We start from the raw sequence: 60,948 nt of genomic DNA on the forward strand, positions 1-60,948 counted from the left end.
AAGACTTCTAATTACTATTGTGGTCTAAGAGTAAAATCACTTCAATAACTTTAATAAAATAAAATAAGACCTCCGAGAAAATAAAGAATCGGAGACCAGTTGACTTGGTCAAATCATAACCCTGGAAAAATTGGGAAAACAACGGGGTCAGATATACTGAGATGAGTTCATACAACTATTTACATTTATTAAGTGAAAACCTTTAAAAACCTTAAAACATTTGTAAAGCAATTTATCATTATGGATAAGCATTGAAACCCTAAACCACAAATATCTAAATCCAGTTGTCGTGCCGGTGAGACGTATCTCCATAACCGATCCCCGACTGTCACTCAAATAAACATGTGAGTTGTTGACAAAAATGCTAACGCAATAATGCCAACTCGTAGTAATCCGGAAGTCGGATGTCGATCCCACGAAGACAAGGGGTTTAAAGTGAATGAAATTGACTTTGATTTTCAATTCGGAAAGCAAAGAGTAGTTGGATTGTTGATTAATAACAGCGGAACTAAAATTAAACAAACACTGATTAGACTAAGAAGCAATTAAGAATTAAACGATTAATTGATTAACGGATTAAAAACGATACTTAAAAGCGCCTAAGGGTTGCTAATCATGCCATCGAGATTCCTAGGTAATAGGTCGGGTATATGGGTGTTGGTTCGGGTCGAGCCGTTCTAAAGTATCTAAATCCGCTCTCTCGAGCCGGAAATTGACGAATCGACAATTGATTAATGAGTCGAAATCCAAATCACTCTCGCACAAGTGGATGTCGACTACAACAATCAATCCGATTAATCCGCAACTCAAACAACCGCTAAATCCCCAAATCACTCTCGCGCATTTAGGTCTTAAGCTTATGTTTAACAAGGTCTATTCAATTAGCTTAACTCTCGTCCTCACTAATCAAACACAAATCATCAAATAAGGAGCTAACTTATTCCAAGCATTAAGATCATTAAACATAACAAAACCCTAACCCATACAACCCTAACCAATCATCTAACAATCATACACAGCAATCATAAACAACCCCTAGACTAGGAGTTTAGCTACTCATGATTAAAGTAAAAACAACATCTAAGCAATAGTAAATCATCATAACAAAAGTGAGAAAGCTTACCTCAAATAACAATGAAGAACAATAAAGCATGAACAAGATAATGAAGATTCAATAACTAAGCTTGTATTAAAGATGAATTCAAAACCCAAAATCTGGAAATAAAAGCTTCAAAATCCTTAACAATGGAGGAATCTCCAAGAACAAGTCACACCAACTAAGGGAATAATTGCTAGAGTAATAAATGTTGCTACAAAAGAGGCTTACCCTAAAATGTGACATAAGGTGTCCTAATATAGTAAAGCCCAAAAAGGAAATAAAAGACATCCTATTACAAGCTTGTTTGTCCAAAAGTGGAAGTGGGCCAAGAGAGCACAAGACCCAAAACAGATTTGAAATGCTGAATTCTGGCCCTTCTCGATCGAGAAGCTTCATTAAAGTCAGCTTCTCGATCGAGAAGCTTGATGTCCAAAATCCCTGCCGAATTTCGCTCTTCTTCTCGATCGAGAAGCAAGGTGAAATTGTGCTTCTCGATCGAGACCATGCAGGAGAAGGGCTTCTTTGATCTTTTCTTCGCCCTTTGCTTCAATCTCTCTCTCGATTTCCACATATCATCGATTCTTTGCTCTTTTGGACTCAAAACCCTTCACATACGCTTCGTTCATCCTGAAACAGTAAAACACGTAATAAGCGATATAATCACTCGAAACATGCAACAAAAGTATACAAAGCGATGCGAAAGAGACTCGTAATATAGGAGTATTTTACTCCTATCATGAGTCCCAGGAGACGTATCTTCCACCGGCGCCCTCACTAAGGCGAGACGTATCTCAAACCTACCTCAATACCATATGATCATATACCGATGCGCACGCAGTCTCGATGATGCCCATCGAGTAGCCCGTTCCAATTCAGATCCATAATGTCGAAAACAGTTCGAAAGCTGTATATACAATATATATATATGCAAAAATACAATTTACTTAATAAAGCGGTAAATAGCGATATAAACTCACTGCTTGCTAATCCACGTGATAACCTGGCAAGCAATCTAATCCCGGTTCGTCTCCGAAGCACGAACGGTCGATGAGTCTAAACAAGGTATAAATAATAATTAAAAACATAACCTAACTCTAGGGAGTACTAGACACCATGTAGGGCTAGCACACGTAATAGCAAGCTAACGTATAACCGAACACATAAGGTTCATACGCATCCAAACCATAACCCAAGTTATAGAATACAAACCGTATAAGTTTCCATTTCAAAACACAATTTGAATAATTCAGAAAACAGTTTGAAATAACCCAAGTTATAAATCCATACCAGTGAGTCAGCCGAGTTATCAAAACTTCCAAGCTTCTTCCCACTTGTTGGGCGACCATAGTCAAACCCAACCCAAAGTTAAATCAAAATAAAACTCAAGTTTACATTCTGAATAACTTGAATGAAAAGTATAGTCTTTTAAAAGAGATAACACAATCCATCGTTTAGACCACAATTGGCAAATCACACCATACCAACACAAGTATGTTAAACTTCTTTTAAATGAACCAAAAAGGATTAAATCATCCATTTAAACATTAAACTCAGATTTGAAACGATAATCAAATCATGGCAATAACTTGTCCACAAGCATAATCAACACGAATGAGTATAACACAAACAAAGCGATGCCAACATGTCAAGAACGATACAAAACGGCCCCAACACAATAGTGGGTAGCAACTAGATCATTGAAAAGTAATCAACACAATAACAAGGTGAAATCATGCATTATAAGCCATGCAATCAATCTATGATTTACCAAGCATGTCAAAAATATACCATTGATTCAAACACATAAGATCAGCCCCAAAACATGAATTTCCAGCCCTCTATAACAATGCTAAAACGACAATTTAACAACCCATTAACATACGAAATCAACTAGCACTTAAACCCAACAATTGACATGAGTTCTAATGATTAAATCAAGTCTATCTAATGCTAAACACCCTATTACAGAATTGACATGAAAATTCAGAGATCGAATCAGCCATAACATGGGCAAATCACTTTAGAACACAATCTAGCAACCCAACACATGAAGCCCTACTCATAAATCAAGGGATAGCAACACATACCGTTAAGAAGCAAGATCAGCGAAAGAACCGAATGAAAATAATGAATCAACACCCACAACACGCTGGAAAAAGGGTTCGAATAAGTTAACAATCGATATACGCGATAAGGAATTGATTTAACAAAGAACGGAGTGTTAAAATCGCTTACCGAATCCAAGAACGTGAGAGATAGCAAGGGAATTCGTATTTCACAGAGTCTTTTAAGTGTCTAGGGTTTATAAAATAAGTGGGGGCTGATATGGGTCGAATAAGGGGTCTATTTAAAGGCTGAGACACAAAATTGCAGGTGAGGCGCGATGGGAGGCGCGATGCGAGGCGCGTTCGTCCCATCGCGCCTTCACCAGACGCAGAAAACATATGGGGCGCGTTGCGAGGCGCGATGGCCCATCGCACCCTCCAACGCGCCTCAATATTTGATCCAACGGTCAACTTTGTCTTGGGCACAACATATCCAAAAATGAGCCCGATCCAACGGTTAAATTGGGAGATATGCATGTTTTCTCACAACATGTCAGATTAAGAAGGTACACGAATACATCATCGATTATAAACCGAAAACAAATCAAATCGCCATCAAAAACTCACACGACACATGCGACACATACAAGATACAACTCAAACCCCAAACAAAGTGTCACACTTGCTAAGTCCACCATTAACAATCCAAAATTAAGTCGGAAACACAACAAAACCATGACGAAAAAACAGGGGATATTACATATAATAACCATAATTAAATAATTAACTTAATTTTATTAGTAATATCTTTAAAAATAATAAGATAGAAATTTAAATAATAATATATTGACCAAATATAATATTTTAATTTTGTAGTTCAATCAAACTAGAAGATAGTCATTCCTACTAATTTGGAGACAATTTAATTATTTTTTACATATTAAAAATTAGGCTTAATCACCAAAAAATGCCAAACCTATACGTTTTGTGTCAGATTTAGCCAAACCTTTAAAAATCACCAGATTTAGCCAAAATTAATATGTTCTGTTTCTTTTTTAGCCATTTTGAATCGAACCGGTTTTTCTGACACCGTGTCGTCCACGTCACCGCCAACTAAGCAATTAGCTGGCATGTCAGCTGAAATATTTAAATAAGGTTTGGCTATAACTGACATACAAAAAATAGGTTTGGTATTTTTTGGGTGAATAACCCTAATTTTAAATTCAAGCCAATTTTTAAATTTAATAATTAGTAAATTAATTATATTATTTATAAAATTTATATATATTTAAAAATAATTAATATTTCCTATTTAATACTAATTAAAATTAATTTTATTAAATTTAATAAATTTATATTATAATATATTTTAATGAATATGTAATTAAAAAATGAATTAATGTATTATTTAGAAATTAATGTTGAATTAAATTTGGTGAAAAGGTTTAATGTTCATGATGATTTTGAACTTGATTTATTATTTTTAATGTTGTTGAAATCTTATTATGACTGGATTTAGGTAATAAATAAAATAGTTATGTGTAAATTAAAGTAAGTTTTTGGCTATACCGAGTAAAATGACATATGTGTTTATGCTTATAAACATCATAATATATATTGATTACACCACAATGAGCTTCACTTTTTAAAGAAAAAAAATGAAAAAATAATTGCACTCGTCCTTTAAATAAGCAGTCTATTTAGTTATTATTTTTATGTTTATGTGTGTATAGTTGAATTATGAACATTGTTGTATGTTTATTGTGTATATTACTCTTAGATTGTTCGTCGGAAGACGAACAATTGGGTCTCAAACGGCGGCGGTGTCAAAGAACCGACGAATGTAATTTAAAAAAAATAAATTTTAAGATGAACATGACATTTTTTGTTTTTTAATAGAATTTAAATTAATTATATATCCATCAAATATGTAAAAAAAATTATTAGAATTATTTAAATTTAGTAAAAAAAATAAATTAATTTTAGTTAGCGTTAAATAAAAATATTATTTTTAAATATATATGAATTTTATTATAATATAATTAATCATTTAATTATTTAATTTTAAAATTAGTTTTATTCACCAAAAAATACCAAAACTATGCATTTTGTGTCAGTTATAGCCAAACCTTATTTAAATATTTCAGCTGACATGTCAGTCAATTGCTTAGTTGGCGGTGACGTGGACGACACGGTGTCAGAAAAACCGATTCGATTCAAAAATGGCTAAAAAAAAACAGAACATATAAAATTTGGCTAAATTTGGTGATTTTTAAAGGTTTGGCTATAATTGACACAAAACGTATAGGTTTGGCATTTTTTAGTGATTAAGCCTAAAAATTAAATTGGCGACAATTTAGCTACCTATTCTAATTTAGGACTTTAATTACAATAGTGATTAATTAAATAACTAATTAGTTAATGACTATAAAACCTTTATAAAGTAGTAAACTGAAAAAGATTATTCAGTAAATTTGCCTGCCCCCCTCCTCATCCGTACTTTTATATATAACTAGTTTCGCATAACGTGCTATGCACGTGGCTCGTAACGTAACTCCTCAATGAATAATAGTAAATTTATTATAATTATATCAATTTTTTTTATTTATAATTAATATTAATTTAGTTAAAAAAAATTGTAAAAGTAAATATAATATATTCGGTTATTAATTTTTTTTCATACTGAATTTATTCTTCTTTTGGTTTTATAATAAACATAATTAAATAATTAACTTAATTTTATTAAGGGTTAATCACCAAAAAATGCCAAACCTATACGTTTTGTGTCAATTATAGCCAAACCTTTAAAAATCACCAAATTTAGCCAAACCTTATATGTTCTGTTTATTTTTTAGCCATTTTTGAATCGAACCGGTTTTTCTGACACCGTGTCGTCCACGTCACCGCCAACTAAGCAATTGGCTGACATGTCAGCTGAAATATTTAAATAAGATTTGGCTATAACTGACACAAAAAAAAATAGGTTTTGTATTTTTTGGGTGAATAAAACTAATTTTAAATTCAAACCAATTTTTAAATTTAATAATTAGTAAATTAATTATATCATTTATGAAATTTATATAAATATATTTAAAATAATTAATATTTCCTATTTAATACTAATTTTAATTAATTATAATTTTTTATTAAACCTAATTAAATCTAATAAATTTATATTATAATATATTTTAATGAATATATAATTAAAAAATGAATTAATGTATTATTTAGGAATTAATGTTGAATTAAATTTGGTGAAAAGATTTAATGTTCATGATAATTTTGAACTTGATTTATTATTTTTAATGTTGTTGAAATCTTGATATGACTGGATTTAGGTAATAAATAAAATAGTTATGTGTAAATCAAGGTAAGTTTTTGGCTATGCCGAGTAAAATAACATATGCGTTTATACTTATAAACATCATGATATATATTGATTACACCACAATGAGCTTCCCCTTTTAAAAAAAAAAAAAAGAGAAAATAATTACACTCGTTCTTTAAATAAGCAGTCCATTCAGTGATTATTTTTATATTTATGTGTGTATAGTTGAATTATGAACATTGTCGTATGTTTGTTGTGTATATTACTCTCAGATTGTTCGTTGGAAGACGAACAATTGGGTCTCAAATGGCGGCGGTGTCAAAGAACCGACGACTGGAATTAAAAAAAATAAATTTTAAGATGAATATAATATTTTTTTAATAGAATTTAAATTAATTATATATCCATCAAATATGTAAAAAAACATTTATTCGAATTATTTAAATTTAGTAAAAAAATAAATTAATTTTAATTAGCGTTAAATAAAAATATTATTTTTTAAATATATATGAATTTTATTGTAATATAATTAATCATTTAATTTTAAAATTAGTTTTATTCACCAAAAAATACCAAACCTATGCATTTTGTGTCAGTTATAGCCAAACCTTATTTAAATATTTCAGTTGTTATGCCAGCCAATTGCTTAGTTGGCGGTGACGTGGACGACACGGTGTCATAAAAACCGGTTCGATTAAAAAATGACTAAAAAAGAAACATAACATATAAGGTTTGGCTAAATCTGGTGATTTTTAAAGGTTTGGCTATAATTGACACAAGACGTATAGGTTTGGTATTTTTTTGTGATTAACCTTTTTATTAATAATATCTTTAAAAATAATAAGATAGAAATTTAAATAATGATATATTGATCAAATATAATATTTTAATTTTGTAGTTAAATCAAACTTAAAGATAGACATTCCTACTAATTTGGAGACAATTTAGTTATTTTTTACATACTAAAAACTAAATTGGAGATAATTTAGTTACCTATTCTAATTAGAACTTTAATTATAATAGCGATTAATCAAATAACTAATTAGTTAATGACTATAAAACTTTTATTTAGTAGTAAACTGAAAAGGATTATTCAGTAAATTTGCCTGTCCCCCCCCCCATCCGTACTTTTATATATAGTATAGATAGATATAGATAATTGCGAAAAGGGAGAGCATTTATGGAAGAATCGAATTCACAACCTAATAATTTATCATTTGGTGCTTATATCATTTTAAATTATAGCTCATTGGCAGTGATATACGTTATGCATCAGTATTGGAAAATAGTTGATATAATATTTTTAAAAAATCCACCAATGAAAAGCTGAGTCGAACCTCTTACTATCCAGAATGTACAGCGAGGAGAATAGCCACTGCGATACACCCTCATATATATAACAGTTTAATCATTGCCTTTAGATAGAGACCAACGGAGGGAGGGGTAGGCTGAGAATGGCGTTGACCCTCACTAAGTTTTGAAAATTAGCTAACTTAATATGTAAAGTTCTTTTTATTGCAATCTGGTCTTCTCAATTTTTTTAAAAATTATTTTCTATATATAATACACATTGCAATTTGGCCCTCCCGTGTAAAAATTATAGTTCCGTTACTGACAGGGTCAGATCTAGAAAAAACGTATGATACACAATTATCCATCTTTTAATTTTAAGTCCCTTTAAAAGATATTAATATAAATAAAAGAATTTGATTTTGCCATCTTAAAATATAAAATTTACCACCTTAAAAATTACTATTTTATCAATTTTATTTATTTATAAACTTTCAATACAATTTTATCTATATTATAAAAAAAATTGAACCCGTCACTACTTGTAGAAGCTTTCCTTTTTAATATAGTTTTAGTTTTTTACCTTTCAAATTCTAAATTATCTTATTTCAATTCTAACGTATCGACCGACCTTATTTTCTTGTTTTTCTTCGAAAATAAATTTAAAATGATAACAATTGGCTTAGTCTAGAACACGTGTGCGTCGATCTTATGCATGGGACACACAACTACCTCAGCCAACTGTCAATCCAGTGTAACCATTTCTTCGAACTCACACATCAATCTATTGCTGTCAACCTCCTATTGGTTATTCATGAAACAGCCACTGTTTGGATCCCCACTTAATTATTGCTACTTTTCACTTCTAACACTCTACCAGTGCAAATATACTTACATATTAGGTCATCTCCAATATAGTATATTTTATTTTTTTACTCTATATAAAGTCACTCTATTATAACGTATCTTAAAATAGAGTACTGTTAAAAAATAAAATAAAATAATTCTATTTTATTTTGGTTTTCTATTTTATTATAAATTTCATTATTAAACATTTGTTAGTTTTTGTTACAATATATTTCAAATTAAGAATGTTCGATTTAATCGGGAATTTAAATATGTAATATTAAATAATCTTTTATATTAATTAATTAAACTCTTTATAAATAAAGTATATTCAGTGTAGTTTTAGTGTAAAAATCACACTATTTTGAAGGTTATTGTTAGAGATGCCCTAATCTTCGAGGAAAGCTTCTTTATGATTATTTTACCTAAAATTGTTTGCACAATTGATAAATTTTTTTTATCTTAAAGAAAAACTTTATAATTTAAAATACTACTAACTTTTTATTGTGCATATAAATCTCTTATTTTTTTTGATAATTAAATATAAATCTCTTATTAAAAGAAGCTTTAAAATAAATCAATTGAATTTTCTTTTTCAGAAATAAATTTAATAGTAATTTCCCAAAATACATGTTTTGACGTTTTATTTACAATTTTACATTGCAAGTTTTGACTTTTTTTTGACTTTTTTCATTTATGAAAAATACCTTTTTTTTAATTTCATAAATACCTTATTCGGTTTTCAATTTCGGTTTTCGGTTTTTTCAGTTCGGTCGACCAAACCGACCGAACCGACCGGCAATTTTTTTATATAGTGTAAGACTAGTGTATATATAGTGTTAATTTTTTTATAGATTTTTTTTTTCTGGAATTTTTTATTTTATTTTTTATAGAGTGACAGTAGTGTATATATAGTGTTTTATGGTGTTTATATAGTGTAAAATTAGTGTATATATAGTGTATAAGTAGTGTATTTATGGCATTTTATAGTGTTTTTTGTGGTTTAACCATGAAACACTGCAAATACACCATAAACACTGCATAAACACTGTAAATGCACCATAAATATACTAAAAAACGGCAGAAATACAATTTAAATACACAAAAAATACAATAAAACGTAAAGATATTATAAAATTATTACAAATGCACCATAAATCAATATTTTCTTTACAAAATCAGTAGCAATAAACAAATTTATGAATAAAAGAAGACAAAATAAATAATTATATGAATAATAGAACAACTTTATAAACAAAAAATTCTAAATCTACAATAATTTATTTATAAAATATTTAAATCATTAAAAAAAACCTAAAAAATTACACAAAGTTAAAAACGAGTCGAGAAATCCATAGCGCGAACGAAAGAGACGGACGGACTAGCGCGGACGGAAAAACGACCGGAAACGACGAGAAATCCATCGGAAGTAGACGAACGGAAGCGCGGCCGGAAAGACCAACGGAAAAGACGAACGGAAAAGTAATCGGATGAGATAAACTGAAAATTAAATGAAAAAAAAGAAGAAAAGAAGAAGAAAAGGAAGAGAGAAGAAGAGAGAGAAGAGAGAGAAAAAAAAGGTGGCTATGTAAAAGTTTAACCTTTTTTTTTAAATTCATCGGATCTCATTAAATTGAATATGAAACAGTTACATTTGTAAGAAATTCGGGATAATTTGAAAATTAAACCCGATGATCTGACATGGAACAGACAACATGCTGCCTGATTTGCAGACCTTACTTACGAAAATAAAAATAAATTATTAATTGTTTCGGAAATTAAATGCAGTTTTCAATCACTCTTCGTTCAAACTTCTCCAAACACCCGCAAACTCACAGCATCCGATTCAATCAACACTTGACATAACTCCTTCTAGAAAAGAGACAACAACTCCTTCTAAAAAGGAGACAACAAACTTTTCACAGAGAAAAGACAACAAACCTTTCATAAAGAAAGAACAAAGTAAAATATTAATAAAGAAGACAAACAATAAAAAATAAAATAAACTAGTATAGCTTATAGACGAATCCATTTTGTTACGGAAAAATCTTCAATCTATCGTCGCTTCTTGATAATTGAATTACGCTTCGTGATAAATTTTAATCCATCAGAAAAATAAAAAAAATTGGCTATTTATTATATTTTATGAAATTAAAATAACATAAACAAAAGAGGTGGCTACTGTCAATAGAAAAATTAAGCCATTGACGGCTGCCGAAGAAAAAATAAAAAAAAAACTCTAGGCGGCTAGAGTTTGTTAGAGAGAAAAGAGAAGAGAAGGTGGCTAGGTTTTTTTTTTGTAAAAATTTAACCTAAAATGAGATAAAGTTTCTTTATATAGTGGATATTTTTGGTAAATAAATTAGTTTATTAGATAATGTAAGATAAGAGGAAAAGATAGGCTAAAATGGTGTAAATATTTTATCCAAAACAGATATTTGGAAAATAATCCCATAAATTTACTTTAATTATTAACGGAGATTGATAAAAATTAATTATTAATATTATGTATATTTAAAACAGACGATCATAACCTGAAAGAGTTGGATTCTCATGGTAAAAGAAGGAGAAAATTACCCAGGTTACTAGCTTAGGCCATCTTATTTTGAATTTTACTGGAGCAAAAGTCCATTTTAAATTATACTATTACCAATTTTCTAATTTGAATTTAATGATTTTGCTTTGCACAAAGATACTTTTTAAATTAGCAAAATACAACTACCTAAAATGGTAACCTCCCATGATTCTCTCATTATTGGTAAACTCTCATAATTGATTTGCATGTTTCCATTTCTCTTAGATTTTTCATAGATTTTTGCCATATTTCTCTCCATTACCCCATTAACCAAATCTTTCCATTTCATTTTAATTGTTTCTTTCTTTTTCCTTTTCCTCTAACAATTTTTCCTTTTCCTACGACGGTCCGCATCTTCTTCTCATTTGGCGATCTCTTCTCTTCCCTCTTGCGAAATCTTTTCCTTCGGCTCTCCTCTCTCCACCGGCGATCTCTTCATCTCCGCTCCGGCAGCCACCCACTCATCGCCAACCGTTCGTGCCATCCCCAAGTATAACAGCAAATCCATATTCTTTATCTTTCTCAACGGCAGCGACGACGGCTCCGATAGTTTTAAAGAAGAGAGATGATTCGTTGTTAACAACAACAAGATGGAATCAAAAGTGCTATTTTTTCTTTAACAAGATGGAGTTTTTGTATTTCTTTTGTTCGATTTTTTTGTATTCTCTATTCATTTGAATCTGATACAATCGTTGTAACTTATGTCCGCGAAGCAATATCAATTTTTGTATTTTATGGCTTGATTTTCTAGTTGGTTAACCAATGGTGTATTAATAATATCCTACTAGTTAACTGCAAGTTAACTTCATGTTAACTTTTATTTTTCAACCAAATGTTAAGTTATTAAAAACAAATTGATGTTTTTTAATGAGTAATAGTATACTTTTAGTTAACTGAAAGTAAACACAATGTCAAAATAAAGAAACTTTTGAAGTAGTAAATTTATAGATAACATGAGAATGAATTATATAATAATATCTTAATAGTTAACTTCATGTTAACTTTACTTTTCAACCAAATGTTGAGTTATTAAAAATAAATTAATATTTTTTAATGAGTAGTAGTATACTATTAGTTAACTGAAAATAAACTTAATGTCCACATAAAGATCTTCCTTCCAAACTCCGTCATAATAAATCAGAACCTTCAATGTTGCCATTCCTGCATTTATAAAATAAAAAATTTGTTAATTTTCATATTAGTTAACCATTTGTTAACTATTAGTAAAATTTTATTATTTTAAAAAAATTCAAATCGGTTTTTTTTGAAAAAATAATTACAGTTGATTTAAATAAATTGTTATTGGTTTGAAGAATCATGTATTTGAATAATCATATATTTGCCGCTATAAATGGGAATTGCTTTTAAATAAATTATTATTGTAATTAATGATTCTTGAATATTCTTGAAAATCTTTTATATATATGTAAGTTTGAGATTTTGTAGGATTTTTTAATTTTATAACAGTTGGTTTCCTTAATAATAGTTGACCGTATTTCTTTAATTAAATAAGTTATTTGTGCAATTTGAAAGTTGGTAATTGTATTTTTCAATTTTCTTTTTTGCTCTAGTAAAATTTAGATTATTTTGATACATGTAGGGTATTTGTTAAAAAAACCCAAGAAGAAGACTTGACCACTAGACCAACTCTACAATCCATTGAATTTCATATATAAACTTCTTTTACAAGACATGAACACCGTTTGAATTGAATTTTTTTAAATTTATAAATTTAATAAATGTACAGAATTTATATCACTAGAATATAAAATCTGTGATTACTTTGGACTTCTATAAGTTATTTATAATAATTACACCAATTTTTTTGCCATTATATGCCAATTTAGTTCTAAAATTCTTCAAGCCGGCCAATATATTCGTTATTGGGCTGAATTTCTCTAAAAATTACCATTACGCTCTTTAGAATCTAATTTTTTATTTATTTATATTGCAACCTTTTAAAACTATCAACTTTGATATAATTTTTATAATTACATTTCAATTATACTTCAACGAGACATATTTATAAAAAAATTGGTTCTTTTTTATTACGGCCCAACTTTTTTTAATGGAAATATATTTAACAAAATTAGGCTACAGTTGAAAAAAATTAAATTGTTTGGTCATAGATTTTTTTTATTTTTGAAAAAATAAATAATTGACTAGAATTGAATTGTATTTATCAAAATCAGACTAAAATTGATATTTTTAAAAGGCTAATATATTAATGATTTATAGTTAAAATCGTATAAACACTAAATAAAATCATGCTTCAACTCCTACCTCAAACACGAACAATTTTATATATTGCTCTCCCGTTTCACGTGGAGTCTCTCCTCTCTACCCTAGTTATTAGGGTTAGGGTTTTTGCATCTTCTTCGTGAAGCTATCTCGGATTCATTCCGCTCTTTACTGATTACTGTTATCTTCGGGGCCCTTTTTGCTTCTATGGCAACAGAGGGTGATTTGTCTGAGTTATGCGCGAACATGAGACTTACAGAAGACGAATGCGCCGCTGTCAATCTAGAGGATGTGGTGGATGATTTAATTGAGACAAAAGCTGATATGAGTCTGGTTGGAAAGTTACTTACGAAAAAACCCTACAACCTCATTCATATGAGGAACGCCCTTACTAGTGCATGGAGGATGGCTAAAGGGTTTGAGATGAAGGATATCGGAGACAATCTCTTTGTCTGCGAATTCCATACAAAGATTGACCGAGCCAGGGTTCTTCGCGAATCCCCGTGGCACTTCGATAAGCAACTGATAATATTTGAACCAATGGTAGGAATATGCAGCCTAATAACATGGGGATGCAGATGAGCCCTATATGGCTACGTATTTATGATCTACCGTTAAATTGCAGAGGAAAGGCAGCACTGAGTAAGATTTGTGGTAAGGTGGGCAAGATTATTGAATGGAATAGTGATTCTGACGGTCTATGGAATAGGTTCTGCAGAGTTCGTGTCATGATTGATGTTACAAAACCTCTTATTAGGGGTACGAAGGTTATAAACCCTATGGGTGAACACTGCTGGATTTATTTTAAATACGAACGGATACAAAATTCTTGCTACTGGTGCGGCTTTCTCGACCATACTGTGGCTGAATGTGAGGTTAAGCCTGAGGAGGTGGAGGTTTCAGAATGGCCTTACGGCCCGGTGCTAAGAGCTACACCTAGGAAACGAATTCTGATGGGACAAAAACAGGCCCCAAATAAACCAGACATGAACAAAAATAGGAGGGAGGAGGGAGATGAGTATCCGTCTGAGTCGCTTAATACCCCTAACGTGAGGCGTGTATTGGATTTAGATACGAATAATGTGCTCGGAAACGAGGGTGTCCAGATTTCTGTCCAGGAAGAGTTTAATCCAGCAGCAGACTTTACTCAGGCAGGTAATAGAGGGAGTAGCAGCCATCTAACTGGGGAGAACGAGGGATTTGTGGATGTTAATGTGTCGCAAGTGCAGAATACTACTGAGATTTTAAACATTACTAGTAATTCAGGCAAGCAAATTATCCCAGCTAAGAAGAGTACTTGGACTCGCAGCAAATTGGACAGAAGCCATGTGAATGTAGACGGAGAGAGTTCTAAGTCAGGAGGTGTCATGAAGAGATCCCTTACCGAAGCCCAAATCTTTAGTGAGTCTAATAACCTTTTCTCGAAGAAATCTAGAGATGGGTTATTAGATAAATTTGACAACATTGAGATATTGGCGGAGACTGTTAAGCAGTCTCGCCGGAAGCAATGAAACTCCTCAGTTGGAACCTCCAAGGTGCGGGGAATCCTTGGACGGTACGTGCGCTTAAATTTGTTGTTAATACATATTCCCCGGATGTTTTCTTTTTAATGGAAAATAAGCTTGTTGATAGTGAGCTAGTTAACATTAAGAGGAGTTTCCAATCTTTTAATTCTTTTACTGTTGATTGTTTGGGTCGCAAAGGAGGCTTAATTCTATTTTGGAATAAGTCAATTGATGTTACTGTTTTTGATTTTTCAAATAATCACATTGCTTTCTTTGCTACTGATGTGACTATTAATTTGAAGTGGTTCGGTTTGGGAGTGTATGGCTGGCCAGAATCCAGTAATAAAAGGTTAACTTGCAAGCTGATGTGCTCAGTTTCGTTGACTATCGATGGTCCGCTGCTTATGTTTGGTGATTTCAACATGTCCCTCTATAATTCAGAAAAGCATGGAGGCCGTCCTAGAGACCACAGGGAGATGGAAGGGTTCAGGAACGCAGCTAGAGAATGTGAGGTAGCTGATTTGGGGTGTGAAGGTTCGCAATTCACGTGGTCTAACATGAGAAGGGGTGATCAAAACATTCAAGCTCGTCTCGACAGATTCTTTGCAAACGATAGATGGCAGGAGAGTTATCTGGGATGGAGAGTGATTCATCTGCCTAGACAAAGATCTGACCATAATCCTATTTTGTTGAGCACGTTACATGAGGTTGTTCCTAAGGCTCCAAAGCCTTATCGGTTTGAGAAAATGTGGATGACCCATACCCAATGCGAAGAGGCGGTGGATTTAGCATGGAGTAGTACTGATGGAGGTCAGAACGGATTGATGGGGAAGTTAGACGGTTGTGGCGTTAGCCTCAAATCTTGGGCATACCACCAAATTGGTAGTATGCGCAGGAGGATCAAGGATGGTATGGCTGAGCTTAAAAGACTCCAGGATGGTCAAAATACAGAGGAAAATGACGCTGCTATTGTATCGATCAATATGGAGTTAGATGATTTATTGCTGAAGGAGGAGACGATGTGGAAACAGCGTTCTAGAGCGGATTGGCTCAAAGAAGGGGATAGAAACACTAAATATTTCCACAATAGAGCGTCTAGCCGCAAGAAAAACAATTCTATCCATAGAATTAGAGATGAGTTGGGTCATTGGAGGTATGGGGAGGCAGTTACTGTTGTCGTATCAGAGTATTTCCGAAAGCTGTTCACGTCATCTAATCCATCTAATCAAGAAGATGTGATCGGCTGGGTTGATTCCCATTTATCTCAGGAGCAAATCACCGAGTTTCTGAAGCCTTATCGTGAGGATGAAGTTATTACTGCTCTTAAGCAAATGGGATCGTTGAAGGCGCCGGGTCCTGACGGCACGCCTGTCATTTTTTACACGGATTACTGGCATATTGTTGGCAAAGAAGTTACAAGGGCTGTTCTTAACTACTTACAGTCTGGAGTTATGCCTGCAAAAATGAACCACACGTTCATTACACTGATTCCCAAAAAAGCTTCTCCTGAAGCTATGTCTGATCTCCGCCCTATTAGCCTGTGCAACGTAGTGTATAAGCTTATTGCTAAGGTGTTAGCTAATCGGCTTAAGAGAGTTCTTCCCAGCCTGATCCACGAGTCGCAGAGTGCGTTTGTTCAAGGAAGGCTTATTACGGACAATGCTCTTATAGCTTTTGAGCTATTTCATTCAATGGCTAAAAGGTCCCAAGGCAAAAATGGATCAATAGCCATAAAAATGGATATGAGCAAGGCTTATGACAGGGTTGAATGGAGTTTTATTGAAAAAGTTATGGTTCAAATGCATTTTCCGGATCAGTTCATCAAGCTTATTCTCGGTTGCATATCCTCTGTCACCTTTTCCTTTCTTTTAAATGGGACCCCTTTTGGTTTTCTTCAGCCGCAGCGTGGTCTCCGTCAAGGTGATCCTTTATCTCCATATCTGTTTCTCTTTTGTATGGAAGGATTGTCAGCTCTTATTCGTCGTGGAGCTCGAAATGGTCAGATCTCAGGCAGTCGTATTTGTAGAGGGGCACCGTAGATAAATCATTTATTTTTTGCGGATGATAGTGTTTTGTTTGCGCAGGCGTCGATTCGAGAGTGTCATACTCTTACAAGTATAATTAGCTCATTCGAAATGGCATCGGGCCAGCTAGTTAACTTTGAGAAGTCCGAGCTCATGTTTAGTGCAAGAGTTCCGCAGGCAAATAGGGATGCTATTCAGAACGTAATCAGCATGCAAGTTGTCGCCCACTTCAAGAAATACCTGGGTATGCCTACTATGATTGGGAGATCGAAGAAACCGTTATTTGCTTTTCTCAGAGATCGGCTACATAGAAGAGTTGCAGGGTGGAATGAACGTTTCCTATCCAAGGCAGGGAGGGAAGTTCTAATTAAGTCAGTTGCTCAATCCATTCCAACCTATATCATGAGCTGTTTTGCGCTTCCAGTCTCTTTTTGTGCTGAAATGCAAAGTATCATATCAAAGTTCTGGTGGAGCGGAACGGAAGATAAGAGGAAAATTGCTTGGGTTAGTTGGAAAAAGATTTGCAAATCAAAGAGGGAAGGTGGATTAGGCTTTCGTAATCTGCGTGCTTTCAACTTGGCCATGTTGGCTAAACAGGCTTGGAGGCTCATTAACTCTCCAAATTCCCTCTGCGCTCGCGTGTTTAAGGCAAAATACCATGCTGATGTTGATTTCCTTCTAGCTAAACCCAGGAGAGGTACAAGTTTTGTGTGGCAAAGTATTATGGCAGGTAAGCAAGTGATAGATGCTGGTATTGCTTGGAGGATTGGCGATGGTCAATCAGCGGATGTCAGAAAGGACAATTGGATTGTTACCGCGGGTTGTATGAAGCCGATGGGTGTTCTGAATATTCCTCCTGACTGCAAAGTCAGTTACTTCATTGCAGCTCCTGATCCTGCGTGGGATAGAGATAAAATTGCTGCAGTTTTATCCCCAATGGAAGCAACTGATATTTTAAAGATCCCTCTGAGTAGAAGATTACCTCCTGATAAGTTGTTTTGGCCCCTCAACAAGAACGGATTCTACTCCGTCAAGTCAGGATATTACAAAGCGTGTGAAATTCTTAGTAAAGATGAGGCGAGTTCGTCAAATGGGGTGAATCAATCTGGTCTATGGAAGAAACTTTGGAGCTGCTCGATTCAACCGAAAATTAGACATTTTGTTTGGCGTATCTGTCACGGTACGCTTCCTTGTAATGTTAATTTGTCGGCGAGAGGTGTTCCGGTGATGAATTGTTGTCCTAGGTGTGGAGCTGAGCCAGAAACGGAACTCCATGCCCTCAAAGATTGCGAAGAAGTAAGGGGCCTATGGTTGATGTCTCCCCAAGGGCTGAGAGTTGGTGATTATCGTGTCTCTTCAATGGTGGAGTGGTTAAACATCATGTTTTCTACTCTCAAGGATGACGAGATACAAGACTTCATTACTAGTATGTGGGTGATCTGGAACGATAGGAATAATATTGTCTTCAACAATCGTAGAGTCCCGGTGCCTTATCTCTTTCGCTGTGTTGCTGAGTTCAGAGGGGGGAGAGAGTCCCATCATGATCGAACCCCTAGACCTCCTGAAGTTCAGTCTTGGTTACCTCCTCCTTGCAACGCTTTGAAGATTAATTCCGACGCTGCTGTGTCTGTTCACAAGAATTTATCGGTGGCTGCTGCAGTTTGCCGTAATGATCAAGGTGCAGTGTTAAATTGTGGAGTTAATATCCTGCATGGTGTGGTGGACGCAGAACAGGCCGAAGCTCAAGCTATTCTCCTCGGTTTGCAGTTAGCTGCACAGCTACCTGAGCAAAGGTGGATAGTCGAATCTGATGCTCTCACAGTCGTCCACCGTTTTCAGCAACCGGAGTCAGCCATTGATAGTATTCAACTTATCGTGGAGGATTGCATGGAAATTGTAGGAGATAGGACCATTGTTTTCCAGCATATTCGTAGAAATGGCAATGGTGTTGCCCATGCCCTTGCAAAATGGGGTATTTTCTATGGTAGATCTCGTAATTTTGACGGTGAATTACCCTTCCCGGTCAATGAGCTTGTAACTATTATTCCCTAGTTAATAAAGCTCTCTTTTTCTCTCAAAAAAAAAAACTCCTACCTCAAACACTTCTCTTTTTAATGATAAAAAAAAGCTGAGATATAAATAAAAAATGTCAAAAATATGGAATACTTTTAAGTGATAAAGCCTAAAAAAATAATTTTAAAGAGCACAAGTTGATACGATTTTCTATGGAATTATACACAAAGTCGCATAAAAAGAAAAATAAAAGCGTTGATGTTGATAATGGATTGGAAACTAGCTAGTTTGTGATAGATGAACATAAATGTATAATTGTGGAATAATAATGAGAGGGTCCCAAATGACATGGAATTGGAGGGCTCGGGCTCGGGCATGAATTCGTAATTTTATAAATGGATAATACAAAAAGATGGACCTAGTTCATTGCATACGGAGGTGGATTTTAGTCTAGATGGTCGTCGGAAATTCTTTAAAAAAATCAATTTTTTTAATTTTTCTTTTTAAAAAAAGATAGAATTTATAATTAGAATTATGTAACAATTAAATCCAAATTATTGAAGAAATAAAAATAAACTAAAAAATAAAATCCAACTGACAAAAATTATAATCTGCCACTGATTGCATATAATTTGAGCGTACGGTGTTTTACTATAGAAAAAGGATAGTATCAAAATATGGGTCCTGCTCTGGATTTGCAAATATCCAATATGACAATGAAATTTATATATACTACTCACTGTTTCGTCGCTGTCCACACGACTGCCGTTGTCCCGTTAATAAATGAATATTTAAAGCAGTTTATAATATTTAATTATTTTAAATAATAATTGACTATTTCTTATTAACATATAAAGTTTAAATATTACACATTAATTTGACAGAACATTTTTTTTGTTGGTCATCCAGTTTTCAGAATTTCGCCTTTACTAATCCGAATTCGACCCGCGTCGCCACTTGTCATGTTGGGTGAGTCTGTCAGCGGGAATTTTCTGCATTCACAATACTCGAAACCGAGACCTTCTTTAAGCGATATCAAATCGCTTATTACTTGAACCAATCCCGTTGGTAGCATACATCTAGTTTTTTTTTTTTTATATATATATATATATATATATATATATATATATATATATATATATATATATATATATTCATTTTTTTCCTCGATCATTATGATGATTAGATTTGCTGCTAATAAAAACCATTTTTTTTACTTTTTAAATATCTATTCTAATAAGTCTATCTAATTTTTTAAAATTAATTTAATTATATCTACATAACATGTCAAATTATAATAAAATATGAAATTACAATAAATTACAATATATTCCTTCTTTTTTTCGGAATATATATATATATATATATATTAAACCCAAATTAGTTTTAAAGGAACATGGATGATCAATTGATGGAATGTTGGTGAATGAATGTGAAAAAAAGGAGAGGAAAATAAAAAGATTCTACTAATCAATATGTATAGTTGAAAAATGAAAAATCATCATCGTTATGTCCTTGATATTAAGAAAAATGATAATACTTGATTATCTTTAATCCCATCCTTTTCAAAAAAGATGACAACCAATTGACAAGAAAGATCAACTATCAAATTTAGGGATTAATGGGATTAGACATTGTGATTAGTTCTCATTAAATTCATTAATAATTTGCCTTCGAGCTAATTTACCATTGGATAACAATACCTTCTATCACACATGACCTACAAATTTCTCTAGGAAGCATGCAACGTTCTTTCTAGAGTTAAAAAATGGTGTAAATGAACTCAACCCAACCAGAGTTATGCTGATCTCGAATTCGAGTATATCATTTAAGTTCGATTTTCAGCATGAGCTCAAATTTAAGCGTGAAATCGAATTATTTTAGATTTTAAATTTTGAATTCGAGTTCGAATAATATTCAAACTATTCAAATTTGAATCCATCTCAATTTTAATAAAAAATATTAGAGAAAATAATCTTATCTACTCACAATTATAGTTTTTTTACTAAACATATCATGATTTTTAAAATTTACCAATTTAATTCATTATTTATTCGATTTTTGCCAAACATATTCAAGGCTCATTTGGATTTTGCCAAATATATTCAAATATACTCAAAACTTGGATATATTTGGCAATGATCGAATAATCAAATTGATAAAATTTAAAAATCATAATAATTTGATACAAAAGATATACTTGTGAGTATATCATAAGTTCATTTTGTCTATATATTATGATATAAAATTTAATATTCAGTCAATGAATTTTTTAAGGTATAAGAACTTAGGCTAAACTCATTTTGAGGTCCCTAAACTATATAATTTTAGTTCATCAGATCCCTCAACTTCTATTTGACTTCCTCAGATCCCTAATTTTTTTTTTGGTTCATCAGGTCCCTCAACTTCTATTTGGCTTCTTCAGATCCTAAAATTTTATTTTTTTTGTTTCATTAGGTCCTTTAATGGAGATTCATTAAAGGACTTAATGAAGTATAAAAAAAACAAAAGTTTAAGGACCTCAAAAATCAAAAAACAAAATTTTAGGGATTTGAGGAAGCCAACTAAAAGTTGAGGGACCTGACGAACCAAAAAAATGGAAGTTTAGAGACTTGAGGAAGCCAAATAAAAATTGAGGGACCTAATAAACAAAAAACGTATAGTTCAGAGACCTTAAAATAGGTTTAGCCAAAAACTTATTATTATAAAAAAGTTATTATTTTATAGGTATATGAGTATTTTCAAATGACAATTTAAAAGTGTCAAATAATTTAATAAATTATTCCTTAGTGAAATATAATACTATATTTTCCAAATTAAAAAGTAAATTACTAATAAATAAATAAATCAGTTAATTAATATTATTTAATATTTACGAGAAAAATAAAATAAAGGCTATAAATTAAAGAAAATGTTAAAATAAAAATAAAAAAATGATCTTTGTTTTTAAGATATTATGTATAATTTTTATTTTAAAAATATTAGTAGAGAGACGATAAGAATTTTGTTTAAACTTGCAAGTCTCATGAATACTTTTAATTAATACTTGAATTCCGTTTGACATGAAAATCAAGTTCTAAGATGAAAATCAAATAATCAAACTCCAATTCTATTCAAATTTTTAAAATTGATTTTAAATATTTTAAATTGATCTTCTGTAATTTTTAAATTGAATTCGACCCAAAATTTTAAAATTGATTTCGAACCTTTAAGTCGATCTTCCTTAATTTTTAAATAGTCCAATTCTTTTATGCCTCTAAAATAACTTATAATTATGCCCTTTTCCACTAATCAAATTAGGGTCTATTCAAAAAAAAAAATACTTAATAGTCCCATTAAGACTAAAGTTATCAAACACACCCACATAGATATATCATTTGTGTATTTTTCTTAAGCATTCATTTAGATCATTTATTTAGCTTAAATCATACCCCCAAAACAAAATATCTAATGTCTTTTTCATTATGTAATAGTGCTCTCTTTTTCTCAATCAACATCCATCATAATAACACTAACCATTATTGTGACAATCCTTTAAATAGTTTCTTGATGTAATGTAATTATAGATAAATTTAGCTAAATTGAGGGTTCTCTGAGGTAATTTGAGAGCGAAAAATATTTACAAATCAAAAAAATCAAAAAAATTAATATAAATATTTTTTTCTCAATTTTTTTTAAAAAGATAGATATGATCAATTGGTGGTCTGATAGATATTTTTATTTTATGAGAATTTATGTAAATTTGTAGCTCAAATAATTTATTGAATAAAAAAACCTAATGAAGTTATCAAGTTAAATTGTTTGGTTTTGTAGCTCAAATAATTTATTGAATAAAAATATCTAATGAAGTTATCAAGTTAAATTGTTTGGTTTTGTCCCCTTAATGAAGAATATAATCACTATATATATAGTGGGGAATAATCAAACTTTGATCTAAGATTACATCATTGACTTTGATTAAGGCGTTAATTGATAATTAGTACACTTAATCATCCCTAATCAGACATTCTCTCGAGCTTGCGATATCCATGATTCGGTGGGTAATGAGTTAAGTCCAATCAATTAATCTCAATAGTGTACAGTAATAGTTAGCAGATTAGCGCTAATCAGCGAATTATTCTCTTTTCATGACAATATCTTATTACTGCAATATGCTTAGCAACATATATTATGATTAATGATTTTATTATTTTAACCAACCAAATTATTTTCTTTTATTACACCGTCAATACTTTCTCTAGCTAGAAACATAATACAAAAATGCTAGGGCTCAGTATAATTGAGAAATTATTGATATAGATATTGATCAGATGATAGACATAAAGTTTTATTTAATAAAATATAACTTTACTTATATGTTATTCTTTTATTATGTTATACATTTGAAACAAATATTAATAAAAAAATTAGTTAAAGAGGATAAAAGTGAAAGAATTAAGTTAAAAATAATTTATAGATATAAATTATTAATTAAAATAGACTATTCAAAAATATATATTTGTATCAGATTAAAACAGATGAACCAAATATTACATAATGTGATAACTATTTAGGATAAAAAAAATATAATCAAATCTGTACTGTATCTATTTCAAAATCAATAGAAGAGACTATGTCATGACGGAATAGTGTTTATTTCACGGTCCACATCAGCATTTTTTAATGGAAAATTGTTTGGTGTTAAAATAATTTTTATAACAAATTAAAAAGAGTAGAATAAAGAATTTGTACAAATTCGGATTTAAAATAATTAGAAACAATGACTTTAAACCAGAAAGATAAAAAATAATTAAATAATTAATTTATACAAAGTTTAAACTTATGAACATATAAATTAATTTTAAATTAAATTCTATAAATAATAATTTTATGATAAAATAAATAAGTAAATTGTTTATACAAACTACAAACTCATGAGAATGGTCAATTAAAAATATATTTTAGAATACAAAAGTAAAAAATTTAGAACACAATAAATATTTTTACAAACTGGAAAGTCCTAATAATATAAAATATTTTTTGAATTAAATATTTTAAAACAAAAAATTAAATATTTAGATAAATTTAAAAATTATGCAAGTACTCAATTAATTATAACTTTTAAAATTAAATTTCAAAAAATTAAATATATCAATTATACAAACTATAGTTTCATGAGAGTGCTCCATTAATAATAAATTTTATAAAATAATAACTTTATCACATAAGAAATTAAAAAGACATATAAAATTTAGAATTAACAAAATTTATAATTATTGAAATTTAAATAAATTTAAAGTTTAGTTTAAATTATATTGTAATAATAATAATTTTTATAATTGTACAAATTTAATAATGTTTGGAATTTTTATTTTATAAAAATAAATTGTAAGTTCATGAGTATCCTCTATTAATAGATATTTTTTCAATAAAAATGTTAAAACTAAAAATATGATGGTTAGTTTATAAATTAACCGAAGTCTTTAATTTTTATTGTATATGCGACACGTATGAAGAATGGATTAGGATCCTCTTATTTAAACATATTTTATTATATTCAATCAATTTACACCATTCGTTAAAAAACGAATGGTGTACATTAACTTAATAAATTTTACACTTTTTTTTACCATTGATGAAATGGAGCTTGTCCTTTGTCAAAAAAAATGGAGCTTGTAAAGATACAACGGTTCATATGCATTATAAAACACCACATTTAATAGATACAATATTTATAATTGACTTTAGAAACTACTAATTTCAAGCTTTAGTTAATACAAAATACATGTTCATGTAGATAACATAAAAGGTTTAAATTGTTTATCAAACACTTATCTTTATTTTATATATATTAGGAAGTGTGTATAAATCAAAAAACTTATTAAAAAAATAAATAAAAAATTTAAAAAATTTATATAAATTGAATATTAATTAAAAAATAAATATTTTATATATATTAGAAAGTTTATATAATTTAGAATTTTTATGAATGTTCCTAAAATAATATCATTGATCTTCTCTATTATATAAATATAGATTCATTATATAGTTTTTCTAAGTTGACAATTTTTGATTTAAAAAATGTTTATTATATACAAGCTTGAAGTAATCGTAGTAAGCGTTTTAAAATTTCAATTTCACAATAAAATTATCCAACTCGAGTGAAAAACAATCCAAACATAAAAAATTTAAATATGTCATTTCATAATTGTAGTTTATTCACAGACACCTAATGTGCTCCATTCTTTAAAAAAACAAATAGAGATATGATATTACATGTCAGTCACAAATATTGACATAGAAAATCCTTGCTGTTCTGATATATTGAACTTGGATATTTCCAAGGCTTAAATGCGGTTTTGTTGAGAACAATGTAATGACATTTATAATTTTTACAAAGCCCATCAACGTTGTGAATGTTTGGGATCATATTTGGGTTTTTTTATAACAAATATTCATAAAATAGCAAAATATTCTAAGGACCCTAGTAGCAATTAAATGCTTCTAAGAATCAATCTACTATTTATCAGATTTGAGCTGCTAGAAGCAAGAAAGTGTTTTCTAATGAAGATCAAGTTGCTGAGATTATTCTTCATAAGATAAAATTAATGCTAATACACAAGACTAATCACGATTCTGCTAGTTTCTTTTTCTTTTTGTTTACATATTGCTTATGGCTTTCATTGAGCTGCAGCTCCGTTTGTGTTTTTGGCGTTAAGGCCTGGGCCTAGTTTTATGCTTCTATTTTTCAATAAGCCTTTTTAAGTTTTTTGGGATTCTCACAGAAAACAAAGAGAAAAATACATATTTACCTAAAATATAAAAATAATATGTTAATATACATCAACACGGAAATCTTACAAATAATACATCACCACTTTTGCTTTTTTATAACATTACTCCCCGTGTACAAATATTAACAATATTACTCTGACACATACAAATTTACATATGTCTCTCTCTTTTTCTCTTTTGTTCTCTCTCTCTCTCTCTCTCTCTCTCTCTCTCTCTCTCTCCACCCACATGTGTGTCAGATCTTACAATACATAGCATATTCATTTCTTTTTAATATTTGACCTTTCTTTTCTTAATTTTTTTTTATCCTTCACTCTTTAAATTCGTTGTACCTTTCTTTTTCAATTTATTTTTAAAATTTATATTCATTCTTTTCTTAATTATTCTTTTTTAATTCATTCTTAAAATTTAAATTCATTGTTTCAGATCTTACATAATTCAATTTTAAGTGAGCTTAGCAGTACTTAAATGAATATTTTTATAATATCATTTTAAGGAATTTCCAAATATTTTTATTAATTATAAATATAATTATCTTATTTGAAAGATTAATGGTTTCTATTTATTTCAAAATATTACTACTATTTTAAAAATTATTACGTATTTTATTATAAAAAATTATTTTATGTAATAATATTATTTTGCAAAATAACGTTACATATTTTTTAATAATCTTGTCGTAATCTTTTCAAAACCTTATCTTAATATTATCAATAATTTTATCATTTTATAATATTATCATATCATTATCATATCATAATATTATCATTAACTTATCATAATTTATGCATAATTTATTTTATATAATTTATACAAAATTAGATAATATTTTCATTAAAGTGTCATAATATTATCATCATCTTATTATACAAATTTATTTTACGTACTTTATTATAACCATATTATACATTTATCAGAACATTGTCAAAATATTATGATAATTTTGTCATAACTTTTGCATAACTTTTTTTATTTAATTTATGTAATTTATCATAATCTTATCATAATATTATCATGAAATATTATCATAACTTTATCATTACATTATCATAAAATTTTATCATAATTTTATCATTACATTATCATAATCTTATTATAATTTTACGTACTTTTTCATAACTTATCATAATATTATCATTACATTATCAAAATATTATCATTATATTTTCATGAAATATTATCATAATTTTATCATGATATCATTATAAAATATTATCATAATATTATCATAATATTATCATTACATTATCATAACTTTATCACAATATTGCAAATTTATTTTACGTACTTTACCATAACTTTACCATTACATTATCATTATATTATCATAATCTTATCATTAATCTTATCATAATATTATTATTATATTATCATAAAATATTATCACTATATCGTCATTATATTATCATAACCTTATCATAACTTTATCACTAATATTGCAAATTTATTTTACGTACTTTATCATAACCTTATCGTAAGCTCATCATAATATTATCATAAACATATCATAATTTTATTATGCAAATTTTATTTTACGTACTTTATTATAGCCTTATTATAATATTATCATAACGTTATCATAATATTATCATGACATTATCATAACTATATTATAGTATTATCATAACCTTATTATAATCTTATCACAATATTATCATAACTATATTATAATATTATCACGACATTATCATAACTATATTATAGTATTATCATAACAATATCAATAACTTTATCATAATATTATCATAACGTATTTTATCATAAATTATGATAACTTTATCATAATAGTATTATCATAACATAATTGTATTATAATATTTAGATAATCTTATCATAATGTTTGCATGAATTATTTTACGTAATTTATTAAAAACTAGATAACCTTATCATAATATTATCATAATTTAAGATCACATTATCATAGTTTTTACATAACTTTTCTCATATTTTTTGATAATATTTTGATAATATATAATATTATCGTAACTTTATCATAATACTATCATAGTTTGTTCATACTTTTTTGCATAAAATATTATCATTACTTTATCATATTATTATCATATAAAATTATTTTACGTACTTTATCATAATATTATCATAAACGTATTTTAATATTATCATAAAATTATCATAAATTCTTTTATATAATTTATACAAAATTAAATAATATTTTTATACTTTTTTTATAATTTTTATTGTTTATCATTACCCTTAACTCAATTAATTTATGATTTTTTGAAAATTATAAGAGATCTAATAAATCATTAATCATTTTATAATTTTTTTATTTAGTAAATTTATCATAATATTATTATAATAATATTCATAACTTTATCATTATATTATCATAACTTTTCATAATATTATCATATTATTATTATAACCTTATCATTATTTTATCATGAACTTATCATAATATATTATCATATTATTATCATAATCTTATCATCATTTTATCACGACCTTATCATAATATTATCATCATATTATCATAATTTTATCATGAACTTATCATAATACATTATTATATTATTATCATAACATTATCATATGATTATCATGATATTATCATATAACGTTATCATAATCTTATCATCATTTTATCAATGACCTTATCATATTATTATCATAATCTTATCATAATTTTATCATGAATTTATCATAATACATTATTATATTATTATCATAACATTATCATATAACGTTATCATAATCTTATTATCAACATTATGAAAACAATATGTAAATTGATATAAATTTTACTAAAAAATAAATGTTTTAAACTCTATCATAATATTATTATAATTTTATCATAACGTTCATAAAATTTTCATTATAGTTCCATTATTCATCACTTTTTTAGAATTATCAAAAGGTAACTAACCTAACATTATTACATGAGCATCATAACTTTCACAATATACATAAGTATGAGGCTGTAAAACTCTGCTTAAAAGCTATTAGTATATCACACCAATAAATTTTCAAAATATATTTGGAAGGAGCTGCTTGCATGTCAAACTTCCCAAACATGAAGTTTCATATGCTTGAACTCCAAAGTTTGGCCACTACTCCTACATACATTATCTCCCTCAAAAGTACAGGTCTCTTGAATCATTGAGTCTTTCATACATTTATTTCAATACCATTTTCATGCCTGCAATATTTAATAGAAAAAAACAAAAAAGGTGCTTAGTTTTAATAACTAAAAATAACAAAAATTAAAGAAAATTCAAAAAAACATTAACGACATCCACATTCATTCAATAGTAATCTACCTTATCACTACATGATTCAAGATTTTAAACTTCAGTTTGAATCTAAAGTAACATCATATACAAACAAGAGAAGAAAAAAATGATTAAACCAAACTTACCTGAAAGAACAGAAAGCAAAGAAAAAGAATTTATCCAGATGCGAGATGGCAAGAAACTGTACCAAAAATTGAACCAAATCAACATGAAAAAATGAAATGAAACCTACAATTTATATTTAGTAAGTGACCAGAATATTTTCTTCTTCAATCATTTCTCTGCAGCTAAAGAAATCGGAGATTGTGCAAGAGCTGCTCCGCCGCGTGAGTTGGTAGCAGAAGAAAATCGGCGAAGCCACACGCACCCAGCTACTGCTATTAGCCCCTAAAACACAAATTAGTGCAGAGAACAGCCTCTGGTATCACAAAGTCCGAGTCTAAAGTACTAGCTGGTTGTTGTTGTCATTGTTGTTTCGCCGTATTTGTGGTGGTCACCGTCGATGAGTTTCTGGCGCCAAGAAACCTGAAAAAACGATTCATGTTCGAAAAAAAAAGGTAAAACCGTATGAATAATATGAATAATTCAGACTTTGAAAGAAAAATGGAGGATTGGTAGAAAAATTGAAAATTCAGATTGCAGATTTGACGAAGAAGACAAGAACAGAGACGAAGAGTAAAAAGATAAAAGTTATACAAATTTGGTGTATTTTCTTTAAAGATTTAGGTATTAAAATAAAAAAGATAGCTTCCTAGAGTAAAGATATAAAGAGCTAAAAACGGAGAGTATTCTTTCTAACTTTTCACGCGCGAGGTAGAATGTATAAATATTTTAAAAATTAGAGTATTTTTCCTAAATTTCTCGAAAAGAAAATTATAGAAGAGAGTGTCTTATTTGATATTATTATAAAATATAAATAAAATATTAAGTTTTTTAAAATTTCAAAATAATAATAATTAAAATCATTCATGTAATTTCGAAGGAAAAAAAAGCACGAGTCAGAAATCCTAAACAGGCAAAATAAAAAAAGAAAAAAAACATGAGGTCATTGGCGAGTAAGAAACTCCATTTGAAAAGCTTCATATCCGCTGAGTCAGCGTCCCGCGCTTAGAAATTGAAACAAGTCATATTGAACGGCCGAGTCAAACAATTCTCCTCTCCGCTACCCCACCCCTTCTCTTCATTACTCATCAGCACCGATCAAAATCCAATCCAATTCCTCTCAAATTCAACAACACAACAATGATTCTCACCAGACAAGATGATCATCATCATCCCCAATCTCTCTTCATCAATCTCGCCGACCTTCTAATCGACGACGGCGACGCCAGTAACGTCAAGCTCAGTCTTACTCCAGTTGATCAAGAGAATTCAAAACCAGACAAAACGACGACGGTTTTGGATTGTACGACACCGAAGGCTAAGGAGTATAAAATACCTGATGTGGTGACGTGTCCTCCAGCTCCGAGAAAACGCAAGGCTGCTCCTCTGTCGGTTAAGAAATTTAATATGTCGAGAAAAGTTAGGGTTGTGAAGTTCTTTTCGTCGCCGGAGATTGAGAGTGTGATCGGGATTAATAGTCGTGTTTCTTCGAAACTGTCGTGGAATTCTGTTAGACGTCAACGGTAATTTCTTTGATTCTTCAGATTTTGATAGGTTTTAAATTTGAAGTCTATAGTTTTTGTATTATAATGTGTAGATAGTTGCTATTGTTGTTTGCTGGTTGATTTGCTTGCGTTTTCAGAAATTTTGCTACCGGTTTTTTGATTTTTTTCGTGTTTTTTGGTTTGAATTGGGATCGGTTGGCCGGTCAGATTTTGTTTGGTTCGGCTGGCCATGTTTAGATGAGAAATTATCACATAATAGAAAATGATAACAGAGTTTTGTCTTATGTTCTATTGTTAAATTCATGAATTTGAATTTCAAACTTTAAATTTTGGTAATGTACTTGAACTTAATAGCACAGGGAAATAGTATTAGTTATTCAAAAATTTATGACAATTATGTGATCGAATTCTCGAAATCAGTGTTTGTTGTTTCATAATCATAACCTTGAAAGTCTTATTTAGTTTAGATACACATTGTCTCCAATTCGAGCCCGAGTTATTTGTTCTCATGGACAAAGGCTCGATTGAAATGGGGACACCATTTTGTAGCTGCAAAGCAAGGTTGTCGATCGTTGCATAGCGAAATTCTAGTCGACACTACCTTTAGGACCTACTCCTAAGGCAAGAAAATATGTTCAGGTGTTTTGCAGCCTTGTATATTCTTTGGAATCATCAGATTCCGCAGTTTCATGTCTTTTGATGATTGTCTGAACATTTCTAGTACTGGACTGTACATCCTTAATGTTTCGAGCGAAACCATATATACCTGCCGAGTAGTTACCAGTTATAGAAATGTCCTTTTTTATGGAAGCATTAGGCTTAAAAGCAGAATGATGGAAATGAGAGGTTACTGATTTTAACCTGCCGAACATGTGTGGATATGTAATTTTCATCCTATATTCTTTCAACACCTCTTCTCTTAGTCTTGTTTATTGGTCTTGAAAGCGCTGCAAAAGACGATCGAAGTTGGCAAATTGGACGAGGTTTCATGCCCTGCGAAAAATAATGTCTTGCACTTCTCCACAATCTCATCCATTCTGTCTCTGGTTTAGGTGTTTTTGGAGGCTTTGAGCATCAAACCTATTAGATTATCTCCATAATTGCAATCTGAATTATTAGAATCAATCTACTATTTATAATATCATCTAGAGAATTCCTCACTCTTCTGTCTAGCTTCCACAACTTAAGATTTGATGGAGTTGGGAAATAACTAATTGAGAATATTTAGAAAAGACAAGTAAATTAGTTTGAACCGAGGAAATAAGAGGAATGCAAGGATGGCAGAGAGCAGCGTTTAAGAACCAAACCAGACTGTTTGATTCAACTGGTTTGATGCGATATTTTTTATTTTGATTACTTTCTAAAAACTAAAAAATATTGTTTGCTGGAGAAAACTGCAAGAGCCAAAATTATTGAACTTATTAAATAACATAGACATAACACATATTTTAACATAAAGTCTTATTTAAGTCCGGTTCAACTTGATTTTTTCATAAAAAGATGGTTCCTAAATTATGAAATGAGACAAAAACAAATATTACTTGGTACATTTATCCATACCATAATATAATATATCTTAAAAATGCAAGGGCTTTACAATAATAGGCATGCCATATTGTGGATGCAGAGTAAGATAATCAATTGGAGCATGTTTATACTGAGAGGACAAGGAAAATGAAAATCTTTGAAGAATCAGTGCAAGCACTGTTTTAGCTTCCAACATTGCAAAATCCTGGCCAATGCAAGCTCTCGGACCCGTTGAAAATGCTAGGAATGCGTTCGGGTGTTTTGCTGCCTTTAAGATACCATTCTGAAACCTCATTGGATTGAATTCATTTGCATCTTCTCCCCAGTATCGTCTGCTTCTCTGAATTTGGACAATTGGAATGGTGACACTTGTATCTTTTGGTATCGTTAAATTTCCCAACTTCATATCTTCTGTTGCCTTCCTAATCAATGCTATTGCTGGGCAATACAACCTCAGTGCTTCAAGTATAACCATGTTCACCTGCCAAAGGGAAAACAATTATATATAGGCCCGAAAATATCTCGCATAAATCCGTATAAATCGAATTTGAATAGTAAATATTAGTCTTAAATCGGCTCGAGCTGATATTAAACCAATATTAAAAAAAGTCAAGGCCGGTTCGACCTAATCCAAATCTATCCAAATTTGACTCATGAACGAGTATAGTGAAAACATATTCTTAGAATATGCTCTTATATTAGATGCCATGTGAAATGTTGAGAAAAATTGAAAATGAAAGGGGATAAAAATATAATATTTTTATATAATATATAAAAATTAAAATTTATTAAAATTATAGAGGTAAATATGTAATATTCTTTTAGAGATAATATGACAAATTAAAACTAATCTCACGTTAAAAAAAGAATTAAAAAGAAGGATTAAGATTCCCTCAAGTTCATTTGAACTTTGGGGGGAGGTCAAATTTCGAACAAAAATTTGATATTATATAATATACGTATTGATACTTACAAATTTTAATTTGGCCAGCGTATCTGCATCTGGAACATTCATTTCACACTCGTTCAACACCTCTTGTCTAAGTTTTTCTTGCCAATCTTGATGTTTGCTCAACAAGAAAACAGTCCAAGTTAGTAAACTAGATGTTGTCTCCTGCCCAGCCAAAAAGAACGTTTTGCACTCTTCCATTATTTCATCCATGCTCAGCATTCCAGTATGTTTGCTCTTCTCATCATTCGATTTGTTTATTGAAGATCCGATCATTAGACCGAGTAAATCATCTCCGTAAAACTTATCAGAACAGGGCTCTGCCTTTAATCTGTTTTGTATAATACTGCTTAATGTGTTCTTCACCTGCATGTCTAGCTTCCATATTCTCATATTCGATGCAGTAGGAAAATACCTGTACATTATTACAAACCAAACCAATCAGTTGTGTTAATTTGGAACTAGGAAAAAAAAAGAGTAATTAAGGATTATTAACTATTTTGTTTCTACAATTTGGTAATTAAACTTTACTTTATCTTATATCTTGGTTATTAATAATTTTAGTTTTGTTTCAACGAGAGGTGTTTTCAGCCAAAAATGCATACGTGACACCCGAATTTTACATTTATTTAACTGAAAATCTATCATTTATACATAAATTGACCAAAATATTCCCCTTTAAAATCAAATTATACATATATGACAAGTTTTTAAAATAAAACTAATAAAATATGATTGCAAATTGCCAAAATTTGACTACCACATTTACATTTTGGCTGCAAAACCCACATTTAAATAAATTTAAAGTAAAACAAATTAAAGTTTAGTTTAGTAGCTTATAAAATAAAACAAATTTAATTTAATAACTGTTTTCCGGGGACGTCTATATCAGTCATTGAAGCTGCAGATAGTTTTTGAAGCTCTTTTTGTCCTTTAAAGACTTCTTTTCCTTGCAGATAACTGCTTCCGAACGAAGTATGGGCAATTATATCACCTGTAAGCTTTTGAAATGATTCATTCATATCTATTTTGCAATTTTCCGTTTCTTGCAACGCAAGCTTTTGCCACTCATCGAGCATCGAAATCGTGCAGTCTGCCATTTTCTTTATCATAATCTGCCGAAACAAAACCACTTCTAAATAAATTAGATTGGTAATTATAAGGGGTTACTTTTAGGCAAAATATATTTAGTTATCCACAACATCGACATTTTTGTTATATATATCATGATTTTTAAATTTTTTCATATATACCGTCATATTTTTTACTTTGTTAAATATACTCAAACTCATTTGAAACTGACGTGGCGTAATGCTATTTATCTATTTATGTAAAATTAAGACATAATCCATTTTCAGATTCCTGTACTTTTTATTTTTTTCTTTACCTAGTCCCTGGCTTACTTTCTTTCTTTAGTCAGTCTCTGTACTTTTCATTTTTTCTTTACTTAATTCATGTACTTCTGTTTTGGTTTACTTAGTCCTTGTATAAATAAAAAGAAAGTATTTACTTAGTCTTTTTTAAAATTTATTTTTTGTTTTAGTTCATCCCTAATCTACCCTTTAAGGACTAAATCACTGTAAAATTTGATTATAGAGGGACCAAGTAAAAAGTGAAAAGTATAATAACTAACTAAAGAAAGAAAATAGAGGAAAGACCAAGTAAATAAAAAGTGAAAAATACAGGGTTATGAAGATAGATAAAGTCCAAATTTAATCCCTTATGGCGTATTAGAGCACGCCACACCAACTCTAAAAGACTAATATCAAACAAATGATGAAATATATATCAAAATGTAAAGATTAATAGATTTGATAAAAATTCTTAAGTTGTAAGTAAACCAATATATTTGCCTAATTTTTAAGATATGCTATTAGGGATAATACCTTGAGCTTGTTCATGGAAAAGGCAGGATTTAGAATTCTTCTGTGCCTAACCCAGTCTCTTCCTTCAACCAAAATCAACCCTTTACCGGTGAGCTTTTGAAATAAAGGCTTCATATATGGTTTGATATAGAAGCCGAACTTGTTTGATAATACTTGTTTAGCCAGCTCCGGTTCTGTTACTACGACTCTCGGCTCCGTACCATTCCAATATAACACTGCATCACCTGTATTTTTTTTTACAATAACTCCATTAAAACAATAGCTGAACATGGAAAATTAAGATAAAGTAAAGGAATGAAAAGCTGACCGTATTCTGATAACCATTTTTGATAGTGAGGAAGAACTCTACAAGTGATGTCGTCATTAGAATTTACATCTAACACCGTTTCTCTTGCAACCTTTTTCATCTTCTTTATCTCCTTCATAGAACCGTAAAGTAGCTTATAACTTGGCCCTTTAACGCCTTGGCTCTCGAACAATTTGGTTAAGACATAGGGTCTCCATAACAGAACCCTAAACAGTTGCCATATCTTTGTAATAACAACAGTTACTACAAAACCTAGCATCAGAGTACCAAGATAATCCATATTTTCGTGCTGTTTTGAAAGTTGATTTGTAATAATGGTGATAAACGGACATTTATATATACTACAAGAAAGCTGGTGTTCTAGATGCTGTCTCTATATAATGGTGATTGATGAGATCATTGCTTAGATAAACATTTATTGGACCCATTTATGCTACGAAATTCATAAAAGTTTGAGCTGAAAATCCTTAAATCTTATGGTTAAAGATCCTTAAATCTTATGGTTCGTATTTGGCATTACAGCTTGACATGGATGTTGCCAAGTGGCGAATAACGCCTGGTAGCTTGGCATGTTATCTGATATATCTATCCCACATCTTTTATCCTAAATAAATGATTAAAATTCTCTATCCATCTTATTTTAAATTACACTTCCTACTTTCCACTTAAACATTTTGAAATTCTTTTAATTTTTATTCATATAAAAACCGACTTTAAAGAAATGCCAGAGAAAACTAAGAATACGCCTTAGGAATACTTGTTGCCAGAATTTTAGCCGGAAAATTATTGATCCGGTAGCGGTCAACAACCGTGGACGGTTGTTAACACATAGTATGTTTATTGTTGACAGTTTATTAGTGACTTTTATCAAAATGTGATATGTAAATATTTTTAAGAGTATTTTAGATGTTTTTTTGATATTTGTTTTGTATATTTTCAGCAGTTTTTAGAACATTTTTGATGTTTCTCGGTGTTTTTTAATTCAATATTTGTAAAAACATTTTCTTAGATATTTCAAAAAGAAATTTTTTTGTGCCCGTAGTTTTGTAGTTCTTTTTCCTGACTAGTTTCGCATTACGTGCTACGCACGTGGCTCGTAATGTGACTCGTCAATTTATGTTTTAATAATTAGTATTTAGTAGAAATATTAAGATACTTTAAAATAAATCATTTTCATTAATAAAATAAATTTTTCATTAGTACATCAGTTCATTGTTAAAAATTAATAATTTTAAATGTTAGAATATAAATGTTTAGTTTGTTGACTATATTAATGAAAAGAAATTTGAAGATATTTGTACTTTTTTGGTTGATTTTTTTTAATTTTTTTTAATTGACTTATAAAATGTATTTTATAATTAATTAACATTTTTATTTTTATGTCTGAAAAACAATAGCGTGTTCCAATATTTTTTTATAGCTGTGGATATGCTTTTGGTACATATTTTTTCATATAATAAATTATTACTAATAAAATAATACATTAAATCATGAATATATAAGTAAAAATAATTAAATAGTTTAATTTTATATTAAAAAAAACTCACTATGCCTAATATACAAAAAAATTAGTGTTACAGATATTTTCTCTATTGTTTTTACTACTATTTTAACTGTTAATTTATATGATCGTACAAATAAATTGTCCGTTTAATATTAGAATTAGCTAATTTAAAATACTAAGAGCATCTCCAATTCTAATAAAAATAGAGTCCAATTTTAATTAAAGACAATTTAGTGGGTTTTTTTAGGGTTCCCCTTTTTCAAATTTTATAATATTGCTGTTATAATCTCTTTAGGGCAGTTTCGCACTCCAAAACTGTTTTCTGCAATCCTCTATAATTTATAGTTGACTATATTACCCTTTCTCACATTAGCAATTGAGTTAATTCTATATAAAATCACCATCTTTACACGTTTTTTCATTTTAATCACATCCTTTAAAAAGTGTCAAATTAAATCACCACCTTTCATTTAATTTGCAAATCTATCACGAATGTGAAAAATCGGTATATCTTTGTTGACTTGACAACCGGAATCAATAAAATAAGAGTAAGAGGAATGTATTTTGTGTGTTAATAGGACATTAGTCAGATTAAAACATTTATTTGGGAGGAAAAAGACATCGAATTTTACTCACGGAAAATAAAATTTAAATATTTTAATTGTTTGATCTAAAATAAAAATTGTAGAATTAGTTATGAAATTTTCAAAAATTACAATTATTCATGCGGAATTTTAATATTATATCTCTTTCTATTTTATTAAAAAATAACCTTGTTCCTGTAAAACTGGGAAAAGAATACTGATCTAATACGTGTCCATTGATTGAATCTTCATCTCTTTTTTTTTTAGATTAACGTTTTCAGTTAGAAAAAAAAGTTTACTAGTAGTAATTACGGTGGCTAGTACAGCTCATGAATGCTTAATTAGCAAAAAAAAAAAAACTCAAGTAGAAGAGAAAGACACATGCAATTTAGCTATTAAACAATATAGTGGAGTTCTAGCCGTCTCTTTCTTTTGAGAAACCTCTCAAACCCTATTAAGTTTTACCTTTTTGTTCATTTGGGAGGTGGTTTTTGGCCATTTTTGGCCAAAAATCACCTCCCCAATCTCTCAAATTCAGTTTTTTTAGCCCTTTTCCATAGTTTTTGTCTTTAATTTTGAATAAAATTTCTTTCTTGGCCAATTTTGGTCTAGATCTAGAAATTATTTTCTACCTTAGTATCTTAATTTTATTAGATCTATTCTAATCGAAATTAAGAATAGTTTTTTTCATCGTTGGAGATGAAATTGTTTTTTGCGATGCAAGCGATTTGGATCTCTAAAACAATTAGAGCCACCATCTTACGACGGATTTCACCAAATATCGGTATGTTTTGCGTCAGTATAGATGATGTCTTTAATGTTCAAGAGAAGAGATATGTCACTGAAAATGTGATTAGGGGCTTTAATGATGAAGTTATAGCTGCTAGTTGTAGCAGTCGTGCGATTAAAGTTAGTATTATCATGGCAAGCGAAGCTAATCTAATTCCCTTTATTTTAAAGGTTGTAATGGATGTCTTCAATAACAACTCTTTGCTTTGTAATATTATCAGTTTGATAGCACATGACTACTTTAGCTTAATTGAGATGCATATATGTTATTTTAATTACGATAGAAAATCTCATGTGGTAGCATATGACTATTTTAGTTTATCTAATTGGTTGGGGCATGTCTCTCCGACTATCAAATTCTATGTACTGGCTGATCAATCAGCTTTTGATTAATATAAGTTTTTATTAAAAAAAAAAAAACAATATAGTGGAGTACAAAAATAAAATTGCGAGTGCTAAGATCCCAACCCATCTCTTTAATGTTAATAGTTTAATGAACAATTTCGTTTAGAAAAGTATATTAGATAGTAAAAGAATAGTGTTAGTTTAGAAAAGTATTTTAATAGTAGTAGTATATGATATTTTTCCTTAATTATCATAACGTCAATTAAGATGAATATATTTTTTTGGCTATAAAATAGAGTGTTTATTTGATAATTATGTCTTAGAGTCCTTATTTTAATTTAATTCTTCCACAATAATTAATATACTAATTTAATAGTAAATAACTTTAAAACCTTGACTTATATAGTAATTAGTAATAAAATAGAAAGGGTCATTTAGTAAAAGTGCCTGTCCCCCCCATCCGTGCTTTTATATATAGTATAGATAATTATGTGACAATCCTAAAAACAGCTAGTCACGTTTACTTTTGTAACACCAAATGAGATTTGTAAGAGAAATTCTTATGTAGACTCGGTCTACCACGTCATCCGTAAACTAACCTATCACATTATGACACGTCATTAAAATGATGGCAACCTTATAAATTTATTTTTTACTTATTTACACCTTTAATGACGTGTCATAATGTGATATGTTTGTTCTACGGATGATGTGGTAGACTGAGTCTATCTAAGAATTTCTCGATTTTTAATTATAACTATAGTGTGTAAACTGAAATTCAATTTTCAAAAACCAACAAATTGCTCTCTCTATTGCCTTCTAAATATTCTATTTAACAAAGTATACATGTTAGAAAAATTTATAAATGATTCATTTAAATGAATAAACAACCTTATATAAATATTTTAGAATCAATATCTTAATAAATATTCTTTATACTCCACTAGTTAAAATAAAAAATCACTATACTTTTATTTGTTTTTCAAATTTATCATTAAATTTTGAAATTGACAATTATTTTGATATAAAAAAATAAAAAATAGGATATTTAAATAGGAATTAAATAAGGAGACGCATATGGAAGTGTAGGAATGGCATGATCTTTTCGGATTCGAGGACTAACAAGGATAGGGTGCTATTTAATTGCTTTATACAAGCAGTTTTCTTTTTTAAAATTTGTAATAAATTTCCGTTACTCTGATTTGGATTTCTACAGAAACTCTAAGTGTATTTTGTATTTGGATTCGTGATTATATTTTGTCTCTTTCTCTAAGCCGTAATCTTCAGTGTGCCATCTTGTGGTGCCACTTCTTATGCAAAAGTTTAGAGTTCGAGTCTTGCCACTTCTCGTGGCTTTTTAATATACTTTTATCCATAAAAAAATTACAAACAGTGAAATATAAATGAAAGAAGCCCATGATGGACATCATTAGCCATAACATAATACACAGTCTATCTTAAAAATGCAAGGGTTTTACAACAATGGGCATGCCATACTGTGGGTGAAGAGTAATATGATCAATCGGAGCATGTTTATACTCAAAAGACAAGCAAAATGAAAATCTTTGAAGAATGAGTACGAGCACTGTTTTAGCTTCCAATATAGCAAAATTCTGGCCGATGCAAGCTCTCGGACCCATTGAAAATGCTAGGAATGCGTTCGGGTGTTTTGCTGCCTTTGAGATCCCATTCGCAAACCTCATTGGATTAAACTCATTTGCATCTTCTCCCCAGTGTTTTTTGCTTCTCTGAATTTGAACAAGTGGAATGGTGAGACATGTATCTTTTGGTATCGTCAGATTTCCTAATTTTATATTCTCTGTTACCTTCCTAGACAATGCTATTATCGGGCTGTACAGTCTCAGAGCCTCAAGTAGAACCATGTTCACCTGCCAAGGGGGAAGAATTATATAAAGGACCGAAAAAGTTTCATACAAACCGCATAAATCTAATATATAAATCATATTTGAATGGTAAATATTAGTCCTGAACCGGCTTGGGCTGGGTTTTGGAACTATATTTAAAAGAGACAAAGCTAATTCGACCTAATACAAAGATGTTCAAGCTCGACCTATGAACAACTATAGTGCGGGGCAATCCAAAATATTAGAGATCGATAAGTAGTATTAATTATTTTAAAGAGGATCGATTGGTCTAAAAAAAATTCAACAATATATAGTTCGGTCTAAAAAATTAAATAAGAAATCAATATAATCTTAGCGTACAACAAAAAAATTTGCCCCACTTGAATAAAATTTCTAATTCCATTTCTACTGATGTGGAAATCAAACATGGCAGCATATGGTAAGATATCACACCTCAGATATAACCTAAACTTTTAAAATCTTTTTTTATCCTAAAGGTAATTATTTAACAAGTTAAAATTTGATATTGGTGAACAATGGTATATAGGGAAGAAATTTCATAAGAAAAAACAGTAGAAATTATATGTACTTATGGTTAGTGACACTTACAAATTTTAATTTGGCCAACATATCTGCATCTGGAACTTGCATTTCACACTCGTTCAACACCTCTTGTCTAAGTTTTTCCTGCCAATCTTGGTGTTTGCTCAACAAGAAAATAGTCCAAGTTAGTAAACTTGATGTTGTCTCCTGCCCAGCAAAAAAGAATGTTTTGCACTCTTCCATAATTTCATCCATGCTTAGTTCTGCACTAGATTGGCTCTTCTCGTCATTCGATTTGTGTATCGCAGATCCGATCATCAGACCGAGTAAATCATCTCCGTAACACCCATCAGAACAAGGTTCGGCCTTTAATCTATTCTGTATAATATTACTTAATGTGTTCTTGACCTTCCTGTCTAGCTTCCATATTCTCAAATTCGATTCAGTAGGAAAATACCTATACATTATTACAAACCAAATCAATCAGCTGTTTTAATTGGAAACATTATAAACAAAACTAAACAAAGATTATAATTACTGTATGCCAGGGATGTTTATGTCTGTCAATGCAACTGCAAGAAGTTTTTGAAACTCTTTTTGTCCTTTGAAAACTTCTTTTCCTTGAAGATAACTGCTGCCGAACGCAGTATGCGCAATTATATCACCCGTAAGCTCTTGAAATGATTCACTCATCTCTATCTTGCAATTTTCGGTTTCTTGCAGTACTGCACGCGTTTGCCACTCTTCGAGCATTGAAATTGTGCAGTCTGCCATTTTCTTTATCATAATCTGCCAAAACAAAACCAATCATTAGACATTAACTTCCACTTTATATATGAATTAAGTTGGTAATAATTTTAAAGACCTTGAGCTTGTTCATGGAAAAGGCAGGATTCAGAATTCTTCTGTGCCTAACCCAGTCTCTTCCTTCCACCAAAATCAACCCTTTACCAGCGAGCTTTTGTAATACAGGCTTAATATATGGTTTGACATAGAAGCCGAACTTGTTTGATAATATTTGTTTAGCCAGCTCTGGTTCTGTTACTATAATTCTTGGCTCTGTACCGTTCCAAAATAACACTGTATCGCCTGTTTTTCTTACAATAACACCATTAAAACAATATTGAACATGGAAAATTAAGATAATCAATGATATAAAAATAAAACAATAATTGAACATGGAAGAAGCTGACCGTATTCTGATGACCATTTGTGGTTCTGAGGAAGAACTCTACAAGTTATGTCATCATTAGAATTTACATCTAACACCGTTTCTCTCGCAATCTTTTTCAACTTCTTTATCTCATTCAGAGAACCGTAAAGTAGCTTATAACTTGGCCCTTTAACGCCTTGGCTCTCGAACAATTTGGTTAAGACATAGGGTCTCCATAACAGAACCCTAAACAGTTGCCATATCTTTGTAATAACAACAGTTACTACAAAACCTAGCATCAGAGTACCAAGATATTCCATTTTCGTGCTGTTTTGAAAGTTGATTTGTAATAATAATGGTGTTAAACTGACAAATATATATACAAAGTTGGTCATCTAGATGCTTGCTCTATACAATTAATTTTGCACCCATTTACATATGGTACAAAATCCATAGATGATTTAGCGGAAGATCTTAAAATCTTATCTTTTGTATTTGGATTGAATAATTTTATAGTATTTGAAACATTTAAATTAAATTTATAAATTTTGCCAAATTTTTAATCTACGTTAAAATATATTTAACTTTTTAATATCAATCAAATTCTTATAACTTTTGATATACTATCATTAAATTTAGTGACTAAACTTAAAAAAATCGTATTTAATAATTTATAAATATTATTTATATCATAACTCTTCAAATTTCTAGCCATAAAATAAATAAATTATATTAATCAAAATTAAAGTTTAATTAATTAAATTAAATTTTATAAACTTTTCATATTTTTAACATAAAATAAATTAAAATTATTTTATATCACATAATTAGATGAATTCAGTTTCCATCATTAGCCTCCCCGCAAGTGAGTTGAAATTCTTGGTATTTATGCCTTGGTAATTTTGGCTCTTCATAAGTATATCTTTGTTTTTGGGCGAGTCGTTTCGTTTCTTTGTAGGCGAGTCCTTTTATTTTATTTTTGAATTTACGACACGTGTTTGGTTCCCGCTTTTCTAGGCCTATCTTTGAGTGCCACATGTTATCTCTTCTTTTGTTCTCTATTTCTCGATTTTGTAAATGTCATATATTTGTGTCATTCTTGCTCTTCTTTATTCTTAGGCTTAATTATTTAAAAAACCCTCACCTTTAATCTTTATTTCGTTTATACCCTGACCTAGGAAAACTGTCACATATACCCTTGACGTTGTTATTATGTTTCGCCTCTACCCTTGAGGTATTAAATTGACCTCTTTTCATTTGCAAAAGAGTTTAAAATAATCCTTCATTTTTTACATATATTCTAATTACACGTCAATGTTATTAATTATACAAAAACACCTTCTTCTTTAAAAAAATTCAACTAATAATAATAATTTAATTTATATTAATTATTAATAATTTTTTAAAAATAAAAAACCGTAAAAAAATTTACATAAAACAAATAAAATATTCAAACTAATTAATTTCAACCTAATATCGTACTTTAATTTTGAAATCTATTTAATTTTTTTTTTAAATATTAAAAAAAAATGGAGGAGGAGCTTTTCTTCCTTCCATGGAAGGAAGGAGCAGCTGTTCCTTCCTTCCATGGACGGAGGAGCAGCGAGCTCCTTCCTTCCATGGAAGGAGCTCGCTGCTCCTTCCTCATGGAGGAAGGAGCTCGCTGCTCCTTCCTCCATGTGAGGAAGGAGCAGATCTGCTCCTTCCTCATGAAGGAAGGAACACGCAAGGAGCAGATCTGCTCCTTCCTCACATGGAGGAAGGAGCAGCTCCTTCCTCCATGGATGGAGGAGTCCATGGAGGAAGGAGCTGAGTTCCGTAAAAATAAAAAAAAAAAATAATATTAGCGGTTTTTAAATAAGAGTACGGTTATAAGTAGGATTTAATAAAAATATTTTATTTTATTTAATTATTTTATTTAAATTAAAAAAAATTAATTTATTTTAGGACTTATTTGAACGTTTTTAAAGATGAAGTATCTGTTTGTACATTTTTTAATAGGAAAAAAGTATAAAATAACCCTTAAATTTAGTTGTTTTTAATAAATCATCTTTTTTTTGAAATCTGGGGTAGAGGTGAAACATAATGACAACGTCAAGGGTATATATGACAGTTTTTCTAGGTCAGGGTATAAACGAAATAAAGATTAAAGGTGAGGGTTTTTTAAGTAATTAAGCCTTATTCTTACTTCATTTTCTGTGTGTTTTTCTTGTTTCTTTCTTTTGAGAGCTCTTTGATTTTCGCAGTTAGTTTTTTCTGATATTGTCTTTATTTTAGCTTTTTGATCTAGGTTCTCTTCGTTTTCATCTGTTGCTTTTGAATGGGTTCTGGTTCGTCTAAAGTTAAACGTACAAGGCTTGATATTATGGCCCTTGTTCCTTCTAAATTTTTCATTTTTGATATTTTGGAATTTCTTTTAAGTATGGTTTTTCTTTCGACTACGAGGTCATGGTTCCTGATTACCGAATGTGTGCATTCAGTTACCCTGATTCGCCTCGGAAAATAGTTATTTTTGAGGAGCAACTAATTGCCGGTCTTTGTTATCCTTTATATCCTTTCATTGTTGAATTTTGTTTAAACTTCGGGACTATTATAGGAGAGCTTCACCCTGATACCATTCGGGTTTTTGTCTTGTTCCTAGAGTCATGAAGGCTCCGGGGGCAAACCCCTTCCTTGAATGTATTTAATCATTTCGTTTCTTTGAAGGGGAGTGATTTGGTGTTTATTTCACCTTTTGGGAGGAAAGGTCATTCCTTCATAAAATTTCCTTAAACAAAGAATGAAGGCATGGGTACTTTATAGTTACTTATGACTTTGTTTTTTTTTTAATTTTTTATTTAATTATACAAACTATAAAATTTATTATAATTACTCAATATAGTATTTAATTTAATTATACTAAAATAAAGTTTATTATAATATTTTAGTGTAATTAATAGAATTATATTAAGAAATAAATAATAAGTTTTTAATGTAGTATAAATAAAAAAATATACTTAATAAATTTAAATAGATTTTAACTAATAAGATAAATTAAAATAATACAAAAAATAAAATAAAAAAATTAGTCATTAATTTAGAATAATTTTATAATAACCAAGAAAATATTTTTTTTGAAAGGCAAAATATTTTATTTTTGGAAAGAAAGTTTGACTCATTTTATACTATAAGAGCTTAACTATTCTAATTTTTGACCACGAAAACTTATCTAAACATTTTACCGGAGTTAACAATTTGGTTCTTTTTGTACAATTTGTTTTATGACCATAGGGATTTAAATGAGCCACTGTCCACCTCAGGGTTGTAAATGTTGTTTGGCTCCAACCATAAAAGGCAATCTGAGCCTTTTGCCTAAAATAAATTTTGCTTAATATCCTTTTAAGAAATAATCAATACAATTGGTTTCTTTACCTATATTCGTCAATTTTAATTGTTACATACAATAAAAGATAAATCGATATTTGTCAACTCTCTATTTCTATACGTCGTTGATCTATTCATTGTAAACTGACATTTCGAATTATGCACATGTTTTACTAAATAATAAAAACAATTAGCAACTTATCAAAGCATTACGAATTAGTTATCAACATAAAACACATAACGCAAATATAATGGGTTTGATTCATATTTTGTAACTTCAAATCGAATTGCTTTATGGGTGTCTAATTACAAACCAATCTAACATCAAGTAATTATACATTATTCTAATTTTATAATCAATTAATAATTGACTATTAAAATTGAATTTTTATTTTAAGAAACCTTCAAAAGACCCAATAAATGGCCTTAATAAGCCCGGTAGAGGCCCACCTTCAGGAATCAAAACTGAGCAAAGAGTAGGACTTAAGTGGTAATATGCCCCCTCAACTTGTAAGCAATGGACGATTAACACATAAATTAATTTTGTGGGCAAATTAGTACACGAATTTGGTGATTATGGCAATTTGCTCTATTTTGGTAATTTGCCTCTTCAATTTGTAAGTTAATTGTCTCTTAATTGGCAATTTTCCCCCTTAATTTGTAAGTTAATTTGCCAAAATGGGCTAATTGCCCATAATCACCAAGTTCGTGTACTGATGTGCCAACAAAGTTAATTTATATGTTAATTGTCTAATGCTTACAAGTTGAGGGAGCAAATTGCTACTTGATGCTTTTGATGATCGTCCTTGTCACTGTTGTCGCTGAGCTCCCACCTGTCAAGATTAACAAGTTAGAAGGATTCGAGCCGGTGTTGGCTCGAACACTCTCCGATGCCTAAGTCAGTCTCCGATGGGGTCTCAGTGAGAGTAGTAATGAGAAGTGAATATGAACTGTTACCTGGCTTAGGCCTCTTCTATATATACGTTCCCTAGTCTTTGTATCATAGTAGGATTGTTTCTCTGTTGGTTTCAGTTATCTCTTTGTTGAGATTTACCTTCATCCCTAATCTTTAGGGATTTCGGCATTATCCTGATATCTTCAGCAGTTATAGCTGCGTACTGGGTCAGGGACCCAACTAGGTCAGTTTCTGGATCAATGCCCAGGGCTGTTGTAATGAGTCTTGTCCTTTGTTCTAGTCCTTTATCCATCACTACTTAAGTCCAAAGAGTAGTTCTTCTTCTTCGTTGAAGGATTAAAGAAAAATAAAATTAGAGAAAAAAATGACAGTAATGGGGAAGCTGAAGATTTTTGTAATACAGGAGCCAGTTGTAGGTGCTTCTTGCCTCATCGCCGGTGTCGGTTAGTGTTTTTTTTTTGTATCAGTTGAACTTAATTTGTATTTTCTTGTCTCGAAAAAAAATGAATTTTACTCGGCAGATTTGTAATTACCGATTTTTATTTGTGTTTTATGAATTTCAATTGTTGAATTGACTCAATTTAGGGGAATCATAGTAGCTGTAAAATTTTGATGATCCTCTAGAAATTATTTGTTAGGGTTTTCATTGCCTTAGTCATTCAGCATAAATTGTCAATCTTAGTTTTTTTTATGTTGGTAAGGAAGGCATAATCATATAAGCTTTATATTATGGAAATGCTAGGTCTTTTTCTCCCAGCTGTGGTTAGGCCGATTTTGGATTCTTTCAAAACGAGTAAGCAAGTTCCTCAGCCCGCCTTAAGTGATGTGAGTGACTTTAATTTCTATATAAGTTAATGTATAGTTTTACATTTATTATTTTCGAGTTACTCTAGTGTATTGGTGCCTTTGGCAGTGATTGTTCATTTTAAACCTTGAATGTTAAGCACATAATGCATGAGGCAATTATCCATGTTTCAAATGGTTATAACTGATAAATTAAAGATCATTTGCATATTGAACGGAAACTGGCCTGCTTGGCTGGTTACGACTTGGCTTATGAAGTTATCGTAATCTGATTTCTCTTATTGACATCATCTTATAAGAATGTACCATCTTGAAGTAAGAAACTGATAATTTCTTGCTAATTTTATAAACATTGTTTATCAGATAGAATGTAATCGGTTTATTTGGAATGAAGGATTTATCGACTTCACTATGAGTCTAATGTCATGGCAGCTAATCATGGATTCAGGCCCTTAATGATATAGATTAGCCATGCCAAGTTCATGATATTGGAAATGCTGATGAGTGATGACAGTTGCCAAGAAATGTCTTTAGTTCTATCTATAACTCTCCAAATTTCTGAAATCTATTCCGTTTTTCTTTCTTTGCAGGTTGTTGCAGGTGTGCGTAAAAAGCAATGATGAATGAAGTAGCCTGACATCAAACATTCTCCCCTGCTAAGTAGCATGAAATAAGCTTCTTTTTCTGTTATGTTGAGCCGTGTTCTGTACCATTTTATGGATATTCTTTTGCGTTGTTGAATTAAAGCATTGAAATAATTGATGGTTAGTTTTGAATCATTGCTTTCCACATTAGGCGTGAGAACTATTTGCTGTATTAATTTGGACATCTACTTTTGCTGCTTCTTTTCGACAAAGAACTTCTATTTTTGCTGATCTATCTTAATTAGGGGCTTCCATTTGATTCAAACTGAACCGATCTTTCTTTTCTTTCTATTCAAAATCAAACTGGACTGCATCTAATTAGTCAGTTCGGTTAGTTTTTTCAGTTCTATTGGTGCTAAAATTTCATTAATATTTTTTGATTATATGGAATTGAATTTGCCCGTACGGTTCAGTTTATGGTTTTTAATATTTTTGTGCCTCACTACAATAAAAATTTCGGATTTGTGCCTATTTTCAACATATTTCGCATTTAGTGCTTGGGCCCACGCAGCCCGCTATATGAGATAGCGGGCTGGTATATGAGATAGCGGACTGGTAGCTAATCTGGGTGATTATCTTAATCACCCAAATTAGCACCAGCCCGTTATCTCATATAGCGGGCTGGTCCAGACTCCCTGCAACAGCAGGGAATCATGTGACTAAAAGCAGCCCGCTATCTCATATAGCGGACTGCTTTTAGTATAAATATGTGCTTCAGCACTCACTCTTCAGCACTCATCATAGAATAGGAAAAAATATTGTTAAGATGCTAGAATAGGGAAAAAAAGTAGATAAAAAATAGCGGATTTTAGTGATTTAGGTGGACCGACGGATATATTTTTTCGGACTTGGTTGAAGCTTGACGGAGTTTATTTTGTGGAGTTAGATGGATATTTTTTGGAGCTAAACGTTATTTTTTGAAGTGCTATTTTACGAGGTCTACAAGAGGTTAGTTCATATTTATTTTTAATTAATTTAGTTTTATTTTATTTTAGAAAATGTTAGAATTAGAAAATATTAGATTTTATTATCAAATTAGAAAATGTTAGAATTATAATTGAATTTTATTTTTTAGAAAATACTATATTTTAGTAAATGTTAGAAGTTATAGAAATTTTAGAAATTTACATCATTTTGAATATTTATATAGTTTAAAAGAATTCGTAGGATTATTATTAAATATTATAGTTTAGAAATTATTATAATTTTTAATATAGTGTAGAAATTGGAAAATAGTATTTTGAAAATATAGTGTAGAAATTGTCTAGAAATTGTTATATTGTTAATTCTTTATAAAATTGTGTTTTGAAAATATAGTGCAAGTTATTTGTAAATTTTTTAATTTTTAAGAAAAATATGACATAATTTGTTATTGGCTTAATCACCAAAAAATGTCAAACCTATACGTCTTATGTCAATTATAGCCAAACCTTTAAAAATCACCAGATTTAGCCAAACCTTATATGTTCTGTTTCTTTTTTAGCGATTTTTGAATCGAACCGGTTTTTTTGACACCGAGTTGTCCACGTCACCGCCAACTAAGCAATTGACTGGCATGGCAACTGAAATATTTAAATAAGATTTGGCTATAACTGACACAAAATGCATAGGTTTGGTATTTTTTGGTGAATAAATCTAATTTTAAAATTAAATAATTAAATAATTAATTATATTATAATAAAATTCATATATATTTAAAAAATAATATTTTTATTTAACGCTAATTAAAATTAATTTATTTTTTTACTAAATTTAAATAATTCTAATAAAAACAAAAAATGTCATATTCATCTTAAAATTTATTTTTTTTAAATTTCAGTCGTCGGTTCTTTGACACAGCCACCGTTTGAGACCTAATTGTTCGTCTGACAGTAATATACACAACAAACATACGACAGTATTCATAATTCAACTATACACACATAAACATAAAAATAATCACTGAATAGACAACTTATTCAAAGGACGAGTGTAATTATTTTCTCATTTTTTTTCTTTAAAAAGTGAAGCTCATTGTGCTGTAATCAATATATATATATATATATCATGATGTTTATAAGCATAAATGCATGTCATTTTACTCGGCATAGCAAAAAACTTACCTTAATTTACACATAACTACTTTATTTACTACCTAAAACCAGTCATAACAAGATCTCAACAACATCACAAATAATAAATCAAGTTTAAAATCATCATGAACATTGCACCCTTTCACCAAATTTAATTCAACATTAATTCCTAAGTAATACATTAATTCATTTTTTTAATTACATATTCATTAAAATATATTATAATATAAATTTATTCAATTTAATTAGGTTTAATAAAATATTAAAATTAATTTTAAATAGTATTAAATAGAAAACTTTAATTGTTTTTAAATATATATAAATTTCATAAATGATATAATTAATTTACTAATTATTAAATTTAAAATTGGCTTGAATTTAAAATTAGGTTTATTCACCCAAAAAATACCAAACCTATTTTTTTTTTGTCAGTTATAGCCAAACCTTATTTAAATATTTCAGCTGACATGCCAGCCTATTACTTAGTTGGCGGTGACGTGGACGACACGGTGTTAGAAAAACCAGTTCGATTCAAAAATGGCTAAAAAAGAAACAGAACATATAAGGTTTGGCTAGATCTGGTGATTTCTAAAGGTTTGGCTATAATTGACACAAAACGTATAGGTTTGGCATTTTTTGGTGATTAAGCCTTTGTTATTACATAATGTAGTTTTAAAAAGTACGTAAAAATTGTATTTTAAAAATATAGTGTTAATTGTTTATAAAATTGTTTCAATTTAAAAAAAATAAGATATAATAATTTTTATAAAAATAGTATTTTGAAAATATAATATAAATTGTTTACAAAATGGTTAAAATTTTAGTATACATGGTTATTATTACATTTTGTAATATAGAAAAGTACGTAAAAACGCTTACAAAAGCTTAAAAACGCTTAAAACACTTGATAACAATCAAAATCATAAACCCTAAATTTATTATTCTATTTTTAGAAGTATTGCATAGCAATGTCGTGTTTTATACTAATAGCGTGAATTAGTAAAATTTTAGCTATAATCAATTAATCCCAAACTACATTTTTACGCAAATTTAGATATTAAAATCACTTAATTAAAATAGATCTAACTCAAAAAAAACTGGACTCTTCTATAGTCCATAACACCGTGTACGACTTTCATTTTGACTCGAATTGTATTCGACATCTCTAAAATCTACAAAATTAACGTCAAATTTAACTTCTTAAACTTTCATATTTAAATCAAGTTTTTTTTCTACCATCTTTGAGCAATTAAAACTGTTAATTAGATTGTTCCAAACACTAATAACAAATGACATTTGTAAAGTTTGAAAAGTTAACAACAATATTTCTTTAGATTTTTTTTTAAAATAACGCTCGGAAGTGTCCGAAACTAACCCGTAAATAGCTAACTTAAATTACAATTTATTGCATATAATAGGGGTTTTTGAAAAGAAAAAAAAAACTGATTGAGCAATTATTACCCAATCATAGTCTGCCCCCAATGATTGGGGAGAGAGTGAATTACTCTCTCCCCAATCATTGGGGCAGAACCCCAATCATTGGGGAGGAGGGACCAGCCCGCTATATGAGTTAGCGGGCTTGTGCTAATCTGGGTGATTAAGCTAATCACCCAGATTAGCTACCAGCCCGCTATCTCTGTCACGACCCGAAATCTCGAGTCGGGACCGGCGCTAGGGAATGGGAGTGGTTGCTCCGAAACCCGTAGCAAGCCTGAAAAACACCATAAATTTTTCGCTTTGAAAATAGAAATGTATGAAACATTTATTAAATAACTGATGGGACAAAACATCAGAGTTTAAATGCGCTTTAAAATATTTGAATACAATAAGACTATACTAGTCTACTACGGACACTAGAACTTAAAACCTTCTTTACAGTCTTTTACCAAAATAGACTTCCGAGAAATAAACATTCGGAAGCCTCCTTCAAAATCGGATCAGCTTTTCCTGAAAATGTTTGGAGGAGTGGGTCAGTATAAAACTGAGTGAGTTCATGCTGTTACAAATAAATATTACATAAAGTGAAAACCGTTTTATATTTAAAATAACTTTATGTATTTTCGAAATCCTTTGAAAACGTCTTAAAAACAATTGAAGCCTGAGTTCACACATAACATATTTTGACAAGTCATTCCATATCAATAAAAGTCAACCATTCGCCTTGACTTTTAAATCGAAAACACATTTCTCAATTCCATCCATCTATCATTGATGGCAAAACTAACAGGTGTGATATACACACATATTACTATGGGATCGATAGCATAGCTAACCGATCAACCATATTCACCTGACATCGATAGCACAGCCAACCGATGTAACTCACACAAATAAACTGACATCGATAGCACAACCAACCGATGTAATACACACACAATATTATGGGACCGATAGCACAGCCAACCGATCAACCATATTCACCTGAGACCGATAGCACAGCCAACCAATCTAACACACACACACGCACAATATTATGGGACCGATATCACAGCCAACCGATCAACCATATTCACCTGAGACCGATAGCACAGCCAACCGATCTAACACACACACACACACACAATATTATGGGACCGATAGCACAACCAATCGATCAACCATATTCACCTGAGACTGATAGCACAACCAATCGATCTAACACACACACACACAATATTATGGGACCGATAGCACAGCCAACCGATGTAACACACACATAAACTGACATCGATAGCGAAGCCAACCGATGTAACACACATACACACAACCTGACATCGATAGCGAAGCCAACCGATGTAACACACATTCAAGCATAAGCAAATGCATAATAATTTTCAAAACTATGTGTGTATCTTTGTATATCAAAATAATATATACATATAGTATATACACAAAACATACATCCATACAAGGCATGTAAACATATAACACCGCAACACATATATCACACAGTATGTTAAAATATGAGACTTTACGAATACCGAAATGTAAAAACATGTACTCACAGAAATCGTTTAACTACGGTATTACTCCGTCAATGCTCCTTAAGATAAACTCCATTAATTCCCTTGTTCCTCCGACCCGGTAGCTCGACAACTTGTCGAATCTAGTTAGGATTAAAATATTAATTTCTCAATTAATAAAATCCTACCCTGGAATTAATTCTATACCATCTTAATTAAATTTAATTAATTAATTCCAACCCTCAAATAATTTCTTATTTAATAAGGCTATATTTTTATTCATGTAAATTTTCGTTACTTATCTCTTTTTACACATAAAAACATTTTTCAGAAATATTCATTTAAATATTTCATTCTCCATGAATATACTTTAATATATAAAATATGTTTCTATATATCCAATAATACTTTCCAATTCAAAGTTATTTATTTAAATTTATCAAAACAGCCTCATATTAGCTTAAATTCCACTTTTGGTCAAAATACCAAAATACCCTCAAACTTTTCAAATTGACCATTTAAGTCCTCTCGTAAATCAATTAATTTCAAAATCGAAAAAAATCTTTTTATCTCAGATTATTAACTTTCAAAATCTAGAAACTTTGGCTAACATACCATGTAGCCCCTTAATTTTAGAAAAAGTACAATCCAACCCAAAAAATCTAGTTTTCGGCAAAACACATTCAAATCTTTCAAAAATCATCAAAATTATTTAAAATTCTAAAAATTATTTCACATCAGATTATATACATCAATAATCTGGAAATATGTTTAAATTACGGATTGGTTCTTTATTTTTACAAAAATTACATTTTAACACCCAAACTTTAAATTTTGACAATCAAGTCCAAATCTAACCAAATTCAATAAATCATCAAATCTCAAACTCAGAATCCCAACTATGGTTTGATCACTCCGGTCACCAAGTTCCGGTCACCAGATTCCGGTCAAGTTCCGATGAGCTTTAAAACCGTTAAAACGTTCAAGAATCATTTTTACACAATTTTAATCACCCAAAAATCAACCAATACATATTTTAATTTAATATTTTAAAAACAGCAGCCCCTAAATCAAAATAAATTATTTTTCATGGTTTTAATAATTTAAAATCGATTAAACAATTAATAATCAAAACCGATTATTAAACCACCAAAACTCATCACTTTAACACTTTAATCTCATGAAAATTTAACCAATAAATATATTTAATTTATCAAAAACATAAATCAGCACAGAAATTAAATTTAACTTAAATATCCATATTTTAATAATTTTTGAGTTTTAAAACTACCTAAAACCGAAACCCATCTCTTTAAACTAATTACCCACCGTTTTTAGCACTTTTCATCCATGAAAATCACATTTTAAAACATATATTAAAATAATATTTAACATCAGCCCATAAATTAAAATTAATTTAATTTCTCATATATAAAAATTAATTAAAACCGAATATATCAAAACTATACACAAAAACCGAATTAAACACAATTAAACCACAAATTTCAACAACTAAAACACATACTTTAAGCTTAATAAAAATCAGAAAATAAACACAAAGTTTTGAGCTAGCAATTATACCTTGATCCTACATGCAATTGTAGATTAGTAATTAGCGGGTGATTTCCAACGTTTTTCGTTAAGGGATTATTGAGAAATAACAAATAAATAATATAGCTAAGGGTAAATGGTGAGTTGAGGGCATTCAACAATGGAGGTAAAAGAAATTTGCTGGAAATGAAGTGGGGAAGAAGACTTAGAATATTTATTAGTTTAGGCAAAATTACAAGTTTGCCCTTGTGGCAATTCCGTAAATAAAAGTAATTTTTGCAATATTCAAAATTAAACTTTCTCAATAATTTCCGAATATTGTTTCATGAATAATAACCTCCAAATTATTATCTCGGGATGTCTATTTTATTTTATAATGAATTTTCTTTTTTTAATTCTGCAGTCCAATTGCAGTCCGGCTAAAATATACTTTTTTTGTCCAAAAATTCTCAAATTTATTCCTTGGACTCCAAATATATTAATAAGCTTCTTCAATTATTTAAATTCTCAATTTGAACTTAAATAATACGTTTCCTTAGTCCTGGTTACCTAAATCCTGACGAACCCAGCGGTTCGATTTGAGCTGCACTGTTCTTTAAATTTCTGCACTGTTTCTCATTTAAATTTTATGAAATAAAATTCATAAAATTGAAGAGGACGTCGATACCTTCGATTTGACATATAGATCATCGAATTCCGATATCGGAATAGGAAGATATGAATTTTGGAAGTTCGTCATTCCAAAATTGTCATATTATTATACTTATCCAAAAATTTCCAAAATAATTTCTTATGATTCCAATATTTTTACGGGCTTCCCTAAATATTTAAATTCTCCATTTGAATTTAAATATCACTTCTTATAATCCCGATCGTCCAAATTACGACATATAGCTTAATTTAATAATTCAAAATTCCGGGTTATTACAATCTCATATGGCGGGCTGGTATGCAGCCCGCTATCTCGTATAGCATGCTGCGTGGGCCCAAGCACTAAATAAGAAATATGTTGAAAATAGGCACAAATCCGGAATTTTTGTTGTAGGGAGACACAAAAATGTCAAAAACCTCAGTTTCTCCTAATTATGATGTGTGAAAAGCTTTGAACTCACTCTTGCTTGATAAGGAGCAGCTGAAAACCGAAACTTTGGATAACATTTGAGAAACTTCAACATGAATGCATATTGTTCTACAAATCATCAGATTTGCCATCCTAACTTTTTGTTGAACAATATCAATTTAGTCTTTATAAATGATAGTAACTTGATGGAAACACATAGCTAGTGCTTACACTTGCCATAAATCCCACGCTCCTTATTGCCAATGGAGGGGCTGTAGTACTGAATCAGCCGGATAGTCTTCACTCTTCAGTGGCAGAAGGTTGGTTAGTTTCTTGAATCACAAGTGTATAAACTAATGCTCTTCATGTTGTTATTGCTGATTGAATTGCAATTTCTTTTGCAGTCACCATGGAGATATCGTTGCAGAGTTCTGCCATCAAACATAACCACGACAGTCTACTTAAGGGCGGGAATTGTCGGGAGGGTGGAATTAGTGAGTTATAGATGCAATGAGTAACCAAGATCGCCTATTCCGTGATTTCATCTTCTATCATAGTTTTCTTTACAAATTTCATCTATGTGTTTCCTATCTGAGAATAACCATATATATCTACTGTTACATTTACTTTGAACAGTCAAATCCTGCTCTCTACTAATATGAAACTGTTGAAATTTGTTTTGTTTTTGGGTCCTTAGTATTGATCAACCAAAAACATATAGAAATTACGACAACACTGAAATGAAAAAATGACATTTTTTTTATAAGAATACAGTTTGGCAGTTTCAAAACGCTTAAAGGAAATGCCGAAACATGGGAATAGATTAGTTTTCGTGCAACATAGTTGACAGTATTAGTAGTCTCCCTTTATCATCTAGTCTTACAGACAAATAAACCAACATATTGAGTTCAAATGCTTAAAAATTGTTATCTCCCCAGTTAAATCACTAATGACATTAATTTAGTTTACCAAGAAATTAATTATGACCACCCAATAATGAAGTTAGGGCTTTTTATACAATTTATACAAATTTTATAAAAAATAATCTATTAAATTTTTTAAAATATTTACATTGCATATTACTTTAATTTTTTCAAAGATGAAATGTTTAAAATATTTATTTTTATAGATATTTAATTTAAATTTTTTTTAATTCTGTTTAATTTTTCACAATGATAATAGAAAAACATAAAATGCACAAAATTGTTTATATAATATGAAAAAGAAGCATAAAATATTGGATTTTCAATATTTTATAATGATGAAAAATAATTACAAAAATCAAAAAATCCAGATGAAGAAAACAAAGAAAAAGAAGAAAAAAAGGAAAATAGATAAACCGCATCGGTGACACTAATGATAACAACGACACCAATGATAAAACATATATGAATATGCTACAGCAAGTCGAGCAGCGTATTGTTGAGCCCATTGTCCACTTTTTGATGAAAATGTATCGTCTCAATGATATTGGGTTGGGGATAGCTACGAGTATGAGATTCAACAAAAGCTTTAGAATTAGCCGCCACCTTAATTTCTAGACAATCAGAACTCGTGATGCCGATGCGCCCTTGCTCATCCGTATCATAGCACGGATCACAAATCAAACCTATATACGAAGGCGCCCTCGGAAGAGGAGGTATGTATTAGACCTTTTCTTAAATAATTTAGCTTTCCTATTATATCCTTATTGACTTTAGCATCGGAGTGGATATGCCCCAAACCCAAGGTCCAAGCTCCTAATCACCTTCCAAATACAGTTAGAAATACGGAGAAACCATCAGACCATGATCAAATTTTTAGACCTATCAGTTAGAATTCAAGATGATTATTAATAATAATCGAATATTTAAATTAGTTTATTTTAACTAGTACTTTAAACAATTATCTTAACACATTATTTTAAATAGTTTGTTTTAATCAGTACATTGACTTTAATAATTATCTAATAATTATATTTTATAAAGCATAAAGCGTATTAGCGTAAATGTGCCTGTTTTATGCTTTTATATATAATATTAGAGTTCAGCCATGTGCTATACACATAAGTAGCATTTATATGACCGGTTATACATACACGCATATATATATATATATATATATATATATATATATATATATATATATATATATATATTACAACAATTAACTATTATTTAATTTTCCTTTGTTATTTAAATTTTTTATATTATAATTTTATGAAATTATGTTTAAAAATTATTCATATTTCTTTACTAAAAAAACCCTTTCAATCAACGCACACGAGCAGTGACAAACACAGACTTTTCTTTCAGGGGGGTCCAAATTAAGAAATAAATAATATATGTACTTCTAAATAAAAGAAGACTATATTAGTTATTTATATTTTATCTTTCAAAATTGTTATATTATTTACAAACACATATTTTAAAGTATAAGTAACCGAACAATATTAATAATTTTAGACTAAAAACAACCATTTACTATTTCCGTTGATATATTTTCTTTAAATATTTCATTGGATTTTTATTTGGTTTAAGTAAGTTGAATTATATAACTATATTCAGAGAAGAATTGAACTGAAATAATTGTCGTTTTCGGCCAAACTAGCTGAAATGACCGGTATGATTTGTTCATAAAAATTAATTAAATTTGGTGTATTAAAATTGAATCGGGATAATCAATTCTAAGTAGTCATGTTTTAAAAATCGAACCAAAGTAACCCGATTTAGTAAAAAAATAAAAACAAAAATAAATACTCTTTAATAATTTGGAGAGATTAACCTATTAAACTAGTTTAATAGGCCAAAATGCAAATTAGTAGCTCATTAGTTCAAGCTTTAATATATTTTTAAAATAATTTAAATGTTCAGAATAGCTGTAATATTTTTTTTAAAAATCATTGATGAAAAGATATGATATTTTTTTAATTTTAATTTTAGCAAGAGACTCGTCAAAAATTCAGAGAAGAGACCATTTTTAAAATTATTGAAAAGATTGGTCAAAATTATCTTCATACCAGTACTTACTATGTTATAAAGGTAAACATGCACTAGGTATACATGGGTTAGTGCTAACATTAGTAAGAGCCATTGCTAATTTATATTTATATTAAAGAAAAGTCTAAATCCAGGGGGGGTTCAGTGACCCCTTTGGACCTTGAGTGTGTCCGTCTCTGCACACAAGTGCTATTTATATGACCATTAATAAATCAAATACTGATATAAACATCAGAAAACTACCGCTCGGTTGGCTTTCGAAGCCTTTTTTTTAGATTAAGCCCGTCACGAGACAAACTCCATCAAGAGCTAAACACAATTAATTTTTCACAATGGATGATTAATGAATAATAAGTAAAATAAAAAAATTGGGGCATTATGTTATGAAGCACGTGTGGGGGACACTAGTAATAGTATTGATATACTGATAGATCGGTGGTTAATAGAATTTGAAGTAAATTAAGTAGGACTATCAATTTGGCAATTGGTTAATTAAGGAGACAGTTAACTGTTATTAATCAAAAGATGCCATGTCAGCAGCATGGCACCCTAACAAAAACATACAATAGGATTCCTCCACATGTCAATGAAGCTCTGAACATTTCATTGCCACCGAAAGCTTATACTCCTGGGTTTTTTCGCATTGTATAATCAGAAAGAGTTCTCCTAAAGAAATAGCTTCTTCTTCTTGATTAAAGAAAGCGCTTCTTCTTCTTGAAGAAAAAATGGGCAATTGTTGTTCTTCCGGTCCGAGACACAAATCGTCCTCGTCGAGCAGAGTTGAACCGACTCCTGGTAGGCATTAAAACTAATTAGTTGATTTTTCTGGGCTGATCATGTTTTAGCGTTTAATGTAATCTTTTTCTGGAAATCTGCATCTTTCTTTTGTAATCTTGCACTAATTATAACCTATTTTGTGGATTATTTAGTTATTAAGTGTTTAATGTTAGTAATATTCTGTTTATTTTCTTTTGTTTGGCATTAGTGATGATTAATTTACTTGTTGTTCTTGTGGGTTTATGATGTGTATCTTCATCTTTGTGCGTCCGCTTATAAATTCCAGAATGTCTTAAAGATAGAAACTTTGACCTTCTGTTGGTTTTTTGATTTTCTTGGAAATTAATTCTGAAAGTGGGTCTTTCTTGGTTGTTTTGTTATGTAGAACCCACTTGTGAAATTAAAAATCGTCAAGAACCACCATCAGACTCACTGGAGCATAGAAGACAGGAACTTGGTGGCAATGCCCAGGTTACCGTTAGTGAATTTTTTAGTATATGGAAGTATCAACTGAGTTAAACCTGTAATGTAATCCATGTATTACTTCTATGTTTCTGCAGGTCGAAGACAAGGATTATATGTTCCCGTTAGTGTTTTAGGTTACAGTTAGTGAACTGAAAATCCTCAAGAACCACCACCAGACTCACTAGAGCCTAGAAGGTAAGAACTTGGTGGCAATGCCCAGGTTACCGTTAGTGAATTTTTTAGTATCTGGAAGTATCAACTGAGTTAAACTTGTGATGTAATCCATATATTACTTCTATGTTTCTGTAGGTCGAAGACAAGGATTCTACGTTCCCATTAGTGTCTCAGGTTATAGTTAGTGAACTGAAAAATCCTCAAGAACCACCACTGTTGAAATTAAACCCAACTCGTAATACTCGGTAAATACGAGATCGAACCCACAAGGAGTGAATTAGGAGCAATTGATGAGAATGAACTTTAGTTATGATTCAATTCGTTTAGCGAAACACAAGTGGTTGAAATTTCAAGTATCCGATTACTAATTAAGAATTATACTAAACGTAAATTGCAATTAACAAATAAGAGATACTAATTATCAAGAATTTAATTCAATAAAAGGGGAAAGTCAAGGGATTGGTAATCCAACCTAGGTTATGCATTCATGGTTGATCAAAGTGGAAGCTACTAAGGACCGAGTGAGGCCTAAAACGTCATTCCCGCTCTCTCGAGCCTCAAGGAATGCCAAAACCGCTATCTAATCATTTAATCAACACCAAGCTCACTCTCGTGTTACAAGGCAAACTAAATCATTATCTAACGATTAATCAATCCACTCTAAGGCCACCTAGGTTCAAGCCCACTCTCGTGGTGCTCTAAAATCTAGGTTTTCAATCCTATAAGTCGATCTAATCAACCACCTCTCGGTGTATCAATCAAACTATAAACATGATTAAGGCAGCTAATCCTAATCAAGCAATAAGTATTAGGAGAGAAACATAAGCATACAACACTAAGAACCAACCAATCAATCAAACCCTAAGTCATCATACCAACCCCCTAACAAGGAGGTTTAGCCACTCATATTAACACAAGCAATTGAGGAATAAGAAAAATAAAACATTCAAGTAAGAAGAATTACCTTAATTAAATAAGTAGAACAACAACCATAAAGATAATGGAGATTCACAATAAGTAAGCTTGTAATAAATATGAAGATCTTGTTCTCACAAAGCAAATAAAACTTTCAATCAAGCTCCAACAATGGAGGAATCTCCAAGAAGATGGTAGCTAATCTAAAAGAGGTAAAAACTAGAGAACAACCAA

General features: G+C 30.2%; 4 protein-coding genes and 1 long non-coding RNA gene across 5 annotated transcripts; 3 read left to right on the top strand and 2 right to left on the bottom strand.

The window, feature by feature from the left end:
- The first annotated feature begins 30,043 nt into the window (after positions 1 to 30,043).
- On the top strand, positions 30,044 to 30,937 carry LOC126688060 (uncharacterized). Its single transcript, XM_050382628.2, has one exon. It carries the CDS (start codon positions 30,237 to 30,239, stop codon positions 30,621 to 30,623), a length of 387 nt encoding a protein of 128 aa, XP_050238585.1. The 5' UTR covers positions 30,044 to 30,236; the 3' UTR covers positions 30,624 to 30,937.
- Positions 30,938 to 32,121: 1,184 nt separating this feature from the next.
- On the bottom strand, positions 32,122 to 35,665 carry LOC126686501 (cytochrome P450 709B2-like). Its single transcript, XM_050380563.2, has 5 exons — positions 35,271 to 35,665; positions 34,964 to 35,187; positions 33,945 to 34,192; positions 33,102 to 33,492; positions 32,122 to 32,609 (listed from the first exon to the last, which is right to left on the bottom strand). Exons 1-5 carry the CDS (start codon positions 35,548 to 35,550, stop codon positions 32,178 to 32,180), a joined length of 1,575 nt encoding a protein of 524 aa, XP_050236520.1. The 5' UTR covers positions 35,551 to 35,665; the 3' UTR covers positions 32,122 to 32,177.
- A 4,283-nt stretch (positions 35,666 to 39,948) lies between these two features.
- LOC130014721 (cytochrome P450 709B1-like) lies at positions 39,949 to 42,373 on the bottom strand. Its single transcript, XM_056106412.1, has 5 exons — positions 42,094 to 42,373; positions 41,766 to 41,989; positions 41,439 to 41,689; positions 40,967 to 41,357; positions 39,949 to 40,381 (listed from the first exon to the last, which is right to left on the bottom strand). Exons 1-5 carry the CDS (start codon positions 42,371 to 42,373, stop codon positions 39,950 to 39,952), a joined length of 1,578 nt encoding a protein of 525 aa, XP_055962387.1. The 3' UTR covers position 39,949.
- Positions 42,374 to 46,617: 4,244 nt separating this feature from the next.
- LOC126686502 (uncharacterized) lies at positions 46,618 to 47,908 on the top strand. Its single transcript, XM_050380565.2, has 3 exons — positions 46,618 to 46,775; positions 47,075 to 47,157; positions 47,727 to 47,908. Exons 1-3 carry the CDS (start codon positions 46,697 to 46,699, stop codon positions 47,754 to 47,756), a joined length of 192 nt encoding a protein of 63 aa, XP_050236522.1. The 5' UTR covers positions 46,618 to 46,696; the 3' UTR covers positions 47,757 to 47,908.
- Positions 47,909 to 55,420: 7,512 nt separating this feature from the next.
- LOC126686504 (uncharacterized) lies at positions 55,421 to 56,085 on the top strand. The gene is made up of 2 exons (XR_007643970.1): positions 55,421 to 55,725; positions 55,810 to 56,085. It is a non-coding gene; the product is annotated as an uncharacterized LOC126686504 (long non-coding RNA).
- The last annotated feature ends 4,863 nt before the right edge of the window (positions 56,086 to 60,948 follow it).

This window comes from Mercurialis annua, linkage group LG6 (assembly GCF_937616625.2).
Source record: "Mercurialis annua linkage group LG6, ddMerAnnu1.2, whole genome shotgun sequence".
Classification (NCBI taxonomy): domain Eukaryota; kingdom Viridiplantae; phylum Streptophyta; class Magnoliopsida; order Malpighiales; family Euphorbiaceae; genus Mercurialis; species Mercurialis annua.

Coding starts and splice junctions, on each gene's coding strand:
- LOC126688060 (XM_050382628.2), top strand. CDS start 30,237: ATGATTCTCACCAGACAAGATGATCATCATCATCCCCAATCTCTCTTC.
- LOC126686501 (XM_050380563.2), bottom strand. CDS start 35,550: ATGGATTATCTTGGTACTCTGATGCTAGGTTTTGTAGTAACTGTTGTT. Junction 34,193..34,963: donor TTTCCATGAACAAGCTCAAG/GTATTATCCCTA, acceptor TTGTTTCGGCAG/ATTATGATAAAGAAAATGGC. Junction 33,493..33,944: donor ATAGACGTCCCCGGAAAACA/GTTATTAAATTA, acceptor AATAATGTACAG/GTATTTTCCTACTGCATCGA.
- LOC130014721 (XM_056106412.1), bottom strand. CDS start 42,373: ATGGAATATCTTGGTACTCTGATGCTAGGTTTTGTAGTAACTGTTGTT. Junction 41,990..42,093: donor CAAATGGTCATCAGAATACG/GTCAGCTTCTTC, acceptor TAAGAAAAACAG/GCGATACAGTGTTATTTTGG. Junction 41,358..41,438: donor ATAAACATCCCTGGCATACA/GTAATTATAATC, acceptor AATAATGTATAG/GTATTTTCCTACTGAATCGA.
- LOC126686502 (XM_050380565.2), top strand. CDS start 46,697: ATGACAGTAATGGGGAAGCTGAAGATTTTTGTAATACAGGAGCCAGTT. Junction 46,776..47,074: donor TTGCCTCATCGCCGGTGTCG/GTTAGTGTTTTT, acceptor TGGAAATGCTAG/GTCTTTTTCTCCCAGCTGTG. Junction 47,158..47,726: donor CTCAGCCCGCCTTAAGTGAT/GTGAGTGACTTT, acceptor CTTTCTTTGCAG/GTTGTTGCAGGTGTGCGTAA.